The 72,089-nt window shown below is 38.2% G+C and overlaps 5 protein-coding genes across 7 annotated transcripts in view; 4 read left to right on the forward strand and 1 right to left on the reverse strand.

Annotated features, from left to right (window-relative positions):
• LOC121745976 (EEF1A lysine methyltransferase 4-like) overlaps positions 1-4,670 on the forward strand; it is an 8,851-nt gene extending 4,181 nt beyond the window's left edge. The window contains exons 8-9 of one of the 2 annotated variants that reach the window (XM_042139927.1): positions 899-1,131; positions 1,758-2,033. In XM_042139927.1, the coding sequence (XP_041995861.1) occupies positions 899-1,110 (212 nt within the window). In that variant the 3' untranslated portion in view covers positions 1,111-1,131; positions 1,758-2,033. Of the gene's footprint in view, positions 1-898; positions 1,132-1,757; positions 2,034-4,254 lie in introns of those variants that run through there. The other variant, XM_042139923.1, reaches the window with a different exon arrangement.
• A 4,169-nt stretch (positions 4,671-8,839) lies between these two features.
• LOC121745963 (serine carboxypeptidase-like 40) lies at positions 8,840-17,588 on the forward strand. 2 transcript variants are annotated; one of them, XM_042139918.1, is made up of 10 exons: positions 8,840-9,193; positions 10,357-10,464; positions 10,916-11,196; positions 11,376-11,567; position 14,837; positions 16,212-16,288; positions 16,617-16,735; positions 16,869-16,964; positions 17,049-17,154; positions 17,243-17,588. In XM_042139918.1, the coding sequence occupies exons 1-10, from the start codon at positions 8,845-8,847 to the stop codon at positions 17,396-17,398; spliced, it is 1,485 nt and encodes a 494-aa protein (XP_041995852.1). In that variant the 5' UTR covers positions 8,840-8,844; the 3' UTR covers positions 17,399-17,588. The 2 variants fall into 2 exon arrangements, with proteins under 2 accessions (XP_041995852.1, XP_041995846.1); XM_042139912.1 differs by lacking the exons at positions 11,376-11,567; position 14,837; positions 16,212-16,288.
• Positions 17,589-19,917: 2,329 nt separating this feature from the next.
• On the forward strand, positions 19,918-27,210 carry LOC121745986. The gene is made up of 3 exons (XM_042139934.1): positions 19,918-20,091; positions 20,177-20,229; positions 26,923-27,210. The coding sequence occupies exons 1-3, from the start codon at positions 20,001-20,003 to the stop codon at positions 27,046-27,048; spliced, it is 270 nt and encodes an 89-aa protein (XP_041995868.1). The 5' UTR covers positions 19,918-20,000; the 3' UTR covers positions 27,049-27,210.
• Positions 27,211-30,910: 3,700 nt separating this feature from the next.
• Positions 30,911-42,141, reverse strand: LOC121761664 (F-box/WD-40 repeat-containing protein At3g52030-like). Its single transcript, XM_042157334.1, has 9 exons — positions 42,105-42,141; positions 41,239-41,425; positions 40,776-40,979; positions 39,217-39,271; positions 37,791-37,889; positions 33,333-33,422; positions 32,647-32,713; positions 32,486-32,570; positions 30,911-31,518 (listed from the first exon to the last, which is right to left on the reverse strand). The coding sequence occupies exons 1-9, from the start codon at positions 42,139-42,141 to the stop codon at positions 31,098-31,100; spliced, it is 1,245 nt and encodes a 414-aa protein (XP_042013268.1). The 3' UTR covers positions 30,911-31,097.
• Positions 42,142-46,675: 4,534 nt separating this feature from the next.
• LOC121797664 lies at positions 46,676-49,783 on the forward strand. The gene is made up of 5 exons (XM_042196311.1): positions 46,676-47,091; positions 48,105-48,182; positions 48,924-49,023; positions 49,248-49,390; positions 49,457-49,783. Exons 1-5 carry the CDS (start codon positions 46,825-46,827, stop codon positions 49,670-49,672), a joined length of 804 nt encoding a protein of 267 aa, XP_042052245.1. The 5' UTR covers positions 46,676-46,824; the 3' UTR covers positions 49,673-49,783.
• The last annotated feature ends 22,306 nt before the right edge of the window (positions 49,784-72,089 follow it).

The raw sequence follows: 72,089 nt of genomic DNA on the forward strand, positions 1-72,089 counted from the left end.
GGCCCCACATTCCACTAACATTTTTCCACTCACATTTTATTATAAAACTAATATAAAAAAGTAGGACCCACATTCCAATATCTTTTTTCACCAACATTCCTTTACATTTCTTAAAACCCGTGCCGAACTCAACCGGGACTCCTAAAGTGGGACGGAGGGAGTACTATATTCTCTCTCCATTGAAACACTAAACACGACTACCTAAAAACCTGTGCCCAAAAGAAATGTGTCACATATGGTGGGACGGAAGGAGTACTAAGTTTATACAACCTCATTAATACCTACACGGAAACCCTAATTCCTCTCTGTGGTTTTTTCCCTCTTGACTTCTTTAGCCTTTCCCCCCTTGTTCCTTTTACCTATCATGCCACCACCAATGTGACTATTCCCACATACTAATGCAAACTCCTCTTCTACAAACTGATTTTACTGAATTAAGAGTTTCTACTGCAAATACAAGCATGTATGTGAAATTAATCTCAGAATTGTTAAACTGGAAAGGACAGAAAACAACATATTCCATCTATGTATTTTTTTACCTGTGACTTGAGCCTTATTTTTGTTGTTATTGAATTTTTCTTTTATTTTAGTGACACGATTCAACTTCTCACTAAGTTGTTTCACTAAGAATAGTTTCAGGACCTTCTAGTTCGAATGCAGAGAATCTTCTTACTGTTGTCATTATTAGCAAAGAGATTGAAAACTATAAACTGATCAAGATTAATATTTCAGTGAATTTGGTTGATATCATTACTCATTTAGCCTTGATGGTTTAGTTAAATCACACCGAACGACATGTATGTTAACTCTATGATATTCTTTTTGATGAATTACTTGAAACCGAGATGTTGTGGATCTTGTGGTATGGTAATGTTGACATACCTGTCGAATGTTGCAGCTAGACCTGGATTTCAGAAGCCTGGTGGAGCCCCTCCTTTGAGGTCACACCTCGACCCCATTCCTCTCACAGAGAAAGGCCTACTTCCTGCAGATTATGTGATGGAAGATCCAGAATCACATTTCATTTATGTGTGTAAAAAGCTAGCTGTACCAACTGATCTCCCCAGCAAATCTGCTGATTCCTTGGCTAATGATGCTATGCGAAGATAATACACAGAGCCTGATTTGAAGGTTTGTTCCTTTTGTTAGTAATATAGCTACATCCCTTTCTTCCAATTCTGGTTTGGTACATGTATTAAAATTTTGCCTCCAAATATACAAACATAACTTTTCACACAATTGTCGATTTCGACAAATTAATGTCATCATGGCTAGTTGAAGTGACAAATTGATGACATCGTGACTAGCTGAAGTGGCATGTACATCCACTCATAAGCCATATAGGCAGATTAGACATCCACCTCAATATTATTTTGGAGGCAATTAGCTACCAGGTGAAAAATCACAACTGTAAGTTCATGTATTTTAGAGGCAGAATTTTAGTTCATGCGCATAACCAGAATTTGATTAAAGTTCGTGGATATATGTGCAACTACCCCTATTTAGAATCTACTCACTCTGTCCCATTAAAAATGAAAGGTTTTCCTTTTTGGGTCGTCCCATTAAAAATGAAATGTTTCCTAAAATGGAAACAACATCATCTCTACTTTTTCTTATTTTTCTCTCACTTCATTAACTCACAAAACTCACAAAACAATCCAACATAAAATCTCGTGCCGAAAAGTAAATGTTTCATATTTAATGGACGGATGAAGTATTTTGTTAAGATGTGACCTATGTAGAAGCATTTATGGCAGTTAGCTCCTGATAATCAAGCTAGGCGTTAGAGGGATAGAGAGGAAGAGGCTTGTCCACACTCTGAACAACGGATAAGTGGTTGCTGGTCGGAAAGTTAAAATCTAGATTACGCTAGCCATGTTTGTGTTTGATTCCCAACTTACTCAATGAATAGGTTGAATTATACTCCATATCACTAATGCATGCCTCCTTGGAAAACAAATCTGGTGGGTTCTTCTGTTTATGTTTAAAAAGATACTAAAATAAGATTGAGATTGGTCCAATCTGGTGTAGTCGTAGCCTTCTCTCACATGTCACACGCGCACGGATATCATCTTGCTAGAGCATCTGCTGCTTGGAAATGCATGTGTTACTCTGCAGTTAGGGTATAGAATGTAAACTTTGTGTCCTTTACAGTTTGCAAGTTATATATGACTTCAATATTCCCATACCTTGCTAATTGAGAATGGAAAGGGAGCTGGGGATGAAAGAAAAGATAAATGTGATCCTCCAATAACTATCTCTAATCCTTCGTTTTATTCGCTGCAAATTTTAAGAATATCTTCTTGGCTTCTAAGATTTCATGGATATCATCAAGAAAAGGTGTTTATATGCAGACAAATGGATACCTATATATGGGATACCTATGCCCCACGCGCACACACAAAAATCAATTTTCTATTGTGTTTCTCTTCAACTGTAAGTGTGTTTTCTTTTGTAGTAGTGGAATTAATTATATCATTGTGATGTTGTAATTAGCGAGAAATTTCAGAATATGAGTCTCATATTGCTGACCTTTCGAAATTTAGCATTAAATTCGCCAACTTTTCAAAATATGGGATTGAGGCGTGTGATTTTTTTAGAATAAGGGTTTATTGGAATTTTCTTTTCTTTTCCTTATTTTTTATCTCACAAAATATATGAATGGGCAATCCTCTCCTTCTCCCGTTCTCTTTCCCTTTTCTTCATCTCCTCCCATTTCCATAACCGTTTCTCTTCAATGTTTTTTTTGCATAATAGAGTGACTCCACATTTGTCATTCCACACCTGGCGTTTTCTATGCATATTCTCTTTCTCATGGATGCTTCCACAGCCTAGATGCTAGGTTCCTCACTTTTTACTCTTCATGCTTATAAATAATTTGGTTTCACTTTTGTTTTTTTTACTCTTCGTGCTTATAAATAATTTGGTTTCACTTTTATTTTTTTGTTGATTCCCTCGTGTGTTTGCCATGGTGGGTTTTTCTTATTTTTGGTCATTATTTTTTTTTTCAAAATCTCCATCTTTTTTATGGTAATTATCTGTTTTTATATAAAACAATGTTGTTAGTAAGTTGTCTAAGTGGGACAATTAGTATGGTTAGATCTACTTATTAAGGTTGTTTATAACAAATATTTAAGATGATGGAGATTTATGAACTATTTGTGACATTGGGTAGTTTACGTAATAATGAGAATTGAGTTAACGGGGAGGAGATGAAGTTGACACGATAGAAATGAAGAAAGGGAAAAAGAGAGAGGGGGGAGGGAGAGACGGAGAGGATGGTCCATTTATATATAGAAATAATAATAAAAAGAAGAGAAAGACAGAAATTCAAAAATTCTTATTCTGAAAAATTCGCACACCACGATCCCATATTCTAAAAGGTCAGCGAATTTAATTTCAAATTTTGAAAGGTCAGCGAAGTCTCAATTCTGAAATTTTCTGTAATTAATTGGATTATAGAAATAAATTGTCAGGTGTAATATAACTCTGTTAGTATGCCTTGAATCTGTATAGGATTATATTTCCTAATTGGGATAGGATTATGTTTCCTAGGCCCAGTCTGTCTCATGTGTATCTATTTATATGGAAGTAGAGCACATAATTCTGAAATCTGTACCCATGTAATCTGAAATCTGTAGCCACAATCTGAAAACACTCTGAATAAAATATGTTCTCCGTTTCCTGTCCGTAGACGTAGCGAACAATGTTGGTGAACCACGTAAATATGTGTCCTCTTTACGTTTCTGTTTACCTCGATTGCATAATTGCTCTATTCTGTCACAACAAACTGGTATCTAGAGCCTGGTTTTCGAACTAGGGTTTTGAATTCCGCATTTGTTAGGGTTTCTGTGTTAATCGATCAAGTTGTCATCTCTGAACGTGAAGGTCGACAAATTTACTAGGCGAAATAGTTTCGGTCTATGGCAGATCAAGACGCGATCTTTGCTGAATCAACAAGGGTGTTGGGCGCCGCTAACTGCAAAAGGAAAGGCGAAAAAAGGCAGGCGAGAAGGATGACTAGTGGAAAAGGGATTCACAGGCTGTGTAGCTGGCTGCTCTCTCTGCAGCTCTGCAGAGCATGTACTCTGAGTCCCTGATTCCTCTCTAACCGTTCTTGAGGCTTATGGGGTGTACTCGTGGTTTTATTAGTGTTGTTGAGTCTTTGCTATGCTCTGCAACCCTTTAACTGTTTTTGGCTTCATGTGCGGTCCAGTACTTGACTCATTTATGACTTTTTGTCCCCTATTGCAGGTACACCAGGGCGACTGGAGTTTGTCACCGAACGTACCGCCTCAGCCTCTTAAAGGAGCTGTACAGCTGCTTTGCTGCAGCCTTTATTCAGTTTGTTGGGCGTTGCAGGCACGGCCCCTCACACTTGTTCGGTTTCAATTGATCTTGCTTGGTGTGGGCAGACGAAGCGTCTGAGGCTAGCTGTCGAGGCTGTTTCCTCGATGTCTCGCCGGCTTTCTGGAATCTGGGCCGAGACGGCCTAGTGATGAAGACCGACATAGTTGCTAGGGGTCTCGAGTTGTATTAGCGTAGTTCGACTTAAATTTTCTTCTTAGATATGTATTCCTCTCAAGCATTTGGAATTTTAGTAGCTTGAAATTCTATGTATTGTATTTCTTTTGCTCAAGAAATAAACAAGTACTCTTTCTTTCTTTTTATTTAAAATTCTAGTATTTATTTCATAATTCTCGAGAATCTAGGTCTCGGCTATTACATTTATGAATTTAATTATATAATTTTTAATTTTTAGGAGTTTAATTATGTAATTTTTAATTTTTAATTTTTAGGATTTTAATTATGTAATTTTTATTTTTTAAGATTTTAATTTTTAATTTTTAATGTATTTTGTAATATTATTCTGAGTATTTTTAATGCATTTTAGTTTTGTGGAAATGTTTTTATTTAAATTGAATAATAGAATGGTGGGACCCTTGTGCTCGTCCTTGCGGAAGAGCACGAATGTGGGTGTTGTGCTCTTGCCTAAGAGCAGGCAGAAAAAGTGGGGTCGGGCCCACATCCGTGCTCGTTGGCAAGAGCACGGATGTGGATGCTCTTAATAATATCAACACAATGACCTTAGTATTTCAACACAAATTATATAGATATTGTACATGTATTATATTGGTATATTATGATAGTTGTAAATAAGTTGATTAACTAAATATATGATAATTCAAATAAAAAGTCTCAAATTTCATCATCTGAATGTCTTCTAAACATATTCAATTAAAATCTAGTTCGAATCCTTATAAAATTACCTTTTAATTGATATATTTGGAATGAAGCTCAAAATTCTTGGAAAATTTATCATAAACTTTCAATATCATTTCTTTTGTATTGCTATAGAACAATATAACTAATAATAAAAATAATTTATAATTTAATTAAATTAAAATTCAAAAACATTATATGCATAGGGGAGCATTAAGGTGACACCATGTTTAGAGTGACACCATAACACTAATCCTAGCCCTTAGATCTATAAGATGGACGCCTAGGATTGAATTGATGAAATAGAGTTCGGATTGTAGTCTTATGTATAAGATATTGAAAGAGCGAGTATTTTAGTCAATTCAAAAAATTTAAATCAAGTACAATAAAGTAATATGTAAACTGCAAATACTACTTGGTAACACTGCAATATTTATAGAGTAACACTGCAATCTGATAAGGTAAAAAACTATTAGGAATGTTGCAGGCGCGTAACACTGCAATATTCACAGGGTAACACTGTAATCTGGTAACAGACTAAAAATAGAGAACGCCGATTCTTCAGACAATCTTCATATCTAACTGCATAAAATGATGGTATGATGTTACAATAAAATGGATTGTCATATTAATACATCCCTAATAGAGAATGCCGATTTTTCTTCAGACGATCTTCAGATCTAACGACCTAAAATGGTGATATGATATTACAATAAAATGGATTGTCATATTAATACATTCTTATATGCATAAACTATAATTTTTGTTTATTTATCTTTATTATTACTATTAATTTAACCGTAATCTTCTTATTTGGCCCACATACATGCAATATAATGATAAAATAAGTTGACTTCCTATCTACAGCAGGCAGATTCTTATCCCATCCCTTTCCTCTTTTGTCCCTTTCCCCTTTGTCTTTATTTATACTTTTTCACATCATGCAGGGCAAAGTGGAATGGTCACCAAGAAAATTCTTGATTCACAATCACTTTTCTGATAAATATCTTTAATTGCTTTTTTTCTCTTTTGAAATAACAATATAAAGTAAAAGGTAAAAGAAGAAAAGCAAATAATGTAACAACCCAATTATGAACAAAGACCTGTTAGTGATCATCTATTTCCAATTTTTTATTCTGTAATTGGAATCTTATCAATTTTGGTAGTGAATGCAATTGAAGTCATCACTCCTTAGTCCTTACTAACATTTCTTGGAATGAAGAATATCTGTTATAATCACTAAGCTTCTGGATGAGAGAATCAACGAGGGAGAATGTGAACGAACCCTCAACATATACTCTCTCCATTCCATAACAGTGGAGATATTTTTTTTTAATACGAAGATTAAAAAAATATGTGTAATGTATTAAATAAAAACGTACTCCCTCCGTCCCAAGAAAAGCGAGTCATATTCCTCTTTAGGATGTTCCACTACAAGTGAGCCATTTCCCTTTTTTGCAAAAAATCATATCTCTTACTTTATTCTCTACCTATTTTATTCTTTTTTTACTTCTCTACTTTTCTCTCTCTTATACTTTACTATCTCTATTTTAACTTTTTAAATATCAATTGCTTAAATCCCGTGCCCAAAAGAAGTGATTCGCTTATCTTGGGACGGATTGAGTAATAATATACTCCCTCCGTCCCACGTTACTTGAGGCTTTCTTTTCGGCACGAGATTTAAGGAAGTTGTGTTTAGTGAGTTAAATAAAGCACAAGAGAGAATAAAGTAAGAAATAAGAGAGAGGGTAAAGTAAAAGAAAGAACAAAGTAAGTGTAATTAGATATTTTGTTTTTAGCCAAAAAGAGAAATGACTCAAGTAATGTAGGATAACCTAAAATGGAATACGACTCAAGTAACTTGGGACGTAGGGAGTATAAGAGAGGAAAAAGTAGCGATAATAAAGTAAGAGGGGAGAAAAATAAGAGTGGAAAAATATGTTATTTTTTACTAAGAAGGAAAATTACTCTACTACTTTGTAACACCTAAAATGAAAAAATGGCTCTTTTTTATTGTTAAATGAACATAAATTTAAAGGTCGCACCACGGAGAACTCGAACCCAAGACCTTTGAGCTCATTCTCTACCACTTGTCCATCTTACACACACAAAAATAATCAAATGGACCCCACTCTTGTGAAGAAAAATGGGAAAATGAGTTAGTTGAAAGTGGACCCCACCCTTGCATATTGGTTTTATAATAGAATGTAAATGTAACAAGTTCGGTGAATGGTGGATCCCCTTAGACATCCTAAAATAATAAAATGAGACATTATTTCACAGACAGAGTATTTAATCATGATAATATTTTGAATAAGTAATATAGATGCATGGACATAACAATAATTAAAGTAAGAAAATATAATTCACTACCTTTCCAAGACCAGATCCAAATATAATTTAGTAATCTCCAATTCTTAATTTGAAGCCTCATTGTCCAAATTTTACATATTGTTAAGTAATTTGAAGTCTCATAATCTAAATTGGACATACTATAATACTCCCTCCGTCCGCCATTGGAGTCCCGGTTGACCATTTTAGACCGTCCGCCATTAGGACTCCCGGTTCACTTTTACTATAAATGGTAGGTACACCTCACTTTCCACTAACTCATTCCACTCACATTATATTATAAAACTAATATATAAAAATGAGCTCCACATTCCACTATTTTTTCTCACCCACTTTCTTTTATATTTCTTAAAACCCGTGTCGAACTCAAATTGGACTCCTAATGGCGGACGGATGGAGTACTTCTTTAAAATGTGAGGTATATTGCTAATTTTATTTAGGATGTGTGGAAAATTATTCAAATCTTCAAAATTATGTCTCAGATGGAGGTACACCTCACTTTCCACTAACTCATTCAATTCACATTATATTATAAAACTAATATATAAAAATGGGCTCCACATTCCACTATTTTTTCTCACCCACTTTCTTTTATATATCTTAAAACCCGTACCGAACTTAAATTGGACTCCTAATGGCGGACGGATGGAGTACTTCTTAAAAATGTGAGGTATATTGCTAATTTTATTTAGGATGTGTGGAAAATTATTCTAATCTTCAAAATTATGTCTCAGATGGACTCTAAATAGCACAAATCTCAAGCATTACTTCAATTTCAATAGGAATATTCTCCCTTCGTCAATGAAAGTTGTCATATATTTCCATTTCCATCCGTCCCATAAAATTTGTTACATTTCATTTTTTACTATTTTTTATAATAGACTTCACATTCCACTGACTCATTTTCACTCTCATTTTATTACTATAAAACTAATATTTAAAAGTGATACCCACATCCCACTAACTTTTTAACCCACTTTCCATCAAATTTCTTAAAACCAGTGTCCGGTCAAAATGTGACAAAATTTAAGGGAAGTGGGGAGTAGTCAACAACTCTAATCCAAGAAATAACAATAAACTCAAAATACATGTAAATTTTTAGAAATAAAACAATATGATAAAAATGATTTACCTTTAGAATATAATAACAAGCATTGCTCTTACTTTATCAATATTAAAAATTTCACCTAAGAGCACCAATAATAAAAAAAATAAAAACCTTCCCAGGTCCATTATATAATGCTAGAAAACTGTAACAAGCAAGTCTAAATGGCGTACAAAAAACTTGTATTCTTTGTATACCTATCATTTCTGATATCCCATATAAATGGGAAGACTCAAACTCAACGTCTTTCCTCTATTTACAAATATGGAAAGATGAAAAACAGAATTGGCAGAAGCCATTACAACAATTTTGAAGAAGCTCAAGTTTATTCACAGGAAGGGCTAAAAGAGAATGATCTAATAAAGGGATTGCCTGGCCAGCCACCGGTCCGGTTCAAGCAGTACGGTGGATACGTGACCGTGAACCAGACCGCCGGCCGAGCTTTCTATTACTACTTGGCTGAGGCTCAAATCTCTGCGAATTCATCGCCTCTCCTTCTCTGGCTCAATGGAGGTGCTTCTTGTCTACTAATAATAAACTTTTTCTTATTATAATAATTTATAGGCTAATTTCATTTTGTAGTAGTATTAATTTTGACTAACTATTTGAAAATTATTTAATCATAGCATATTACTCCCTCCATCCTACTTAAGATGACATAATTTCCCTTTTAATTTGTCTCAACTAAGGTGACATATTTCCATTTTTGGTAACTTTCTCTCTCCAATTAATACACCAACTACTTTTTTCTCTTTCCAATCAAATATTCAACTATCTTTCTCGTTCCATTTAATAATTTTACACACTCTTTCTTTCTCCAATTAATCACATTAACCAACAATTCCTAAAATCTCATGCCGACTAAGAAATGTGTCATCTTAGCCGGGACGGGAGAGTAGTAAAATTTATACTCCCTCCATCCAGCCACAAAAATAGTACCATTTGTGGACGTCACGTGTTTTAATGAGAAATTGGTAAAGTAAGATAGACATGGAAAAAAGTGGAGGAGAAGGGGAAAGGAGAAAAAATGGGTAAAGTATGAGAGAGAACTTTATATATTGCATCAAAAGTTATGAACTTTCAAAATAGTGGGTTTTCGCGTGAACTTTAAATGTTGCATGAAAAATCATGAACTTTACCGGACTGTGTAAATTTCTCATTTGAACAGAGTCGATAGATTTCCGACACAAACTTATCCTACGTGGCGAGCAGGAGGCGTGACTTGGTAAAACTCCACTAATTCTGATTATTTCTCTTCTATCTTTGTAATCACTGACACTGGACTTATCACAAACATAAAAGTACCACAAATAAAAAGATACAAATCGAATTCCACAAATTGAATTCAGCATATAAATCGACATAAACATGGAAATCGAATCCATCATAAAAATAGCATTAATTCTACAATTCGAATTGAACCCTAAATTTGTCATTTTCCAAGTCACTCCACCGGCGCGCTACATGTGATAAGTTAGTGTCGGAAATCTGTCGGGTCGGGTCGGATGGAAAATTTACATTGTCCGGTAAAATTCATACTTTTCATGCAACATTTAAAGTTCACGGGTAAAACCAAACTATTTTGAAAGTTCATGACAATTCGCCCTTTTTAGAAATGAGACTAAATTTTATGAACATCCCAAAATGGTAAAATGAGACAATTTTTGGTGGAACAGGGCCCGGTTGTTCTTCATTGGGGTACGGCGCAATGCAAGAATTGGGACCCTTCCGCGTTCACAGCGATGGCAAAACTCTCTACATAAATCCATTCTCATGGAATCAAGGTGTCTCTCTTTCAGTTTCCTCTCTCTCTTACAAACCCATCCCACATCGGATGAGTGAGATAAGTTGGGAGGTGTGATCTGTTGCTAACAATGTTAACTCATCAAATCAGTGTATTAAAAATGACAACTTAAACTTAGTTGATATTTTAATACACTGTATTGACATTGATATTTAAAATATCAACACAGTATATTAAAATGTCAACACAAATTTATGTTGACATTTTTAATACACTGCATTGATGAGTTAGCAAGTTAGCAATTTAAGAAAAGTTAGCATTATAACACACCCCCGAAGTTGGATTAGTATATAAGTGCTATCCACCCCTAATTAGTATGAGGTTTTTTTGGTGATCCAAAAACAAATCTGTACGGACTTGGCTCGACTCAAAGTGGATAATATCAAACTAATATACATTCCCAACAATTGGATTGAATTCAATTCATTCAGGTGCAAATGTGGTGTTTTTGGAGTCACCAGCAGGAGTTGGGTTTTCGTATTCGAACACGTCGTCGGATGTGAAGAACAACGGGGACAGAAGAACAGCCATAGACAACTATAATTTCTTGGTGAATTGGTTCAACAGATTTCCAGAATACAAAGACAGGGATTTCTACATTGCAGGGGAGAGCTATGCTGGCCACTATGCACCACAATTGGCACAAACAATTCTCTATCACAATCGTTACCCCTACAATACTACCACTATTATCAATCTCAAAGGAATTATAGTAAGTCATCTTTATTAACAAATCAACAAGGATTGAAGTTAAAATGAATATATATATATATATATATAGGGGTGTATCAGGGTCCTTATACCTTCTTAGTGTAAAACACAGAACAAATCGCAGCCCTTAGATCCTTGGATTTTAAGATATGAATACATCCCCTATATGTATACATGCAGATCGGAAATGGTTTTATGAGCTGGGAGACAGACGTGAAAGGGATGTACGAGTTCTTGGGCAGCCATGCTATAGTTTCAGATGAAATAACAGACCGAATAATGAAATATTGCTATTCCTCGAGTAGCAATAGCATACAACAACAAGATGAATGCCGTGAAGCTGTTGAAGAAGCCAATTCTCTAGCCAATGCTGTCAACAATTACAATGATGAGGCCGCGAATTTTTGATGGTGATGAATGCTTGTAAAAATAAAGGAAGATCAACACACAGAGACTTACGTGGTTCGATTTACTGAGGTAAATCTACGTCCACGGGGAGAAAAGAGGGCAAGATTGTATTGCTTGATCTGTTTTTCTACAGCTTACAAATACAAACTTGCTATTTTATATTTTATCTCTGTCTCTAGAGAGCGAGAGAGTCCGAGAGAGCCCCAATCTATCTGATCTAAGTTCTATTTATATGATGAACTAAGATCGTGGCTTGCGTCACCACTAATGATGGTTGTGGATGTCGTGGAGGTCATGCGATCCTGCATGGGCCCACTATCCTGCATGAGTTAATGACTGCTTGACACCACTAAATAGATCGTGGGTGTAGTGGAGATCGTGGAGGTTCTGACATGAGTTGACTACCTCCCAGTTCGGTCAAATACTGAGACCGAACTGCTGAACTATTGCCGAGCAGCTTTTGCCGATCTGAGAGTAGAGCTTGATGCCGACCTGAGAGCAGAGTTTGATTAGTTGGCTTTTACCGAGCTATAGGCTAGGGCCGAACTCTTTGATTGTGCCGAACTGAACTCTTGGCCGAACTGAACTCTTTCTTGGGCTTTGGGCTAGCCGAGCTGTCCCCGCTATTGGGCTTGTTTAGTTCGTACTCCATCACTACCCCCCCCGAAAAAGCGAAGTGAATCACTTCGGTATTCTGGATAAGGATACGGGGGAGGCTGAAGCCGAAGCAGATAAGGAGAAGGAAGCTGAACCTCACTGAGAAGGTGGAGACGAAGCTGGCGAAGTATGATTTCGTCTCCTTTCTCTTAGTTTGGTTTCTTCCTTTATGTAAAATGGTCTTTAAAGTAAACTTCTTTGACCGGACTAGGTCCTTGATCTGATGAAATAAACATCTTTGACCGAACTCGTCTTTGGTCTGATGAAATAAACATCTTTGACCGGACTCGTCTTTGGTCGGATGAAATAAACATCTTTGACCGGACTCGTCTTTGGTCTGATGAAATAAACATCTTTGACCGGACTCGTCTTTGGTCTGATGAAATAAACATCTTTGACCGGACTCGTCTTTGGTCTGATGAAATAAACATCTTTGACCGGACTCGTCTTTGGTCTGATGAAATAAACATCTTTGACCGGACTCGTCTTTGGTCGGATGAAATAAACATCTTTGACCGGACTCGTCTTTGGTCTGATGAAATAAACATCTTTGACCGGACTCGTCTTTGGTCTGATGAAATAAACATCTTTGACCGGACTCGTCTTTGGTCTGATGAAATAAACATCTTTGACCGGACTCGTCTTTGGTCTGATGAAATAAACATCTTTGACCGGACTCGTCTTTGGTCTGATGAAATAAACATCTTTGACCGGACTCGTCTTTGGTCTGATGAAATAAACATCTTTGACCGGACTCGTCTTTGGTCTGATGAAATAAACATCTTTGACCGGACTCGTCTTTGGTCTGATGAAATAAACATCTTTGACCGGACTCGTCTTTGGTCTGTGTTCTAATTTGGCGATTTTTGTCGCCGGGATCGAACTTTCCCTTGTCCTAATTCGGCGAGTTTTATCGCGTGGATCGGACTTTCCCAGTTAACCGAAGTGGTCTTATGCAGTAAACCTCTTTGACTAGACGTGGTCGTCCTCGGTCTTATGAGGTAAACTGCTTTGACCGAACTTGGTCGTCCTAATTCGGCGAGTTTTATCGCGTGGATCGGACTTTCCCTAGTCGTAATTCAGGCAAGTTTTATCGCGAGAATCAGACTTTTGTTGCAGTTCGTTTCAGACGAAGTGCTTGATTCTTAAGCCGAATTGTGGTCTTGTATCTTCTGTAGAAGCTTGGACTTCGCAATCGTTGGCTTATCGCAGCTCGTTTCAGACGAACTGCTTGTTTAAGCTGAATTGTGGTCTTGTATCTTCTGTAGAAGCTTTGACTCACAATCGTTGGCTTGTTGCAGCTCGTTTCAGACGAACTGCTTGTTTAAGCTGAATTGTGGTCTTGTATCTTCTGTAGAAGCTTTGACTCACAATCGTTGGCTTGTTGCAGCTCGTTTCGGACGAACTGCTTGTTTAAGCTGAATTGTGGTCTTGTATCCTCTTTAGAAGCTTTGACGCACAATCGTTGGCTTGTTGCAGCTCGTTTCGGACGAACTGCTTGTTTAAGCTGAATTGTGGTCTTGTATCCTCTGTAGAAGCTTTGACTCACAATCGTTGGCTTATTGCAGCTCGTTTCAGACGAACTGCTTGTTTAAGCTGAATTGTGGTCTTGTATCCTCTTTAGAAGCTTTGACGCACAATCGTTGGCTTGTTGCAGCTCGTTTCGGACGAACTGCTTGTTTAAGCTGAATTGTGGTCTTGTATCCTCTGTAGAAGCTTTGACTCACAATCGTTGGCTTATTGCAGCTCGTTTCAGACGAACTGCTTGTTTAAGCTGAATTGCGGTCTTGTATCTTCTGTAGAAGCTTTGACTCACAATCTTTGGCTTGTATGTTCTAAAAAGGGGATCAGCCTTCGAAGAACAAGATACCTCAGTTACATTTGTAAGAGACGACACTCACATAGACAGACACAACGCACATAAGACAAACAAAAACGCACATAGGCAAAGAGAGCAAATAAAAAACAAGGAAAGCACATAAGACTGACTGACTGGACTGTCTCTTACAAATGGAACTTCTTGAGGTTGGAAATGTGCCATGTTCGGGGTACCTGTTCTCCTGACATGTGAGCCAATTTATAAGACCCTTTGCCGAGGACTTCTGACACCCGATATGGAAATTTTTGATGGTGGGTTAGAGTTTGCCCAGCTTTTCTGCTCGGCCGACTTCGTTGTTTCTCAAGATGAGATCTCCCACTTGAAGTTGCAGCTTCTTCACCCTTTGGTTGTAATACCGGGCTACTTGCTCCTTGTACTTGGCTGCTTTTATGCAGGCCAGTTCTCTTCTTTCTTCGGCAAGATCTAGCTCGGCTCTCAGTCCGTCCTCCTTCAGTTCTGCTGAGAAGAAGCTTAGAGTTCGGAAACTGGGTATGCCGATCTCAACCGGAATTACGGCTTCAGGGACGATTTAGTCTTCCCGGCAGGGAAAGCATCAATAGTCAGGATTACTCCATCATATTGTTGCTCGTCATCGTCTTCGGGATCCTGTTGCCTTTTCGGATTCTGAGGAAAGCAGCTCGTACCCCTCTGCTTTTTGTTTTTTGTTTTTCGGCAGCTTGCTTTGGTATTTTTTTAGCGTTCCTGTTTTCACAAGAACATCAATACCTGCAGCCAAATTTCGGCACTCCTCGGTATCGTGACCGTGGGTTTGATGGAAGGAGCAATATGCATCAAGACTTCGGCGTGTGGCCGATTTCGTCATCCGTTTTGGTTTTTCGAACATTTCGGAATGTAGTTCGAAAATTTCCGCTCTTGACTTGTTCAATGGTACGAACTGAGCGGGTGGCGTCTCAGGATTGAGACGTGGTCCCAATCTACTTCGTACCGGTGCCCTCTGAATTCTTTCAAAAGGAGTTCGGCGAGGAAGAACATGTCGGGGGTGAGGATTCTCTCTCCTGGAGGACACATCACTACTGCGGTAGTGACTTTCATGTCTGAAGGAGGAGGGAGAATCCCCCGTTTTCTTCTCCGGCTGCTGGCTTTTTTTGCAGGAAGGCTAAGAACTCCTCCTGCTTCTCGGCCAAAAACAGCTTGACAACCTCATTTAAATCGGGCTGCTGGGAAGATTCTGTGCGATGACTCCTGGAGTGGCTTGCTCCTTCGTGAGAACTGGAAGTAGATGTCTCCCGAGGCCGTTTTTCAGACCTGCGAGCTAGACTTACTTCCTCACGGTTGTCACGGACAGAATTATGGGTGTTACGTGATCTAGAATGCATTTTTTTGGTGGAGGAGGATCAAAAACTCGCTTTATCACAAATTTGGTTCTGAGTTTCCCACAGACGGCGCCAGTGATGAGGCCGCGAATTTTTGATGGTGATGAATGCTTGTAAAAATAAAGGAAGATCAACACACAGAGACTTACGTGGTTCGATTTACTGAGGTAAATCTACGTCCACGGGGAGAAAAGAGGGCAAGATTGTATTGCTTGATCTGTTTTTCTACAGCTTACAAATACAAACTTGCTATTTTATATTTTATCTCTGTCTCTAGAGAGCGAGAGAGTCCGAGAGAGCCCCAATCTATCTGATCTAAGTTCTATTTATATGATGAACTAAGATCGTGGCTTGCGTCACCACTAATGATGGTTGTGGATGTCGTGGAGGTCATGCGATCCTGCATGGGCCCACTATCCTGCATGAGTTAATGACTGCTTGACACCACTAAATAGATCGTGGGTGTAGTGGAGATCGTGGAGGTTCTGACATGAGTTGACTACCTCCCAGTTCGGTCAAATACTGAGACCGAACTGCTGAACTATTGCCGAGCAGCTTTTGCCGATCTGAGAGTAGAGCTTGATGCCGACCTGAGAGCAGAGTTTGATTAGTTGGCTTTTACCGAGCTATAGGCTAGGGCCGAACTCTTTGATTGTGCCGAACTGAACTCTTGGCCGAACTGAACTCTTTCTTGGGCTTTGGGCTAGCCGAGCTGTCCCCGCTATTGGGCTTGTTTAGTTCGTACTCCATCATACAACATTTATGCTCCTACTTGCTTCAATCATAGCCTCACACAAAATCCCAACAGGCCTTCTGTAAGTCTTGTTGCTTTGCTTTCGATCATCATATTTATATATGGAGTATATGAATGTAATCAAATGCAAACTCTATATACAAACTCCAAACTATGAAAGATTTAATATCAACATATGACAAATAACGTCAACAGAAAATGTCAACACAATGCCAACATTGTCAATCGATTTACATTGGGTTTGACATTTTCTGCTAACGTTATTTGTGATCTGTTGACATCAAATCTTGAAATCTAACGGTTTAGATCATAGTTTGGAGTTTGTAGGAAAAATGTAGTTTGCATTTTATCACTGCCCATGGAATACATTTTACATATATATCAATCAGGTGTTGCATATGGATCCTTGTACCGATGATTATGTGGAAGCATACTTGAATAGGCCTCAAGTTCAAAAGGCCCTCCATGCTAATCTCACCAACATCCCTTATGCTTGGCAACTTTGCAGGTTCATTACTACTACTACTACTAGTAATAGATAGCACTATAACACTTTCTCTCATTCTCTCCTTCCAATTTTGTAAACAAAAATAACTAACTCAACTCAAACTGCACGCTTTTCGTTTCGAAATTTTTTTTAGCAATGATGTACCCTTTAATTGGCAAGATATGCCTTGGACCGTACTTCCTCTTCTCAAGGAACTTATGGCGAATGGGCTCCGAATTTGGTTGTACAGGTTGCTAATTTAACACATACTTACTCATTAATTTCTTCTATTATTATTTGGTGTATGTATATGTAAATTAATGATGTAATGCAGTGGGGATGTAGATGGAAATGTACCAGTTACTTCAACTAAGAACACCATCAAAGACATGAAACTTCCCATCAAAAGTTCTTGGCGGGCTTGGTACGTTGGAGGCGAGGTATACATCTAATCTACTAATTATTTTATTTTCTATAGTCTTGAATAGTGAAGAGTGTGATGTGGTAGAGTTTAATTGGTTGGTATAGGTTGGTGGATATACACAAGTGTACGAAGGAGAGCTAACATTTGCAACAATAAGAGGGGCAGGACATGAAGTACCTAGTTATCAACCTGCTCGAGCTCTTTCCCTTATCAGCTCTTTTCTTGCTGGGATTCAACTTCCTTATTCTTCTACAGATTAGTCTATCTATATCCATTAATACTCTTTTCATTTCTATTGAATGGATTAATAGGATAACAAAATCAACAACCATTTTATCCTACATTCTATTAAAATTGCCAAAGACACATAATATTCTATTGGGATGTAATCCAATGCAAACTCTAAATATTGTACAAACTTCAAACTATGATCTGGATCATTAAAAAATATCAACAGATGACAAAATAGCAGCAACAGAAAATAAATATCAACACAGTGTCAATGGTTGACACCGTACTGACATTGTGTTGACATCAAAATTTTAAAATTTTGCACTGTGTTAATGTTGTGTTGATACTGTGTTGAAAAGTTTGGAGTTTGTATAATATATAGAGTTTGCATTTTATCACTACTCATATTCTATTTATCTAAATGCACTGTAGTATAGTAAAATATTGGCATTGCCATAATTTTTTGTTCTTATACTTCTCATAAACTACTCTAGATCTTCTGATTGATTATTGGTCTTTCTATTGAACCAATGCCTCTCTTCTAATTATAATTAACGTTAAATCATGTGTCGGATATGTTTCTGAATTTATGTTTGTTGCAAGACAGTTTGACTGGGGCGCAGAAGTGACAAAAGATTTAATTTTGTGAAATGAAATTATTTACAATCTATCTACGTTTCGAGTAGATGACCATGGTATTTTTATATTTTTTAGACTAAGTTCTAGTGAGTGAGCTATAATGGATTAAAGTTTATCACAATAATATGGAGTTATGATTAATTAACACTCAGCTCGGTATCTCTCTAATAAAGACATTTCTTTTGTGCATGAGATTTAAGAAAATTGTTATAAGTAGTTAAATAGAGATAAAGTAGAGGAACAGAAAGAAAATAAAGTAAAAGAAATGAGATGTATTGATTTTTGCTAAAGAAAAATGACGCAACTATATCGTGAGATAGCACAAAAAGGAATACAACTCAGATAGTGAGATGGAGGAAGTATATATATTAATGAATATCATGGAAAAAAAACCTTATTAACTTTTATTTAAGATGTTAAATTATTACATGTAATAAATAAAGTGCACAAGACATAGGATGTAAAGGCCAAACGCACGCGCACTGTAGCCACCATCCGCCTTGTCGCCGGCACGGACGTGGGCCTTGGCAATTGGTCTTTGAACTATTTGTTTCGCCTGGTCATTGTGCTTTATCCAAGCTAGTGTAATCTTTTTGGACCACATCAAAATAGTCAAACCCTGCATTGGACATGCAGCCCAACACAACACGACAAATAAGCATATGTGGCCTCATGCATGCAAATTGAAAGTGTCGTTCAGGTACGCCTCTTGAAAGAACAACAACGTGAGGCGTGTCCAGGTACATTCGTCTGGTTCATGTTCTTAACACGTTCAACACGCGTCCATGATAGATGTTTGTAACCTCTGACCTTTATACTCCAAAAATAATGGCAAAGTTGAGTCTGCATTAATCCTCCAGTAATGGGCGTGCCTGTACATAGGATAGTCATTTCTCTGCATCAACACCCAAGCAATCTCTGCATTCACTCTCTCTCTCACTCTCTGCATATTTCATCCATGGAAATGCTGCCTTCACCATCGTTCAGTTTGCCGAAGCTCGTTTGTCAGTGGTGCTATTCGAGGTGGAAAGAGAAGTCCTCTGCTCGGCTATTGATTTATAGTTTTTACAGTTTCTCAAGTACGTCGTTTGTATTTATAGGTATTTTGTGTACTCCTTTCTTTTATTTTCTTGGGTTGTATTACGCCAAACAAATAGAGTTTTGTACCTAGTTCATAATAATCGCAAGATGAAATATACTTATCAGACTGAACTGTGACAATTAATTGAATCTAAAATTTCCAAAGTATAATTACCTTTGTTCTGAGTTATTGACCTATTCAACCATTTAACCTATTATTTCTACCATTTTAGTGTTATGTAAAGCTCCATAGTACATTTGTATGGCACAAGTACTACCGGTGTGTTTTTCTACAATTTTGGTGTTGTGTAAAGCTTCATAGTTCATGTACATTTGTATTGCACAAGTATTACCTGTTTCAAACAATTGTGATTGATATACATTTGTATGATGCAAGTGTTTCCTGTTTTAAAAAATCGAAGACAACATATGATTTAAATTAATCACATGCTTTCTTAAAAAAATCTGTACCCATTTTATTCACGTATTAACAAAAAAATATTCATGTCCCGCTAGTATATAGATTAATAAAGTGTTGTTAAATAGTCATACTATAACTTTCCAAATAATTGTTAAAAAGAAATTATAAATGAAAAATATGATAGTAATTTTTAATTTTTTTTTTCAAATTTTAAGTTTGTAAAATTTTAAATTTAATAAATATTAAAAAGGGTTAATTAAAATAAATTTAAAGTTAGCCGTTATAAATATGTAAAAGTATTTAAAAATTTAATTTTAGTGTATGAGCTATGAAGTAGTGCATAATTTCGTTGATGGAGTACTAAAAAGATACTATCAAAATTAAATTTACATTGGATCCGGAGCGACCCGCCTCTCTATTTATTTCATTATTCTCAACAGAAACCCTAGAAAGGATCTCTAAAATCCCCAAATCTGTGGAAGAAGAGAAAAATGACGCAGAAGGGAAATCTCTTCAAAGGGCAGAAGAAAAGTAAATCAGTTCCTCTCAATCGACATGGAAAAATGGCCCATATGCGAAAAGGTAACATAGATCGCAAGTTATATTCCATGAATTTTGTACATTTACTTTAATAGTCTAAGTAACCCTATTATCTGATATTATCAAGGGAAGAAAGTTGCGAAGCCGTCAAAGGTCACCAAAGCGATGGATGCTGATAGGGTATGTCTCATTTTTGTGCTTTTTTCGTTTTGTCTTGTTAAAAACAGTTTAAATCCAAGTGATTTGTATGGTTATTAATGTAATTTTGAATCGATTGAGGAGTTGAGGAAATTATAAATCATAAGTTTTGCTAGGTCGTCAATTTTAAAATTTATGCGGTTAATAGTCGGCTTTTGGGGATGAGTATGGTTGGAATTGGTTCTCCTGCGCTAGAGTTAGAGATTGATATTTATTGTTTCTTGCACATAATACACTCTCTGATGCATCACATCCAATTGGCGATAACACTGTAAAGAACTATGCAAAACCATGCGAAGAAAAATGTAAATGAACATAACTCAAAATAGATGGTGAAGAGCCTCGGCTGCTATTTCATTGATCGATCTGAAAAGCTCAAAAGTGCCGTTACATATATGCGGCATAGGAAACATCTAGAACTCTACCATAAACCATCTAGTACAAGTTAAAGTAAGATTACAAAGTTAATCATAACAAACTCTGCTAATCTACTTCCTTCTTTAATCCCATTAGCACCACGTCTCTCCAAGTACATTTATGATCTCGCATCTTAGCTGTGAGCATGGATACAGTCACGAGCTGAGCTCGTGAGGCGTTGGCTTGTGCGATGACAGCTTGCTGGGAGTTGTCATTTGTCTTTTCTCGTGTACAACTTTCAAGCAACAAAGGTTGGTTGATCACGCTATCTCCTCCAACACGCTTGATCAAGTGATCAGCCGATGGCTTGATCAAGCCAATCTTCTTCTCATGCATCGATGGCTTGATCGATGACTTGATCAAGCTAATCTCCTTCTCATGCATCGATGGCTTGATCAAGCCAATCTTCTTCTCATGCATCGATGGCTTGATCGATGACTTGATCAAGCTAATCTCCTTCTCATGCATCGATGGCTTGATCAAGCTAATCTCCTTCTCATGCATCGATGGCTTGATCAAGCTAATCTTCTTCTCATGCATCGATGGCTTGATCAAGCTAATCTTCTTCTCATGCATCTCTTCGATCTTGAGACTTCTAACATCCCCCTCAACCTGAGTGAGGCTAGAGAAACTATACCAGCTTGTTTCTCAGCTTCAAGAAAAGTTGCTGTCCAAGTGGCTTAGTGAATATATCAGCCACTTGGTCTTGAGTGGGAACAACTTCAAGAAAAGTTGCTGTCCAAGTGGCTTAGTGAATATATCAGCCACTTGGTCTTGAGTGGGAACATGCCTCTGTTCAATATCTTTGTTTAGAACTTTGTCCCTGACAAAGTGAATATCAAGCTCAATATGTTTAGTACGGGCATGCAAGACAGGATTTGAGGCTAGTGCAATGGCACTTAAGTTATCCACCCAGATCACAGGTTCTGACTTAGTTGAAATTTTCAACTCACCAAGAACAGAACTAAGCCAAGTGACCTCAGCTGCAGCATGAGCCAAGCTCCTATAATCAGCCTCAGTACTAGACCTAGCCACAACAGTTTGCTTCTTCACACACCAAGAAATGAGGCTGCTTCCAAAGTAAGTGCAGAAACCAGTGGTTGATCTCCTATTATCCAAGTCTGCTGCAGAATCAGAAAAGGCAGACAAGAACCATTTGACTTATGAATTTGAATTCCAAAATTTGAAGTGCCTGACAAGTATCTCAAGATACGTTTGAAAGCTTTCCAATGAGTATCAAGAGGTGAGGCCATGTATTGACTCACCTTGTTAACAGCATAGTTGATATCTGGCCTAGTGATGGCTGCATATTGAAGAGCTCCTACAATGCTTCTGTACAGTTTAGCATTAGAGACTGGATCACCAACATTCTTGCTCAGCTCACAACTAGAAACCATGGGTGTAGGACAACCTTTTGCACCAGTCATGTTGGCCTTCTTCAACAAATCTTTAATGTATGTTGATTGACATAAGTGAAGTCCATGCTGAGTTTTAACAATTTCTACTCCAAGAAAGAGATTGACATCACCAAGATTCTTAAGAGAGAAATGAGCATTTATATGATCAATTACTTTCTCAATGGCTGCAGGACAGTTTCCTGTAACTAGCATGTCATCAACATAGATTAGGAGATAGATAGACTCAGAACCTGATTTCCTGATGAACATTGAAGCATCAGCTTTGGACTGAATGAAGCCAAGTGTGATAAGTATTGAGTGAATGGTGAAGAACCAAGCTCTGGAAGCTTGTGTAAGGCCATAGATAGCTTTATTCAATTTGCAAACTAGATGAGAACCTCCCTACTCAAAACCAAAAGGCTGCTTCATGTAGATGTCTTCTTTTAACTCACCACTGAGAAAGACATTATTTACATTCAAATGTGTAATATTCCAACCAAAAGTCACAGCAATTGTAAGAATTAGCCGATAGTGGCCGGCTTGACCACTGGACTAAAAGTCTCAGGGAAGTCAAAGCCAGGTTGTTGTGAAAAGCCTTGAGCTACAAGTCTGGCCTTGTGCCTAGCAATCTCTCCAGAAAGGTGCAATTTTAGCTTGAATATCCATGTACATCCTACAAGGTTCTTCCCAGGAGGCAGAGCAGTCAAGATCTATGTTTTATTCTTGAGAAGAACAGTGAACTCAGCATGCATGGCAACCTTCCATGCAGGCAAGAGTAAGGCCTCTTGAGCTGATCTGGGAGTGTAATGTGGAGAAATGAGCAGAGTATATACTTTAGGCTTGAAGATCCCAGACTTGGACCTAGTAGTCATGTGATGTTTGGCAGGAACTGGATTAGCAACAGGATGATCACTCAAAACATGAGAGTGTTGATTGCCTGAGACTGAATGATGAGAGTCAGTATGAGGAGAAGAATTTGAGAAATGATGAAGTGGAGATGACTGAGGTGAACCATCACTGGGTAGATCAGCATGAGGTGATGGAGGTGAAGTAGGAGAGAAGACAATTGGAGTACGGATATCAGCTGACAGTGATGTGCTTACTGGTGGAGACAATGTGTGAGAATCTGAAACACCAGAAGAGAAGATTGAAGAATATGGGAATACTTTCTCATCAAAAACATCTCTAGAAATGATTACCCTTCCATCAGGGTGAAAAACCTTATAGCCTTTGTGAGAGCCACTGTATTCTAGAAAAATAGAATTCACTGATCAGTTGTTAAGCTTGTGCTTATTATAGGGCCTGAGAAGAGGAAAACATAGACAACCAAATACTCTTAAAGCAGAATAGTTAGGCTCCTTTGAATACAATTTCTGAAACGGAGAGACGTTGCCAATGATCTTGGAAGGCATTCTATTTATCAGAAACACAACAGATATAAAAGCATCATCCCAGAATTTAATAGGAAGTGAAGACTGAGCCAAAAGAGTGAGACCAGTTTCCACAACATGTCTGCTTCCTCTCAGCTAATCCATTTTGTTGAGGAGTATATGGGCAAGAAATCCTGTGAGATATTCCATTTTCCTTAAGAAATGAAGTTAAGCTTTGGAATTCTCCTCCCCAATCAGACTGAAAACTCTTGTTTTTTGTTTGATAAAGATTTTCTGTCAAAGCATTGAACAACTTCAACACATAAGAGACATCACTCTTGTTTTTCAAAAGATAAATCCAGGTGAATCTTGAATAATGATCCACAAATGAGATAATATTTATAACCATTTCTTGAAATTAGGGATGGACCCCAGAGGTTACTATGGATGAGTCCAAGGGGAGAAGAAACTATTGATTCAGAAGAATTGTAAGGAAATCTGTGTGCTTTAGAGATGCAACAAGAGTGACATAACTTGGTTTCATTCATTGAATCAAACGGGACATTACAACTTTTGAGAACACTTTTGACAATATCTAGAGTAGGGTGTCCTAGTATATTGTGCCACGAGCTAAAGCAGGTCAGCAACTTGATTTGAAGTAGCACTAGGTGCTGGTATGGTGGCTCTGACACTGTGTATGGCTAGACTGCCTTGATTGAAAGGAGTGGACAGGGAAGTGGTGGAGCTAGAGCTTCTCTTGATTAGTGAATGGTCTACTAGAAAATGGTACAACCCCTTATCAAAAGACCCTTGAGCACGATTTCCCGGGTTCCCAGATCCTTGACAAAACAAAAGTCAGGATGAAACTCAAAGAAGACAAAGTTATCCCTAGCAAATTTTGACACACTGAGGAGATTCTTGGTTATGCTAGGAACATGTAGGAGATTCTTTAAGGTAAGCTTCCTATTGAAACTAGAAGAGTGAGGTTTTAAAACACCAATATTAGAGATAGCAACAGAAGATCCATTTCCAAGCAAGAGACCATTACCTCATGTGTATTTTGCACTGGTGTTGAGGTTGCTTAAATCACCAGAGACATGGTGAGTGACTCCAAAATTTGGGTACCAGCTAGTTGAAGCATTTGAATCATAGCCAAATTCAGATGATGCTCTAGTGCTCAGAGATGGAGGAGGCCTAGCTGCAGCAGAATGCACCAGATGTGCTGATGGACTGAAGAAGACATGTTGATTTTGAGCATTCCCTCTGAACTGAGGTTGATGCGGCTGTGGAGGGGCATAATTTTGCTCAAATCTGTGCCAACATTTTGCTGCAGTATGCCTAGGCTTGTCACAAAGTTGACACACCACCTTGTTGTTTCCTCTACCATAGCCTCTTCCACCTCTTTCTTCTCTCTGATTTCTTGCTCTACCTCTGCCACTTCCAGAATCAAACCTCTAGTGTTGTATGGAGTGAAATCTTTCTTTTGATTTGATGGTTGCATCAGATTCAGAAGAGGTTGTGACCCCTCTATGCTGGAGGAATGAGATCTCATAGTCTCCATCATTGACTCAAAAGTGAGCAGAAAAGCAGTAGCATCACCTAAACTCCATGAGTCTGACCTTGAGCTGATTGCACAAACAGCTGGATCATATTCTTGTCCCATTCCTCCAAAAGTGTGCATCACTTGCTCATCTTCAGATACTCTGCAGCCTACTGATCCAAGAAGATCAAAGCAGTTTCTCATCTTTCCAATGTACTCACTCATGGTCAGCGAGTCCTTCTTGAGATTCTGCATTTGCTGCCGGTATTTCATTATTTTAGCTGTAGATCTGCTTGCAAAATTGGTCTCAAGGCACTCCAGATATCCCTTGCAGACCTCAGGCCAACCACCAAGCCCAGAGCTCCTTCTGAGAGTGAAGAAAGCAGCCATGTTGCAACTCTCATATCTTGCCTCTGCCATGAAATAAACTCATCATTAATGACAGATCCCCCTTCTCCCTCTGCAATAACAATTGTCTGGGGTGGATATTTCTTTTCTCCATGCAAAAATCCTTCAAGCCCATATCCATAGGCAGTGACATCAACTTGTTGCCATATTAAGATGTTTGCATCAGTCACCTTCACTGATATGGGAGCAATGCCTCCAAATGTAGAGCTGGAGCTTGCCATTTGTGGAAAGAAAACAAAAACGTGGAGAAATGGGGTATAGAGACAAGATCAAGAAGATCCTGCTCTGATACCATGTAAAGAACTATGCAAAACCATGCGAAGAAAAATGTAAATGAACATAACTCAAAATAGATGGTGAAGAGCCTCGGCAAATGAACATAACTCAAAATAGATGGTGAAGAGCCTCGGCTGCTATTTCATTGATCGATCTGAAAAGCTCAAAAGTGTCGTTACATATATGCGGCATAGGAAACATCTAGAACTCTACCATAAATCATCTAGTACAAGTTGAAGCAAGATTACAAAGTTAATCATAACAAACTCTGTTAATCTACTCCCTTCTTTAATCCCTTTAGCACCACATCTCTCCAAGTACATTTATGGTCCCGCATCTTAGCTGTGAGCATGGGTACAGTCACGAGCTGAGCTCGTGAGGCGTTGGCTTGTGCGATGACAGCTTGCTGGGAGCTGTCATTTGTCTTTTCTCGTGTATGACTTTCAAGCAACAAAGGTTGGTTGATCAAGCCATCTCCTCCAACACGCTTGATCAAGTCATCAGCCGATGGCTTGATCAAGCCAATCTTCTTCTCATGCATCGATGGCTTGATCGATGACTTGATCAAGCTAATCTCCTTCTCATGCATCGATGGCTTGATCAAGCCAATCTTCTCATGCATCGATGGCTTGATCGATGACTTGATCAAGCTAATCTCCTTCTCATGCATCGATGGCTTGATCAAGCCAATCTTCTTCTCATGCATCTCTTCGATCTTGAGACTTCTAACAAACACAAGTTGCTCAGTTTAACTCTAGGATCATCGAAGCTTGTGTTTTATCAACCCAGTCTAGCTCAGCCTCGTAGTTGAATGTATTGTTTAAAATCTGCAATGGCCTTGACGGTAATGTTGTTGACAGATTTTCGAAGAAGCATGCTAGTCGAAACACTAGATAGTTTTTAAAGGTGTGCTCAATAAAATCTGTTGATACCTAAGCTGCCTTCAATAATTAACTTGTGTCGAAAAGACTGCAAGTTGGTGTGTCTACTTAAGATGCAATTAGAAAAACACTTGCCGGTCTGAATTTGAAAGGGAGAAGTTGACAAGGAACCTATTATAGCAAATAAACAGGATAGGTCATGTATACTAAAGTTGTATAGATGGTCTCATCAGTCTTGGCTACTTTTCTTCTTTAACGAACTGAATCAAGTAGCTATAGTTTAGTGATAACTCCTAGTTTTAGCAAAACTGATCTATGTTATATTTTTTGAATATATACTAACAGTGTCATATTCATTGATAGCGAATCTGGGGTTTGTGTTTCAGGAGGTGAGCAAGTTTATAAACCACTGCAATGAGATGAAAGCTGTGACAATTGCTAATAAAGATGGTGGGTATTTGAGTATTGTTAAATCACCAACAGAGTCCTCAAGTGGTGGTGGGAAGAAGTAGTTGGTCCACTGCAGGCATGCAGAGAACATTGTGTACTAGAATACTGTTTTTTGTGTCTGTGAGATGGAGACAAAGATCTCTGAGTTCAAACTCATTGTGCTGCGGTCTTCAAAACTCTATTAATTTTCCTATACAAAAAGAAAATACTATTTTGCTGTGTAACAGTGGTGATTTCTCATCTCTTATGCCTCCAAATAATTAGTCAAAACATTTTTGAAGCATCTAAGCTTACCAAAACAGATCATATTAACCACACAAGCAAAGTATGCACCAAATGAGTAAGCAATATAACAAAATTTCTGGCCACTGGAATTAATTGGTTTTGATTTCTGCTGATCCTGGCTTAGTATCAGCAGAACAACACCCATCGGCTTTCTACCCTTTAATTGCTTTCTTTAATTTTTCTAACATGCACTGAAACATACACCTGTTCACGGACAAAAGAAACTTGTTAATTCAGCCATTGAAAATTAGAAACACAGCTCCATTCCAAGTTGCCATGTTTGTCTTAAACAACACATTGAAGAGAGCAACAACACCATGGCCCATTCAGAAATAACAGACCTCTTCCGATTTATAATCTCTAAGTCCCCTTCACGTTCATCTCCTTCTTGATCCGCCCCCAATGCTTGCGTAGCTTCACATAGCTACGCTCGAACGACCCTCTAGGTCGACCAGCGTTGTACTTTTAGGCAATCCGTTCCCAGAACACTTTGTCGTTCTGCTGGTTACCTATGATAGGATCCTCGGAGACGTCGACGAAGTTCTTGGCCAGCCACATTGTCTCCTGCGGACTATACTTCTTCGGCGCCTCATTATCCGCCACCGCAGCCTTGCCCTTGCCCTTGCCCCTCCCTTGTGCGGGCTCCATATCACTTATGTCATACTCATCAGTGCTAACGGGCGATGGTATTTCCATATTGGAAGCCACCCTAGGACTAGGCGTTGCATTTGGGTTGGGCGATGCCGGCACATACCAGTTCTTGGCATTGACGAACTCGTTCATCTGTCGTTCGTCGTTGTTAAACCACTCCTATTGAAATAAGAGGATTGAAAAGGAGAAAGTGTTGGAAGAATGTTGAAGAAATTCAGTATAAATAGCCAAAAAAATTTTAAAATTTTTGTAAAAATTTGCTGCGGCACGATCCGGCCCGCTTCATCTCCAACGCCTGGCCGGGACTCACGGATTGCGGCCCGGGCATAGTTAACGCAGTGGGCGCGGCCCAGGACGCAACATCGTCGTCTCCATCGCTTGAGGCCGCGGGCGGGCCACACTTGGGTCCCGACCCGCTGCGTTATTTATGCTCTAACAAACAAAGAGCACTTAAATTTTGTGAGCACTTAAATTCTCTGTCTTCTTCCATCTTCATTCCATACCTTTCCACTCAGTTCCACGTTACCAACTTTCAAATTCCATTATATTCATCGTTTTAACAGTGATTCATGTAAGAAAAGATTTCTAATTTTCATAAATAATTTATTATGAATGATGCCAAAATAATGACACAAACACAAGCTTTAATTAAAATTGATAGGTCTAATTTTAATTTATCTAGTTGATCAAGATGAAAGATTCATCTTCAACTATTATTGAGAAAAGACATGAAAATATTAAGAGATTAGTATATGATTCTAAAACTAAGAAGAGAAGAAAAACTAAAATTTAGAATAAATTTATATAGGAATTTTTTTTTACGAGAGTTTATATTCGAAAGCCTTTTTGCCCGGATAGCACAATGGGTTAGCCTGAAACCTGATGATCGGGTTAGGATTGAAAATTTATAATCCGAAAAATTTACAACCCAAATGGCCCGCACCCAAATAGTTCGACAATCCGAGTGGGTTGATCTGAACCCGAACAAGTTAGCCCATTTGACATCCCTAATTGTGACATGATAATGATATTATGAAAAAAAAGTCTTCATGTAAGCATATACAGGTAGGATGTTGTTAAAATTCACGTAAAATTACAATTAATTTGATACTCCCTCCGTCCCAAAAAAAATTAAGACATTTGGGACGATACAAGAATATTTAGCGGTGGGCCATAGTGGTATAAGTTATAAATAAATTGTTGTATATGGATAATGAGTTTGGGAGAACATTCCATAAATGGAAAAGAGAAATTTTTATGGGACATACGAAAAAGAAAATTGTTTGTGTAAAATAATTTAAATTGAAAAAATTGTGTGAAATTTAATATTTTGAGATAATTTTTAAGACAAAGAAAATGATTAGCTTTAATTTAATATAATTGAGGTAATGTTTTTCCTCTTGGACAAAAATATCCCACAATAATATATACTCCATCTGTCTTATTAAAAATGAAACGTTTTTCGTTTTGGGTATCCCATTAAAAATGAAACATTTCTAATATGGAAATTACACCATCTTTACTTTTTTCCTCTCTCTTAATTTACTCTCTCTTCAATAACTTAAAAAAACAACACTACATAAAATACCGTATCATAAATCAAATATTTCATATCTAATGGGACAGAAGGTGACATAAAATTATACGATTCAAGATTAATGTGAATTGTTCCTTATCATATTTAAATGGTCCAAATTAAGTTATTAGCATGACATATGCGGGTTATTAGGCTAGTATATAACTCATTAATCGATGCTGCAATTGCTAAGGTTTGAAAATCAATGTTCTAAGTGTGTTAAATCGGCCATCATGCCTCCATATATGACTGTTTATCCGGCCGGTTTCGGTTCTAATCGGACCGGTTAACCGGTTTCAATTTTTCATAAATCCTAGAACCGGAACTGGGACCGGAACCAGCCAAACCGGTCGGTTAAGAACCGGTCAGTTTCGATTCTGACCGGTTCTTAACTGGAAACGATGTTTAATTTTAATCCAAATTTATTTATAAGTTTAAATAATTCAATACTAATAAAATAATAATCCAACATCTAGATATACAACAAATAATACCTAAAAATTCAAATAAATACACAAAAAATACAAACCAACAATACAATAATATTCATATATGGGTAAGAGTTATGCCAATAGGTCGGACTAGTTTATGTTGGCTTCTTTTATAAAAAAAAGGACTACTAAAATTTCGCATTTTTTAAAAGAAGTTTCATTTTCCTTTTTTTTGCTAAATAAATATTCAATGGAATTTCCAATACTAATTAATTTTGTTGTGACTTTTTGGTTTAATACGAAAAGTTAATAAATCATTCACAAATAGGTTAAAATCGTATATTAAATGAATTGTTACACAAATGTGTTATAAAGTTAAATTTCTACCATATGAAATGATACTGTATTTGTGTAGTTCTTTTAAAAATTAAAAACAAATTTATGATGTTCTACTCATAGTAGTTAGTTCATGAAAAATGGATTGGGGAAATATTTATAGATTCAAAGCATCACACTTTAAATATTTTAAAATACTTCAGAAAACAGAGCTCGAAAATTTAGCACTGTTTAAATCATAAAATCAAACAATGTTTCAAATTATTTTATTTTATTTCATTTCAATTCAATATCAATTCAATTAAGTTAGATTTATTAGTATATTAAATTATAAAAATATAAAATTGATCGATTCCGATTAGAACCGAAACTCTAACCGGAACTAGTTTTATATAAAAAGTTGGAACCTATACTAGAACCAGAACCGGTATTACAGTTCCCGATTCCGGTTAACCGAGAACCAGGGAACCGTTTATGCACCCCTACTTCCATATACACCACCAATGGAGTTTGCCACAATGAATGCGCCCGTGAGGACGACTATCTACACATGAGAGAGAGGGTTTTCAATTAGATCGGGGGAAGGGGGTCGGCCACCTCCCCTTGAGGGTTTAGGGGATAAATGTTGTACTCAAGACCATAACGTTTCAGCCATGAGACCTACTCCACCAATTAGGCTACTAGTAGAGTGTAATGCTACTCATTAATTCATGATCCATGCAACAATAAGGCTACAAATAGACAAAGCTGCTAAAGCTAAAACCAAGTGATAAAGTTGATCTAACCAAAAACAGATTTCATATCTAAGAAATACATAAAGAAAAAAAAACTTCTATACAATGACAATACATGAAAGATTGACATACATAGGAACATAATAACTGACGAGTGTCATTTTTTTACCAAACTTCCAAACTCTTATGCATTTATCACTTTGTGCAGTGACAACTTTCTGCATTCCAGCAGCCAAGCATGTTATAGGAAGACGATTTGGCAATAGATCAATGCGATCATCTTCCGTAAGTCTTATTCCTTTCTTTTTCTGAATTAATTTGTTCTTGTCCATGGAACGGCTTGATTCAGAGCTATTCTCCATGATGATTCTGGACAGTACATTGCCACTGCCCTGGTCGACAATTCTCACCACGCCATCTATTCCGCCAATAACCAATGTGGATGCATCATTCCTCAGATGTTGCATAGAGTAAAGCACATTTGGACTCACTCGTGTTTCCCATTTTCTTCTCATTGTTCTGAAGGGGAAATACGTCAGTGACTCCATTCATTGATATCATCACAACATCCTTAGTAACTACATTCAATAATATCATTACAAAATCCTCTCTTACACACACAAAGTCATACACACCATAAGTGATTCACAATCCTTTTTGAGGCGTCCCACCTTAAATAAGTCATTTTCATTTTAGCAAAAAATAACACATTTCATCCCTCTTACTTTATCTCTCTTCGTCTACTTTACTCTCTCTCATAATTTACCCACTCTCTATTTAAATCTTTAAATATCATTTTTCTCAAATCTCGTGCCCCAAAAAATTGCCTTGCTTATGGTGGGATGGAGGGAGTACCTTTTTACAATACATAAGCTAAATAAACACCTCCATGCTTGTCATCAGTGGTTTATGTTGATACATGCAATGCATACCATGTATTTTCATTTACAATTCAAACAACCTATACGTAACACATGTTTTACGGGGCTGGAGTGTAACTGATCCCCGAGTGTGAATGAGTAGGGACCATTTCTAGATGACATAATGCCAAGAATATACTACTCCCTCCGTTCCAACTAAGATGGGACATATTCTTTTTATTTTGTTCTAAATAAGATGACACATTTCTATTTTTGGAAATAATAAAGTAACTTTTGCTATCCTAGGAATACATCCAACCACTTTTTCTCATCAATTAAAATATTCTACTCTGTTTATCTCTCCTCTGTTTATCTCTCCAACTACATTTTCTCTCACCAACTAAACACAATAACAAACAACTCCTAAAATCCCGTGCAGACTAAGAAATGTGTCTTAGCTGGGACGGAGGGAGTATAACACAAAAATGTGATGCATCTCAAGATACTAAAATATGACATAGAACACTTGTATAGTCCTTATCATGACTCATTACACATTATATACCTAAAGACTTAAGATATCAACACGGGCGCGTAAAGGGAAACGGAATCCTTGGCTGGCATACCTTAGATCCCAACAAGATGCATAGCCCGTACTTGATCCACAAAATAGTGAATATGAGTTTGGGCTCAAACACATAGTCTTTATGCCTGCCATAAAACAGAATCAAGATAAAAAATTAATACCCACAGTTGAGCAAGTGCAACATTATAACTTTGTCCCTACCGGAACCCCTTCCCATGGATAACTCTGTATGGAGCAACAGTGTAGTAACAGTTGCCAGGAAGTCCCTCTATTGGCATTTGGCACAGGCCTTAGTCTCAAAAGTATCAACTATCAAAGAAATATATAGAAGATGTAATTTTGTTTTCAGTTTGGCAGCTAGGCATAAAGGGCTGGGACAAAAGGGGCAGTTATGTAATACTCCCTCCATCCCAGCCAGTGTTGTTAGGGTCGCGGGGCGCCCCGGGGCGATGAGGGGGGACCCCGGGTCGCGGGGCGATGGGGCGACGGGGCGAGAGACCCACGAATCGGGGCGCCAGAATAGCTGAATGATGATTATATTTGTATCTCTTCTATAAGTTTGTTGCTTGAATGTTTATCACATCAAATAAATCTACATAAATCATTACTCCATATTAAAAAAAGAAGATTAAAAGAAACATATAAATTTTTAAACAACATAACATAACTAAATAACTGAATTTTATTATCAAAATCATCAAAGTTCCAAAAAAAGTTGCAAAACATAAAATAATTAACTAAATAATATCATCATCACTCAGAGGTAAGTCTCTTCTCCTTCATCAGATACAACCAAATTAATATCTTCACTGTCATCTTCATTATCCACAAGAGTATGAGCACGCATAGAGCTTGAGGCTTGTTCTCTTGTGCTTGTGCTACCTCTAGTATGGTCTTCGTAGGAATTCTAGCTTCGTAGGAATTCCTACTAGTATTCCTCTAATAGAATTCACACTCACGATCATATTTTTCTCAATCTGAGTATGAAATGGACCCCTATATATCATATCGATATAGTAATAATTTTGAAATTAATTGTAATACTAATGGCTATCACATAATTTCAGAATTTAGATACTATGCCCAAAGTAAAGTTGAGATCTTTATACAGAAATAGTAAATTTCAGAATTTTAGATACTATGCACAAAATAAAGTTGATATCTTCATACCGAAATAGTAGTAAATTTCAGAATTTTATAATTAAACCCAATTTATCGGACAAAGTTGACATAGACACCTTATAAATACGGACTAACTCAATATACCGTAAAAGTAATGGGGTCAATTAGAAAATAATTATTTTAATATTGGGACTAAATTGATGAAATTGTAGAAATTGCCGTCCACTAAAGAAACAATTAACGAAAATGCCCATCGCCTAAATCAATCCATTTCCTCCCTAAATCAACTCCACCGCGACAACGAACAATGCCGTTCAACCCACTCGGCGCCGCCATCTTCAGTTGGCCATTGAATTGCTTGGTTGCGTAATTGATTGCTTGCCTCAACCTCTACTTATCGCGATTGCGTTTTTGGTCAAACTTGATGCTCGAATTCGAATTCCCCCACATTTGATTAAGCCCTAGCTCCACGGCGACCCAGACGACCCAGGCGCTCCACGGCGACCCAGGCGCGCCCCACCGTCGCTCCACGGATCTCGCACGACCCCGCCGCATCGGGGCGATTACAGGCTCCCTTTGAGCGCCCCGCGCCCTGAGCGCGATTTTCCCAACACTGATCCCAGCTAAGATGCCACACTTTCCTTTTTAGTTTGTCCCAAATAAGATGACACATTTCTATTTTTTGTAACTTTCTCCCTCCAATTAATAACCCAACCATTTTTCTCACTCCAATTAAAATGTTCAACTCACTTTGTCTCTTCCATTTAATACATACACCCACCTTTTCTCCCCAATTAAACACATTCAGTGTTGTTAGGGTCGCGGGGCGCCCCGGGGCGATGAGGGGGGACCCCGGGTCGCGGGGCGATGGGGCGACGGGGCGAGAGACCCACGAATCGGGGCGCCAGAATAGCCGAATGATGATTATATTTGTGTCTCTTTTATAAGTTTGTTGCTTGAATGTTTATCACATCAAATAAATCTACATACATCATTACTCCATATTAAAAAAAGAAGATTAGACGAAAAATATAAATTTTTAAACAACACAACATAACTAAATAACTGAATTTTATTATAAAAAATCATCAAAGTTCCAAAAAAAGTTGCAAAACATAAAATAATTAACTAAATAATATCATCATCACTCAGAGGTAAGTTCTCTTCTCCTTCATCGGATACGACCAAATTAATATCTTCACTGTCATCTTCATTATCTACAAGTATAAGCACGCATAGAGCTTGAGGCTTGTTCTCTTGTGCTTGTGCTACCTCTAGTATGATACACTGCTTCCGACGCTCCAGAAGCTCTACCATCGTTTAATTTTGGGAAATTGTTTATAATTGTTATGTTAAAAATTTTAGTAAAAAAAAGATGAATAGTAGATTTGAGTTCTTTTTCCACTAATCCCTAATTCCCTACCATAAGAGTAAAAGTTCATCGATTTGAAATAATATTGTAGAAAGTGAAAAAAATGAGAAAAAATGATTTCTACAATTTAAATTTATTTCAAACACCGCATCACAATATATCCACACTACTAAATTTTATTACTGCAATAAACACCGTAAATGTAATAACTATTTTATTTATATTGCATAGTTAACGTTTATGTTGTTAGTAAAGCGTACTAACGGAATAAGTATTTATTTACTTTTAAAAATTGAAAATAGACGATTTACTAACATTATTTCTATTATCAGGAATTTTCAATTCCATAACATAGATAAAAGAATTAATTATTTTGATTAGTCCTTCTCATTTCCATAACATAGATAAAAGAATTAAAAATTAATTAATTCATTTAAAAGTAAAGCGTTAAATAATTAGTCCTTCACAAGTTATTTTAATTCTTTTATCTATGTTATGGAAATGAATAATGATTAGTATTATAGGAAACTACTATCACACTGCTCACAAGTGCATCAACTTAGTTAATTAAGTTAGGTCTCGAAACCCAACTAACAAACTTGATTTGGCATGTAGATAAAATATCACATGGCCAAGCGAATACTCGCACGAAACATGAAAAATGAATTATAGGAAACTCATGCATGCCTTTCTTACTTTTTTTTTCTTTCTAACATGTAATTAGAAAAAGAAATGACAAGAAATGATTTAAAAATAATACTCCCTATAGTTTGTGACTCTGATCAGCACAATAAATGACACGTCTTTGTTAGCAAAGTTGACTCATATTTTAAGAAATATTTTAGAACTCATATTTAAAGAATTAAATAAGTATACTAAATCAGTGGAGCAGAGTGATTGACGGAGACCGTGAAATAATTATCCAGTGCAACGCGGTGTAGGTGAGCCATTTCCCATTTATCCACACTCACATCGATTTCTCGTTTCCATCAAACCGACAACTGTTTCTGCTTCTCCTTCTCCTTCCTCTCTTCCTGTAAAAAAAAGTGAATGGATGCCTTTGTTTCTCAATTAGGCTCAACGGCGACCCAGCCGACCCAGGCGCTCCACGGCGACCCAGCCGACCCAGGCGCGCCCCACCGTCGCTCCACGGATCTCGCACGACCCCGCCGCATCGGGGCGATGTCGGTCTCGGCCCTTGCGACCCGCGACCCAAGCGCGCTCGGGGCGCGATTTTAACAACACTGAACACATTAACCAACAACTCGTAAAATCCCGCCGACCAAGAAATGTGTCATCTTAGCCGGGACGGAGGGAGTACTACAAAGATGGTTAATAGTCGCAGACTAAAGTCCAATTTTAGTCCCTTATATTTGCCCGAAAATTCTTTTTGGTCCCATACATTAAGTTTGTGACCTTTTGGTTCCTAACATATTGTTTTGGTACCTTTTGGTCCCAAACAAGGTCACAAACTTAAAGTATGAGACCCGAAAAGAATTTTATGGGATAATGTAGGGGACCAAAATTGAACTTTAGTCCTAGATTATAATTAAGTTATTGATTTGATCAAACATTATGACTTTTAATTTTAACAGAAAATGGTTATTTTGGACCAAAACAATATGTTTGGGACTAAAAGGTACAAAAACAATATGTTAGGGACCAAAAGATCACAAACTTAATGTAAGAGACCAAAAAGAATTTTAGGATAAATGTAAGAGATCAAAATTGTACTTTAGTCATAGTCGTAAGATAAGTCACCAACTTCGATATGACTTGTAAATTGTTAAATGATGACATTTACCTTAGAAGTCTATAAAATATAGACATTCCAAAAATTTGCCAATGACTGGAAAAATGGTGTTGCATGATTCCGATACAATCATTATCCTACAGATTATGATATGGATCGTTCACTATCTGGAGATTAGTACTCCCTTGATCCCTCACTAAGTGAGGCATTACTTTTCGGCACAGGTTTTAAGAAAATGGAGTTTTGTTAGTTAAGTGGAGAGAATAAAGTAAGATAGAGGAAAAAGTAAGAGAAAGTGTCAAAAAGGAAATGACTCACTTAGTTTGGGACATCCCTAAAAGGAATATGAATAAATTAGCAAGGGACAGAGGGAGTATTAGTTATTTAATATTCTATATTATTAGTATTTGTTTCACTACATAGTCTTTGTTATTAAATTAGGTAAAAATGCTGAAACTTCACACAGGGGCGCGAGACTTGTGCCTCATATCGCATCAGTCCCCCTCACCGGTAGGGACTGCATGCAATTTTTTTTGCAGATCCGCATCGAGGTGTGTCTCAAAACATTGTTTTAAAATTGACGCATGTACATTCAAAGATAAAAAATGATTTTATCTCAAAATCAAATAGATAAAGAAAAGTAAGGAAAGCCCACAAAAATGTGGCTATTTCTTCTAAGTACTTTACAAAAGTAGGTGCCCTAAATTTAGAATACGGATCTAAAAGAGCTCAAGTTCTAAAAGCTTAACCAAAATAAGTCTTACTCACTTCTAATATCTTTAGTAGAATCTTCCATCCTAAAAATCTAGGCAATTTGGTAGAAAATCATAATTAGATAATAATGGATATCAAATTAGATGTGTTTTTCCAGTCCCCCGGTTATAAACAATGGTGCTATGGGTTCATTTTCTAACAATGTAAAAGCCACAATATAAGTGTTCAATTGTAATAAGCTCACTTCTAAAGATTTCATCATCCTTCCCCAAAAAATACCATCTATCTTTCAAAGACCACATAAGAACTAAAAACATTCCAAGAAAAGAGAAGTCTGTGCTTTATATATGAAAACATTTAATGCACCAAGCAGTTCAACATTACCTTCCCTTCATCGAAGTTAAAATCAATTAGCGGTGCTCTATCCGGAAGCTGGTATTCATCCAAACCCTTACAGCTCTCTGCAGACCAGAGACGCATCACCTGTGACTTTTAAGACTAAGCATCCAAAGTATGTATGCAATCTAAAGATGTGAAGAATAGATAAGTAAATCATGCTCGTTTTCCTAGGAGACTATTTTTGACAAATACTATCGTCAGCAGGGTCATTCATAAACTATTGCGTTCATTGAAGCATCTAATTACCCAAGAGTACTAGATATTCTGAACATCCCCCCAGCAAAACTAAAACAGAAATATCAGAGACAAAATTATTAGAGCCAACTATTGTGATAGGATTTGGACTCATTCGCATGGTCATCGTGTAATTGGAATGCCTATAATTAACAATGGGGAACCGGCAATGTGCTCATCCAAAATCCTTTTGGCTGAAATGCCCAGCATTTTTAGACTTGAATAATCGAGTGGGTGATCTGATATTCATTATCCCTAAACATTATTTATTCTCACATAAAGAATAAGCAATATTGTTTGAAAAGGAAACATTGTATGGAGAAGTATTGAGAATATGATTGAAGGATATTGTTATATGCAGTTGACAGAAATTGTTACTCCTTCCGTCCACCATAAAGGAGCCATTTTGACTCAGCACAGGGTTTAAGAAATTGTTTAAAATTGGGAAGAAAAGTAAATGGAAAAGGATAGTAGAATGTAGGTCCCACTTTTAGTATTAATTTTATAATGGAATGTGAGTGGAACAAGTTAGTGGGATGTGGGGTCCGCTGTCTGCACACCAAAAGTGGAAAAAAGTACATGGATCTTTACATCGTGGATGGGGGAGTATTTCAGATTTGTAAACTACAAAAAACTGCTACAGTGTCTTTGTACTTTCCGAGTACTTATTTAAAAATAAATAGAAAACTAAATCTATAAATTTTGTAACAAGATCGTCCGGGCCCTTTTTAGAAATTAAGTTATAGGTCAGTACTACACGACACTATATCAAGCAAACAAACTGGTACATATCTCTTCATTTAATCTCACAGAGATTAACTATATTTTATCATTATAGATGATTCAGAATAGCATAAGAAAATATACGATGCTTCAATATATAATTTTATTCAAAAGTTAGTTCTGGTCTTATTTATCAAATTGTCAGTTTCTCATTGCCAGCATACTTTCTTTTGTAAAATATTCAAGCCAGTCTCTTATCGCCAACATACTCGATTTAGTTGTTTTTTAATCCTTCCTTGCATCTAGTTCTCTTTTAAAGAAAAAGGTTAAAAAGAAGAAAAAAATGGAACAGCTACCAGATGCCTACTGCACATATTCCCAACTATGCTGCTCTTACAAAGACACAAGCCGGTGTTCTTGATATCTTAGTTGTAGAAAGTAGAATGCTTCATACCTTATCTCCAACACCAGTGAGAATCAATCCCATTTTCATTCTGCATTTGGTAAACCTAAGAAAAAAGCATGCTAATATAGTTATGCCTTTGAAATTTTAACATAAAAAATTTGACCCAAAGAGAACAAAAAAATCATCAAATCTGAAATGAAAGAACTGGACGCCAAAAATGAATAGTTGACATGGTAACTTGATAAAATAATTTACTTTCAAATAAGCACAATCCTAGAGCTGGTTGGGGAAAAGTGCACAACGAATAGACAAAAGAATACACAAGCACAGCAAACATTTCAAGAGTTAGTTAACCATTGAATTCTGGAAAATAAAATCCAAAGAAAGTGTAATGACATTCAAAACTTAATATCCATGTAGGAATTTATCAGTCATTAAGGTGGACAGAAAATATGGTTCAGAAAACCCGACTGGTTGCATAATGCCATCATTTTCAAATGCAGATATTCGAAGAAAAGTAATACTAGGAAAGGGAAAATGTTATACTTTATACTCAAATATATTAATTAAAATGATTTCCTAGAATGAGAAAACTAGATCTGAAGATAGCTGTGAAATCAAGGGCAATTGTAGCATTCTGAACTTGAAGGGAGTGGCTAAAACTTTTTCAATAAATCATGAGCTAAGCTAGCAAAGCTGATCACAGTTGGAACATATATTGAACTGACTCAGAGGAACTTTGCTCCTTTATTTGTGTCCTGACAAAGGCATACTCCAAAAAATGTCTTAAACTAATCCTCCCTATATGTATAATGTATATGGAGCCCTAAGTAAACTGAAACAACTGCCAGGAAGTACTAACAGAGACGATCAAATAGATATACTACAGAAGAGTTCCATAAGTACTAATTACATCCATCTGCTCATCAATGGCACTCAGTTCATAACTTTAAGTTGACATGGTTATTTTAGAACCACTGGTTTCCACGTCAGAGCTGGTGGTTCGTAGGTTGGCACAGGTTTGTAAGAGTACGTGCCAACCTACCATACGTCAAGTCCAGATGAGTTGGAGCCAGAAGTTCCACATGTGCGATTCCAAGTTGACCACAGGTTTATTCCAATTTGGACCCTCGGGGAAGTTCTACAAAGTGCGACATAATTGCAACTCAAAAAAATAAATAAAAAGTGATATGATTCGTTGAAGTGTAGTGAGTACCAATCAACATATTACTAAAATGTACTTCCTCCGTCCCACAATAAGAATCACATTTTGCCATTACAGTCTGTCCCACAATAAGAGTCACATTTCACTTTTACCATAAATGGTAAGTAGGTCCACATTCCACTAAATCACTTCACTCACATTCTATTATAAAACCAACATAAAAAAGTGGACCTCATATTAGACTAACTTTTCTAATCCACTATTTTTAACATTTCTTAAAACTCGTGCCCACGCCAAATGTGACTCCTATTGTGGGACGGAGGGAGTATTTATCGTTACTTAAATTGCTTAACTCAATGCAAGTTAGTAAAATTTTGAAGCTTTAAAACAACTAAAAAGTGGCAGGCCGATATGAATAGAGTAGAAAAGGATAAAGATTTACCCTACCGAGTGAGCTTTCCACTGAAAAACACTAACATGTCCTCCTTGTAAAGACGATCTTTGTTGACCCATAGCTAGCTGCTCCATCTGTATATTTATCAATTTTTCTGAATAATTAGACAAATCAGAGACGCTAGCAGAATCAGCCTGATGTTGCTTGTGATACTGTAATTGCAGCAGCTTCAGTTTAGTAATCACTGCCCTCCTTCAACCATGAAACAAACCAAAAAAAAAATAAGGCGCGACATAGCGTTTCAAGTTGAATGATACTAAATGAATGTTTTAAGTAATTTGCTAGTTATCTCTCTAAACTGTTTCTCATTTTCCATCATTCGGTTTACGCGCCAAAATTAACAAATACAAAGACAAAGCCCTAAAAGAAATAACTAAGATCAACAGATGCACCGAATAGGAACAATATAATAAGGAAAAATCGCTTCTATCTGAGAGAGAGAGAGAGGTACCATGAGTGGCAGACGGCGGAGCAGCGAATTAGGTGGACGAGGTCGAGAAAAGTGAAAATCATGAATAGAGTGTCGGCTCCGAGAGCGTCAATTGTGGTCAGGGAGACACGGCGGCAACGCTTTGCCGATGCCGGCGGGCGGATGTTAAATGATGACGTAGGGGAACTGAGAAAAGGTAATATTATGACTTATGAGGTATACATTTTATTGACGGACTTCGGAAAAAAGAGATTAAATATGAAAGGGATCGGGCATAACACATAAGAATGCTTCCAGAATAATGGATTTTTTTTATCTCTCTTATTTTTTTTACTAATTCTCTCACAATATTTATCAATGGACCAAAATTGGCCTCATATACAAAAAAATAAACTCTTTTAAAACTCTTCTAAAACAATTTGCAAATTCCCGGAGGTGGATATGGCTAGTGAATTAAACACATAGATTTGGTTAGAATTTTAAAAGTATAGATTGCTTGATTGCCAATATTAGGCCGAGCATTAGTAGATTATGGGGTTCCAAACACATACGTAATGCTATATCTTTTTATAAACGGATTATATATTTATTATTCTGAAATATCATTGCATATTCAAAATAGTAAAAATAAAATACATTCAAAAAGATCACATGAGCTTGTAAACCTTAAATCTATGGTAAAAATACATATCATTTTCGATATTGTCATTTTTTTGCGAAATAGTAGAAATATCAACTGAAATAGGCGTTTATAGTCATCTATTCCTCATATTATCACATACAACATTAAATCTACAATAGAAAACTATATAATTGGAAAAGAACGACATAGAAATGATAAAATCGAGCAAAAACGAAAGAGAAATGAGTAAATAACATCTTCTAACCTCTCATCGATGATTCTCCCGTGCTTTTCTTTGACATTTTGAGGATTTGTTGGTGTATAATCGAGAAAAACGACGTAAGAATGTCGAGAAGATTTAGATGAAGCTAGGATTTCGAAATCCAAATTTGTGCTTGAGAGGAGAGTGGTTTGGCGTGTTCTTTGTTTCAATTTCTTCTTCGTAATGAGTGAGCGTCCAATTCAGTGGCGGACGCAGAAATAAATTTTAGTAGGGGCTTTATTAAAATTTTTCATTATCAATATTAATATATACTATATTAATATATAAATTAATTATATATATTAAAAAATCCCAATAACAATAATAAAATTGTATAAATATTTAATACATAAAGTGCCAACATAAATACTATAATTCAAATCCAATTCAACTTCTTGCATACTGATTTCCACTAATTCAACAATTATAGCACTTAGAGAAGATAGAAGATGAATAATTATCCTTTCGCATTTTTTTAAAAAAAATATTCCGTTTCTATATAAGAAAAAATTACTAAATTAATTAAAAATGTAAACTTTACTCCTAGAAATGTAGTTTATTTTCTATAAGAATATTAGAATGTAAGTTTACTTTCTATAAGAAATTAAAATTATGAAAACCACACAAAAAAACTTTTAAATAGTTCAATAAATACAGTAACTATGACAAAAGAAAAAGGGAAAAATGGACTCACCAATTAAAATGGTAAAGAAGAGCCATAAAATCGTTAGTCAAGTATAATTTTTGAAACGATTTCAAATTTAAGTGATATACTTATACTGTTATGAAAAGTGGAACCCGTTTCAATAGGGATAAGGGATTGTCTTTTCAGATTTTATTACTATTATTATTTTTATATTCATTAAACAACTTTTTTGTTATTTCCATCTTCTTCCCAACCCCAACAGCGCGGCGGCCATTGTTATATACATTTTTTCGCTGCAATTTTCAATTTCAGCCCCTCCTTCCGGTTAAATTCCAACTATTTAGACATCTAACACATTAACTTGGTGAGGGCTGAAGTTACTTTCAAAGAAAATTTAAATATTTTTGAAGTAGAAATAATTTTTTTTAAAAGGTTTGGGAGGGGCTTAAGCCCCTCTCCTCATATGTGTGTGTCCGCCACTGGTCCAATTTGCATCCTTCCACCTTCACCCGCCAAGTTTAATTATGAAATGACAAATAGGCCCTTATCATATCAGAAAATGATATTTTTGTTTCATAAAATGATAGTTTGCCGAAATAGAATATAAAGAAACGTTTTCCTTTTTTGATTGTCCTATTAAAAAACGTTTTCCTAAAATGGAAACAATATCATCTCTACTTTTTCTTTTCTCTTACTTTACTCTTTCTTCATTAACTCACAAAACAACTTTGCATAAAATCCCGTGCCAAAAAACAAATGTTTTATATTTAATGGGACAGAGGGAGTATGTATTATATCTTCAAATCAAGAGTCAAAATCATTCAGCTCTGAGTATCAAGAAATTATATAAAAAATGTCAATAAGGGTATTAATGCCAATTAACGATGAATTATATATAACTAACTTTTGAAAAATATCTCAAAACTTTAAATGCATATAACTATCATAATTTAAATTATTTTTGCACACAACATATATTAAATTACAGATACTTGCATATGTTCCGATGTCAAAATTTGAAAAAAATTCTTTAATTTTCGTATTTGTCCAGAAGTAGTTTAATGTGAACGTATATCATAATATGTCAACATAATATGTATAAAATGTGAATTCGTAATTGTGTTGACATATTCAAGGCATCGTATTGATATGTTTAATACACACTATTGACATTTTAATCGAAAATCCTAAATTTGGTAGTTTTTCTTATATTTTTTAAATTTAAATAATAAAAAAATGAAATTACACATGACAAATTTTAGACCACTAGATCTCTAAAGATCTTATGGTCTGTAATTAGTTGCAGTTAGCAATATAGAGACAGTTAGCAATTGATCACAACTCTATTTACTAAACTATAAGTTCATTTTATAAACTACGTTGAACTGATGTAAACATTCTGGTACGTTACATAGAATTAAATTTGGGCGAAATCAAATTTTATGAAAAATTTATCGCGAAGTTAAAAGTGATTGTATTTATTTTATCATAAATAAAAGTTTGTAATTAAAACTTGAATTCACCAAAAGTTTGTGTAATTTTTTGGGCAAATTGTGTGTAAAGTCATGAACTTTCAAAATAGTTTGGTTTTTCCTGTGAATTTTAAATGTTGCATGAAAAGTCATGAACTTTACCGGACTGTGTAAATTTCTCATCCGACCCAACCCAATAGATTTCCGACACAAACTTATCCTACGTGGCGCACCGGAGGCGTGGCTTGGCAAATGACAAATTTATGGTTCAATTCGAATTGTAGAACAAATGCTATTTTTATGCTGAATTCGATTTGTACGTTTTTGTTTGCGCTACTTGTATATTTGTGATAAGTCCGGAGTTAAATATTGTAAAGATAGAAGATAAACAATCAGAATTAGTAGAGTTGCCAAATCACGCCACCGGCACGCCACGTAGGATAGTTTGTATCGGAAATCTATCTGGTCGAGTGGACGGAAAATTTACACAGTTCGGTAAAGTTCTTGACTTTTCATGCAATATTTAAAGTTCACGAAAAAAATCAAACTATTTTGAAAGTTCATGACTTTATGGGCAATTTGCCCTATTTTTTTTTTATTATTAACCGATATTAGGCCATCTGCAACGCTGTCTCTTATCCGTCCCTTAAATTACTATTCATGGGTCACACTGTACTTTTTTACTCCATCTCTTAACTAAGGGACGGAACATGCTACCCTCCATCTCTTATCCGTCCCTTAACCGTCTCTTAAATTACTATTCGTTCAATTTCATTTTTTATTTTTATTTCCAACCAAATTCAATTAATAAAAACACACTTCATTAAATAAAATAAAATTACAACATAAAATAAAAATACAACTTAAAATTTAAAAAAAATAAAAAAACACATAATTAAAATCGTAAAAAATAAAAAATACATAATTTAAAATATAATTTTATAGAAAATAAAAAAAACTATTCCGCCGGCGAATCATCCCCTGAAGGCGGTAGAGGTGCACTGAAGCCACCTGGAGCCGGAATACCAAGTTGTCTTGCCATAAACTCAATTCCGGCAACATAGGCTTGGTATTGGGGAGGCGTCATGCAGGAAGTGTCCGCCATTGTGGCGGTCATGTACATGGACATTAGGGAGTTCAAGGGTGCCCCCGAGCCCGTGCCCTCAACCTCCTGCGAGGCAAACTCTTGTACGACGCTGCCCGAACCGCCCTCACTAGACGAGTATTGGCCACCCGTCGTGTGCTTCGTGCGCTTCGAGGTCGAGTCCGAGCTGGACCGGACACAGTCGGCCCACCTTTCCTCGTCTTTGACGACCTCCCAAACATCGACATGTTTGAATTGTTTGGCGGTGTTGTCGAAGTAGACTAGCAAAGCCAACCTCAGAATGTCGGTTCCCGTGGCTCCGCTTTGGTAATGAGCCGCTTCACTCTTGTAGATGGAGCAAAATTTTTTGACCTCTCTGTCGACTCGGTCAAAGTGAGCGCGGAACATCTTATATGTGTGGCGGCGGGACCCCTTCGGCTTAATCTCGTGGTAGGTCTCGGTGACCTTTTCCTAGAAACACTTCCGGGATTGTTGATTCCCGACGATGGGATCGTACGAGACGCTGATCCAGGAGTTGTACACCGGCAGCGTTTCTTTGGGGCTGTACGGATGCCGGCCTAGATCCTCCTCCTCGTCCGCCTCCGCCCTAGAGCTTCCACCGCCTCGGCCTTCTTCCGGAGTGGGTTCAACGGAATAATCCTCCCAAATCTGGGATAATCCCTGCGAATACCTCGAGGCGGAGGGACGGGCGTATGCATCCACATCAAAATGGGGTGGTTGGTACCCCCCAGCGTCGACGAACCCTGGCTGCCCGGCGTCGACGAACCAGAACCACCACCCAGGACATTGTACATGCCCCCCAGTCGCCGAACACGTTGATGTCGAACCCGCCGGAGCCGCCACTGCCAGAGTTTCCGTCGCCGGACATTTTGTGATGAGAGGTCAGATGAAAATTGGAGAGGAAATGGAGATGATTTGGGAAGAATAGATGTGTATGTGTGTGAAATGAGGATGAATTAGGAGTATTTATAGGGTAAAAAATAAAAAAAATAATAAAAAAAGAAAAACGGTAATATTACCGTTTTTTGTTTAATATTTTTTTTAATTCGAATTAAAAAATGATTTATTGTGTCAGCGTGACGATGCCCACTCGCGGGCCGGCGAGTGGGCGTCACGCATGGCGCCAGAGCGCGCCACGTCACGCTGGCGCGTGGCGAGACGTCTCGCCATCCGTTTCGGCGGGCTGAAGACGAGACGGGGTGCTGCAACGCGTCACGCCGCCGTCTCGTCGCGGTGTGATAGATTACGGGCCACCCGTGTGACGCGTTGCGGGTGGCCTTAAATTCGTTGAAAGTTGGAGCAATGATACATAATGATAAGGAATAATAGATAGAACCAAATGATAAGGAATAATAGATAGAACCATATGGTTGATTTGGGTGGCGCTACCCGCCATGAAGCTGATTGCGAGACTTTTCTTACACACACACACACACACACACACACAATTGCATCAATAAAAAATCTAAACTCGTTAATTTTCTTCAATTTTTTCCATCAATGGCGGCGGTGGTCTCATCTTCTGTTTCAGCCAGCGCTCTCTCGCTGTTTCAGCCCAAGAAATTAATCCCCAGAAAATGCTCCATCTCAATGTCCGCGTCTTCTTCCTCAGCAGAGGCTTCTCATGGTGAATCTAAATCAACTGAAAAATTTGGAGTTTCGGAGAAAGGGAAACCGCCGGAATTACCGTACAGTTATTCACTTGTAAATCCGAATGGAAGCTCGGTCGTGCAATTTGTACAATCTACTGAGTCCAATATTGAGAGGGTATATAAATTTTATTTTTGCTTCTTTTGTGCTTTTTCTGTAGTCTGTAGAGATTTTCTACTATCAATTAGAGTTTGAATTTTGGGGGATAATGAAGATAATCTGAAGGTATTATGTGGAGTATGTGTTAATTTAGATGGTTATTTAATTTTTATGCTACTGTTTAATTTTGCTGTAATTTTCACTGGAGCGGTTAAGGTTGGTATGAGGTTATGCCTTTTAGATTGCGATAGTTAAGTAGTCAGTCATATATCTTCTTCTTTGATGAAATTCAATCATATTTTTTGGTTAAAATTTGTGAGTAATTTAGCCTGGATGTAGAAATTTTCTATGTAATTAGCGAGGGTGTGATTACCTGAATTTCATCGATAAAGCAATGATCATTTTATCTCAATTGATGGACTTGATCACCGCAAGAACTCATGATCATCTAATAACATATACTCCTATATACTCCCTCCGTCCCCAGCTAAGATGACAAAGGTCATTTTTCGCACATGTTTTGGAAAGTGATAATAATACTCCCTCCGTCCACCATTAAGTATCCCATTTTTTCTTTTTTCGTTCGTCTGTCCGTCAATAAATGTGTCATTTCACTCTTGCTATATTTGATAAGTGGACCTTACATTCTACTAACTCATTCCACTCACATTTTATTATAAAACCAATATATTAAAGTCAAACAACATCTTAAAACCCGTGCCAGTCAGATATGAGACATTTAATCATGGACAGAGGGAGTACTTTGGAGAGGAAGTAAAGTACGAGAGTGAATAATGTAGAATAGACTCTCCAATATATTGTTCTCTTTGTTACTTTACTTTCTTTATACTTTAACTATTCATTATCATTTTCCCAAAACACGTGCGAAAAAGAAGTGTGTTATCTTAGCTGGGACAGAGGTAGTAGTAAAACAAAGTTTAAAGAATACAAGATCAATCCTTAGATATATTGCCCAGTCAAGTTACCAGGTTTCATTTATTAACTGTGTTGAATCTCTTTAACTCGTGCAGGTCATATTTGATTTCCGGTTTTTGGCACTACTAGCAGTTGGTGGTTCATTGGCTGGCTCTGTGCTGTGCTTTCTCAATGTAATTTTACACTCTCTTATTTGGAAATTTAAGCCTAGGTACAAGGCTAATGATCTTCTTAGGGTTATGGATGATTCTACTAGTTATTGAAAATCATTATATTAGTGCAAATCCAAAACATGATGTTTGGTTTTTCATTTCACTTTGGTTCAATTTGTTTGCTTGACAGATTATCAATATGGGGTTTGATTTAGAATCAAATGAGTGCAAAATATCTGAAAATTAAATGAAGTTCTGCCTAGTAGTCTCACATTGTTCTACTTCTCTATTGTGGTCTATTAGTGAGAGAGTCACAATATTTCTTTTTTGTAAAACTTTATATATATGTTCTTTTTAACCAAGCAACAAGTTTATGGCTTCTTGTCTGCTCTTACTAACTACAGGGTTTGTTCGATTCATGCCAGGATACTGTAAGAGTGACCACAATATGATTGACAAAATTCTGCATTCTGTACAAATAAAATGTAGTCAACACATCAATAAGCCAATTATATCCATGAATTGGAGAACATATTTAAAGGGATACGATTATGCTGTATATAAGTACGATGTTTCTGAAACAGAAAATTATTTAGACGTAAGTGGCACGTTGTGTCTAAGTGATAGATCTAGTTCAGATTTAAGAAAATACTTTGTTTGGTCAAAATATACTCCTCATTGGATTTGGATGAGTCTTTGCAATCATCAATAATGCCTTGTGTATGTTTAAAGAGTTGTTGTGAATGAATGCTATTTTTGTAGGGATGCGTCTACATATTTGACGCGTACAAAGTATACTGGACGAGCTGTGTTAAAGGGGTCCATTCTGGCCAAATGGTTCTACGACTTGTTGAAGCCATCGGTAAGCATCTAATGTTTTTTACAGCATGACTTCTTAGAGGAGAAAAGTTGCATTTCTATGAGTAGTTGCTCTTCGACTTAGATTGTCTTCTCTTGTTGCAAGGCAGTTTTGTTTCCATTTCCAAAAGGAATCCTTCTAACTTCTCTCATTTCCATTTAGTTTCGAAACTCAAATCTGCTAGCAACCTAAATGAGATTGTCTCCAATAACCTCATTTAATTGCAGATGTATATCTTGCTGGGACTGTCATGTTGATATTCGGGATGGGGTTGTACGGACTCTTCATTTCAAATGTGTCCCCAAATGTCACTCCAGCTTCTGATCGCGCACTCAGGGGATCGTCCTTGTTTGGCATGTTTGCTTTGAAGGTAATATTATGTTTCTTCTCTTCTGCCAACTTTCATCAAAAGACTGACAAAGTCGTCTGACTGCAGGAGAGGCCAAAGTGGATGAAGATAAGCTCGCTGAATGAGCTGAAGACGAAAGTAGGGCATGTGATAGTCATGATCCTTCTGGTGAAGATGTTTGAAAGGAGTAAGATGGTAACAATAACAACCGGTTTCGACTTACTAACCTACTCTGTTTGTATATTCTTGTCTTCGGCATCCTTGTACATCCTTCACAATCTACATAAATCAGAAAACGAGTAGCACACTCGCAGCCTTCACTTGTATCGCACCTATTTGGAGCAGGTTTAAGCTCTTCATGTAAGCTATAACTACTTTAATGATTTTTATCATGAAAATTAAGTTTTAGTATAATTCAACCCTATCAAATACTACAAAGATAAGATAGCAATGCCAACCTTAATGCCTGCTTTCTTCTTTTCATGAAGAATGAATCCACTCCCCTCTTTGACCTGGCCTTTAGTACTAATCTTTATTGGGAAAGAATTAAGAATTTTAATGTACTCCCTCTGTCCACCAAAGGTCGAAAGAATAGTGTTAATAATTTGAGAGAATCTTTACATATTTGGATGAGATTATATTTCATAGAAAACCCGAAATAGAAAAGATGAGACTATTTTTCGTGGACAAGGGAGTAATATATACTCTATAGTTGTGATATGTAAAAAAAAACAACCCTATAGTATCAACCAAATACTAATATGAGCCATTGGATCTTAGAATTAAAGGCCATGATTTAATCTAAGAGACAAGGCAAGGCATCGAATCTGTATTTTAGTTCATTATAAGTTGTATATTAGATAACAGATTTTCGTTTATTTATCACACGTCATTAATTCCCGATTTCATGTCAAAATTCCCGGGATCCAAAAATCAACTCCAAAAAACTTCCTCTCTATGCTTCGTCTTCGATTGAGGGAGAGAATGGTTCATTTCTATGGAAACCAAAAGCCAGAAACCTTACATTCTCTCTAGTCTTCTCTGTCGAAACTAAACCTACCATTTATAAGTACGTTGCAGCTGGTTTAGTTCTACTTCGTTTTTGTTGTAGTATGCTTCTAACAATGACGTTTGAACATGTTGCAGTCTACAAATGAGGAGAAAATTATCGTCGTCTAAAACTCGGTTTGTACATAACTTGCATGCATACATGATTTTGTGATTTTGGCTCACTTCAAATTTGTGATTTTGCAGAAACCTGTAGGATAAGAAAATTATTTCCTACCAAATGGGATCTTCATCTTCGGGCAAGGCCGCTTCTCAAACGAATCCAAACAACACTTATGTTCCTTATCCTGTTACAAAGCATCAGAATTCGTTTGTCACAAATAATCTTTTGTTAGATATGAAAGTTAATAGGACGGAGTACTAATTTTTTTGGTAGCTAACACAGGCCTGATAACAAAACTAAACTAACGAATATAAGAAACGCCTAATCTATCATGCAACAACCAACTACGGAGCCCCACATGGACAAAGTGAATAAATTTATTAAATGATGAGGTATGGATATTTTGTTTGGTGTTCGTGTTCAATTTCTCAAAGCCAAGTGAGATTGACTGTAAAATTATTTGTTGTTTAAATGCAATTCTATTAGAATTTGATGAAACGAAGAATATGTGAAGAGATGGAATTGTTGTGACGAAAACGACAACACAACTTAGCTTTGAGCATACGTTATTGATTATGCATTACTTTGATTTATCAAATGGTCGGGTTTTTCGCAACCCAATAATCTTGATATCTTGGATAGTGGTAATTAATATCTAGCGGTGCTAGGATTGCTATTATGTTGAATCGTGTGTCTGGTGAGTCTGGTTCGATAATGTCCTCAAGAGGAATTGGAATAAAGTTTTATTATTCGGTTGCGGTCCAGTTGGAATTTATTCAATGAATAATAAATAAGAATTCAAATTGAGTCCACTCTTGGAATTAACAAGATATTAATTAATTAAGTCCATAGCAGACATTAATTAATTGACAATTATATCTTAAGCGCGGAAAATAATTATTTAAACGAGGAAACCCGGATTACTTGTAATTTCATATTTGGATAGGTGATTCAATATCATTACTGTAGTGGCTGATAATAATATTTCAATTAGAGCTTGAATTAAATTGGGGTACAATTTAATTAGATAAGGCCAATTAGAGTCACTGATTGAGTCCAATATTTAAATTAATAAATATGAGAATAAATTAGAGTCACTGAGAACGCGTACGAAAAAATCGTCTCTCTCTCTACAGTAGGCGTGGTTTTCCCTTTCCCACAATCTGTGGGATTTCTGTCTCTTCTTTATTCTAGTCCTATGTATTTTGATAAGATCAACCCACCCTGATATTGAAATACAGTTTGGGAACCAGTCAGAAGATCCATGGTCTAGTATTGAAGATCATCATGTGGAGAAGGCGCAAGCAATCGACGAGGCATGTCCTCAAAACGAAATAGGTAGTCGTGCATAACTCATCATCGATCGGACCATGTTAACAAGGTCATGTTCCTTCTTTCAGCCACGCCGTTCTGCTGGGGCGTGCCCGGGGCAGTCAGTTGGGATTCAATTCCCGACTCCGATAAGTAGTCCAAAAACTCGGCACTGAGGTATTCGCCTCCACGATCAGATCACATACATTTGATACTCATACTATGATGCTTCTCCACTTGAGCCTTAAAGTTCTTGAACTAGTCAAAAGACTCTGACTTGTTGGTCATCAAATAGACATATCCAATTTTTGAGAAGTAATCAATGAACGTGATGAAGTATCGAAAACCACCTCTTGCTTCAGTAGACATTGGTCCACATACATCGGAATGAACGAGCTCAAGTACTTCTTTGGCCCTATTGCCCTTAGCCTGAAAAGGCCTCTTGGTCATCTTGCCTTCTAAGCATGACTCACACTTATGAAAAAGTTTCTCCTCTAGACCTTTAATAAGATCTTGTTTAACAAGAGAATGGATCCTCCTTTCATTAGCATGACCAAGTCTAAGGTGCCATAAGTACGTTTCGTTCATTGAACTTGAAGGTTCCTTTCGTTTCCTTGAAATTTTCGTTGTTGTATTGAGTTCTGATTTGTGATTATTAAACTGTGTAGATGTGATTGTGTACAGATTGTTTTCCATGATACCACGACAGATATAAGAATCATCTTTCTTAATAACGCAGTTGTTATTAAAAGAAATCGAATATCCATCAAAAACTAATTTAGAAACTGAAATTAAATTTCTTCTTAAAGAAGATATCAATAAAACATTCTTCAAAATAAAAAATCTATCACTACTAAAGCGCAAATAAACGTCTCCCACTGCAACGGCCACCACTTTTGTAGCGTCGCTCAGCTGGACTTCGATCTCACGATCCTGTAGCCGTCTTGTCACCTGCATTAAGTCAGGATCAAAACAAATATGATCAGTGGCTCCTGTGTCAATAACCCAAGTGCAAGTACACGTCGATGCCAAACATGTCTCGACTACTAAAGCTTGGTGCATACCTGTAGCCTTGCCCATTTTAGGACAGTCTGGCTTTCAATGCCCCTTTTCCCCACACTTGAAACACTTCCTCGTGGGCTTCTTGTTTGCCCTCTTCTTCTTCTTTCCCTTAGCCATCTTGGCCGCTTCTGAGTTCGGTGCCTGCCTTTTTCCTTTGTTAGGCCTAAAGCCAGAGGAACGAGGTGCCGAAGTCATCATGGCCGCCTTAGCCTGGACCATAAGGTCCTCTGCCGACTGAAGTTCAGTCAACAGCTTTGCCAAGGTATAGTTCCTTTTGTTCATCTCGAAATTGAGTTTGAACTGCTGGAAGCTAGGGGGAAGACTTTGAAGGATAATAGTCACTTGGGACTCGGGATCGATCGTCCCTCCCAAGACCTCAATCTGATTGAGGTTGCTCATCATCTCGAGGACATGGTCCCTCACTGACGTGTCTTCCTTCATTGTCTTCGACATGATACTCCGAGAAGCTTGAGACTTAGCCGTTCGATTCTGAGTACCAAAAAGATTCTAGAGATTCTGCATGATCTCGACGACTGTTTCCATGGCAGAATGCTGATCCTTGAGTACTGAAGACATAGAAGCCAACATGTAGCACTTAGCCATCTCATTCGCCTTATGCCACTGTCTGTGTGCATCTCTGACTCCTGCTGCAGCATTAGCCGCCGGCACTGGAGGTCGCGGGGTTGGGAGTACAAAGATGTACTCATCTACTGTAAGAACGATGTCCAAGTTTTGTTTCCATTCTATGTAATTTTGGTCCTCGAGTTTGTTTTCTTTAAGAATTGCAGAAAGAGGATTGAACGACATCTTGACGATTTGATTTGCACTGTAAAACAGAGTATTTACTATTTTTCATAAACTTATGTAAGATGTTTGATTAGATTAACCAAAAAAAAACTTTTCAAAATCTTACAACTGTAAAATTAAAATTTTGTACCCTCCAGAGGAAGTCAATACGCATTAAAATTTTACAATTTTACTGGGCACAACATCGTCGAATAGTCCAGAGACCACAGAGTGGCATGGCCGCCTAATGTTGCCTAAGCAAGACCTCCGAATTTAGCATTACATAGTCTTATTCATACAACACACTCCCAAAACAATGCTTATGCGCTGCTAACAAGATCAAGCTATCTCATAAATCCTGTGCGAACTTCTGAATCTCGCAGTTTCTTAGGATTATTGTCCCCACAGAGCAGGTGACGATAACATTGGAAACCACATTCTAGTTCATACTATTTATTTTTGAGAAGTCCGCCCTCATGAACTCGCTATTTCTTAGGATTATTGTCCCCACAGAGCAGGTGGCGATAATATTAGAAAAATGCTTCATGAATTGCAGACCAATTGATGGAGACCATATACAAACGTTGAGTTCGTAATTATAGCTTAGATATTTAAGGTTATGGTTTTTCTTTAATTATCCTTAGCCTTGAGGCAGTTTAAGACTTAATTAAATTCTGTTGGTATTTAATATGCTGGATAATTAAATCTTTTATTTTATTGGTATCTTCCATTAGAAAATTATTATTCTAGAATTTAATTCTTATTCATGTCTACTAAAAGATATATCCAAAATAATTAAGTTATTTAATTCTTAATAAGACATGAAAAATTAAATTCAAATTATTTCCATGTTCAAGATTAGGAAGGGAAGTTTTATTATTTAATGTATTCATACATATCTATCCTTATTAGGATTCTAGATATATAAATATTAGAAAACTATTAAATTATTCTCATCCATATCATCTAGGAATAAAATAATATTATTTATTTCCACAGATATAGATAATAAAAATATTCCTAAAATCTAAGGAAATCTTCCAAAAAGATTTTATTTCCATTAAATAATAATATTTTAATGATATATTTTACTTAAAAAGTATTAAATAATCATTAAAATAATCTTTCATTGTTATCTCATCGCACGAGGTTTGCACGAACGATGAACGACGAAAATCCGACGAGTTCGTCGCCGGATCACGACGCGTTGACCATGATCACGACTCGACCAGCCGCACGCGCACACGACGCTGCTGCTCTCGGTCACGCAGTCTCGACGGGTGGCGTGTCTGTTCGGCCAACCCGTCGCCTCCGTCTCGTTGTCTCGGCACGTCGGGTGACACGGTTTCTCGGCCAGCGGCTTGCACGTCGGTGTCGCTGCTCTTGGCCGATGATCGTCGCCCGTCTCGGCATACCGAGACCCGAAGCTCCCACTGTCTCGGCCAGCTGCGCGCACAAAGGCGCGTCGCTCTCAGCCACCGCCTGGAGCCTCGTCTCGGCAGTCCTTCCACCTAGGGTTCAGGGTGGTGTCTTGCAATGTCTCGGTGGTTCTCGGAAGAACCACCACGCCGCTCCAGCCCGTCGCATCGATCCTGGTCCAGGCGCGGCCAAGGGTTTGGTCTCGGTCGGCGGCGCGCACGAGCCCTTGCTCGTCTGCGTGTCGCCCCGTGACCATGAACCCTTGGCTCCCACTCAATCAACAACCCTATTCCCGATTGCACGTGGCGCGATCCGTCTCGGTGCGAGGGCCGACGGATCGCACGTCTCGTACGATTGAAAAATTCAAGTTCTTTGATTCGATTGTTCTTGAGTTCAACATGCATAATATTAAACAAAAACCAACAAGAACATGCTTGGTAATCAAATAACACATGCATACATGAATTTCGTGAAATTTAAATCCAAATAATCAGAGCCAAAGACTGGCTCTGATACCAATTGAAGGTGTTGGCAGTAGAAGCGTGCGTTTCTAACGGATCACATAATACTGATCTATTTAGCAGATTATTTAGATAAATTATATTCGCGTAATTATCACATGAATCATGCTCATAACTTGAATTTTAAACATACTTTAGTAAAAACAATTTCTAAAACATGCTTACTACGGAGTTAGCCAATTTACCTTTGTTGATTCACTTAAGAATCGCAGATGACTTGCGTCTTCTCCACGTGAAGATCTTGAGAACTCGACCTCGGATCTTCTAACTGGTGTCCCGGTGTAGCACCCCGAAAATTTTGCGACTTTTGTTCTCATTAATGTGGTTGTTGAATTTGGAATATCTTTCATGGAATTTAATTTCTATGTGTTTGAGTTAGCGATGAGAGTTTTAATTGTTGTGAGTTATGTGGAATAAGGTGCTATATTTTCCAATGTAGGAAATTAATTAAATGGGATCATGCATGTTGTTCTAGCCATTTTATTTGGAATTTTCGGTCCCTTCAAATTGATGGAATTAATATTTTATTTCTTGGATTCAATTAATTGTTTTGGGATATTTATCCAAATTAAATCCAAACCAAATTATCCCAAATTTATTCTACATGATTTTCGACCCTTAGCTTATTCCTTGGAGATTTTCGAAAATCCCCTATTAATTAGGAGGATGAATTATTTTTGTAGATTTAATTGGTGCCTTGTTTAATTTCCCTTCTTGAATTTAAAATCCAATTAAATCTAACCATATGTTGTCAAATCCCTCCATATCCTATTTGAATTAGGATTTAACGCTTTCTTTCTTTAAGGACAATAATTTTCGCCCATATACCTATGATTTTCCTTGGGGAATTAATTTATTTGTTACCTATTTTTTGGGAGTCTTTTTCCTACAAAAAAAATTACCAAATTTAAATCCTATTCCTATTTTATTGGAGGATTTAAATATTTCCTTGCTACTCCCTTAAAGTACACGCCACCCCTCCTTTTATTTCCTTCTTGGAGATTTCTTTTAAATTTTCTTGTTGCCTTATTTATGAAATACCCAATATCTTTTTACCAAATTTGTGAAGATATTTCTCTCCCAGTAATGCCTAATTTTAAAAAATCCTCCTTCCCATATACACGCCTATTTTCATTTTAAATGTGGGATTTATTTATTGATCTCTATTTTATTCTTCCACAATTATTTTAATTAAGTGTGGGAATAATTATTTAATAAATACAAGAGAAACCATAACCCTAGCACACTATCACACGCCTCCCTCCCTTCTCCCTCTCTCCCACACGATTTTTTTCCCTCCCCCTCTCCTTCTCCACCAATTCTTCACCAATCCCTTGTTCTTGCATCTTGTTGGAGTTGGATACTCAAGATTCATCGAAGAATCGCACCATTCGTTATTCCTACCGATCGTTTTTTTTGCAAGAGAAAGGTATATTTGAATCATCTTTCTCACCTTTACCATTGAATCCATGTTTCTTGACTCCCTCATGCATATAGTAAGTGCATGAATCGTAGATCTAAAAATTAATCGGTTGGGAAGGGTGTTTGCATGAGAAAGTATGTGTATGTGCGTGTATATAGGTGTGTATGTGAATTTGTGGATGATTCATTAGTGAATGTTATGTGTAAATATTAAATCAAGGTTGTGATGTCATTTTTGAAGCATGAATATATGTTGAAAGCATGAATATGTGTGTGTGGATGAAGGATAGACAAACCCTAGTTTGTGAATGTTGAGCATGATTTCTGTGGTGTTCGGACAGTAGGTTACGAGGCGTATTTGGCCGGCCAAACGATCTTATTTTGGCACAAAATTTTAACTGAGTGAAATTTTAAGTGTCTTCTGTGTTGTGTCAAAATTTCAGCCTCGTTTGACGAAAGATGAAATTTTAACGAATTTTCCAATTGAACTGCGCAGTTCTGCCAGAATCTGTATTCTCGTCCAGTGAGTTTCATTTTTTATTTGACCGACCTAAAGATGTGATTTTGGTATGACATTTTAACTGGATGAAACTTAATGTGTCTACTGTGTGGGTACCAAATTTTAACTTCAAATGATATCGTATGGATTTTTAATGATTTTTGCAAAACGACTGCGCTGTTCTGCCAGATTTCTGTCCTGTTGAAATAATCTTGGTTGTCAAGTTTTGAGTGAATACATGATACATGTGTGAATAAGAAACGTATCCTATGATGTGGCTATATGTTACACGTTGATGTATGCTTGAGTGTTCGTTTCGTTTTGTTGATGAACGTTTAGGATGGGCAATCTAAGAAAACGATGAAAGGAATGATAGGACATGCATGAAAATTGTAATGATGGATAAACCTGATTGTGTGGTGATTTTGGCAAGGGTGGTTGTACGTACGTGGGTACCAAGAGTAAAGGGTTGCGTTAAAGTTGTGATTTGTGTGGTATAAGCAAGCGAGGTGGGCGTTATTTTACTAAACTCATTTTACGTTTCAAATTATGATGTTGGAGCTATAAGGGTGGTTTAAAGTGTTATGTCATGCCATGACTTTTTTGATGTTGAGATTGTTGCCTGATGCCTAGTTCGTCTGAGCTTGCTCTGTTAGGCTATATGGCTGTGTGTGAAACGAATTCGGGTCTGAGTAGGGACGCAAACCCTATCAGGCTGTGTACACTGGTGGGATCGGGAGCCGTCCTTGCTAGTCGGCTGGTCTCATGGACGAATAGTGTGGCCACACTTTCGTCGCACTGTGGAAAGATGATGTGATTGTTGGATTGTTGAGAAAGTGGGGAGATTGTTTGCCTGACCAGGCTACGAAATGTTTTTGTGTTCTCGATGATATTTCTTAACTACATGTAAAACTCGAGTTCACTGGTATTGATGACATAACTGTTATAAAATATTTTCGGCATGAGCCCATTGAGTACAACAAGTACTCAGCCCTGCATATGTTTTCCCTATGTGCAGGTTGAGCGGGATGTTGCAGCGGTTGTTGAGTGAGCTTTAGGAATTCCCGGATGCGTCGTGTCTTCATACATGGGCGTCATCCCATGACTCTCTTTGATACTTGTTATTCCGCTACCGTGTTTGAAATTAATTTCTAGAAGTCTTCCGCACTATTTAATACTGTTTTATGACATTAAGTATCTTGAGACTAAAATTCGTTGCTTAACTTTTCAATAAACTAAAATATTTCTTTTTGAAGTTAATTGGGTTTTTCATTAAATTTCGCCTTTATTGTTGTCTTTCATTGCGTCCCCATTTTTCTTCCCCGCTGCTTAGTCCTTCCCCTCGTCACGTTTTCCCCGTCTTCACTATCCTTAGTAAGGGCGGTCGTGACAAATTGGTATCAGAGCTTCGTTCTTTCACTCTGGTCCAAGAGTCTTCTTTCAGCCTAAGTCTAGATTAGTACCCCTAGAATAGAAGTGTCATGAAGGCTCAACATCCAAAGCATCACGCTCAACCAAAAGAAAGTGAGGTATGTTTTAAATTGTTGAAAGAATGTGAAATCGATGATAAGGATGTTTTGGCAAGAGTATGCATGTGTATGAAAGTTATGGGTGAATATGACAATGTGATGGTGTTATTATGTTGTAACGTGAGCATGAATTACGTGATGTCATGAATATGTGTTATGCGTGAAAGTACTACGACGTAAGCATGTGAACATAGGAAGCCTTAAGATGACCTTAAACTTGCTGTTAGATGACGAGCTTTAGATCTAACACAAACAACGAGATATAATATATTTTGGGAAAATTGAGATCAGGAAGTGAATGAGAAATATGACGTGGTATTGTATGGCGATATACGTTTATGCATGTTGAATTATTTGGTATGTGAATCATTTGGTATGTGAATCATGTTTTAAGTGATGATTTATGGACGTTGCGGTGTGAGGTCTTTTATGAAAGTGTTGATAGAATAAAGTATGATGCTATGAACTTCGCATGCAAACATAGAGTGCCCAAGGTATCTGTTTGATCGAACGATATCGAACTTAGTTTTTTTTTTTTTTATCGAACACCTTCACGGTGGAGGGTTGAGTAGGTCCCTCATCCCCTATATACCATCAAAACGAAAAGTTTATACACTAACTATCCCAAAAGTGGACAGTCACACAAAGGCAACAAACTACTATCAACAAAAACAAAGGAAGGCAGAAAATAAGCTATCCAATCTAAAGCAAAAAACCCTCTGGTCCAAGGATATGTGCCTGTGCTTGAACCAGCAGATAACTTCCTGTTCATCATCCCCTCCACCAGCAATCTCACATCTCCACCTGCATAGCATTGAACCCCCTGCAACATCAAACAAAAAAATTTCGGCCAGCCTTAAAGCACCTACACGGCAAACCCCATCTCCACCCTCATCATCAAAACCGAAAATTTGGCATTCCCAACTGCTCCAATCTACAAAAGCCTTTACACGAGCTGGCGCCGAGCCCCTTGTGTAGTACTGGATCGCACCAGCCTGCAGGCTCAAACCTGCAAGAAAATCTGCTACCTTATTCCCTTCTCTAAAAATATGGGAGATTCTCCAAACGCAACCCTCCAGTTCTTTCCTTACTCTAGCCAAAACATTACATATTTCAGCCGGGCCAAGATGGCCTGTGTGAAGCCACCGGACCACTATTTCTGAATTTGACTCAATCCAGATACGGTTGCTATGTTACTTCGCAAGCCTCACGCCTATCATCAATGCCATGGCTTCAGCCTCCAGCCCTGACCCGGCATCCAGATCAGCAACAAAGGCGGCAAGGATCCCCCCTCACTATCTCTAAGCACCCCTCCTCCCCCTGCCCGTTGAGGAAGCTGCTTGAAAGCACCATCTACATTGATTTTTATCCACAGGGGGTCCGGTGGTTGCCACTGTACCCTACCCACCTTCTTCCTTCGCACATTCGGATCCCTGCTCACCATCTCATCCAGCTTAGGACTACAATATTTCCAATGTTCAGGGCCTAGTAACTTGGCCACAACCAAATGCCTCAACTTCACATTAACTCTCTTGATCACATTTGCCACATCAAAAGCCTTATCCCTGTGAACATTTTCATTGCGTTCTGTCCAGATAAACCAAAGGATTAAACTAGGGAGGATCACAGCCACGTGCTGATAAGAATTAACGCCGAGGGACCTCTGCCACCATCTGAATCTCAATTCCAAATTTTCCCCAATCTCACCAAACGGAGGCACCTGAGGGAACCATTCTGCAAAGTGGTTCCAGACCCTCCTAGCCGCTTCACCATTGACAAACAAATGTAATCTTGATTCCACCTGAGACTTCTCACAGCATCTATATTTCGAAGCAAGCGTAATCCCCCTCCACTGCATCTTCGTATCCACCGGGATTCTGTTCGCCAAGAGACGCCAAAGGAACAAGGAAATTGATGGGCCAATACATTTCCCCCAGACCAGACTATGGATCAACCGCCTCTCACCTCTATCCCGCACCAGATTCCATGCTGATGCCAGGGAAAAATCCCCATTTCCTGTAAGTTTCCATCTTCCCATATCTCTACTCCTTCCATCAAGCATGATTTGCAAGATCTTATCAATAACTCTATCCGGTAACCCCGCCTCCTCTGCCAGAATCCAGAGTCCCTCCTCATTCCAATGATCATCCAACCATAAATCCTTAACCTTCAATGTGGAACTAACCACACCTGGGTCACACATCTCTACAAGAGGCGTACTCAGCACCCAGGAATCATACCAAAAACTGATCTCACCATTCCCCAGAACCCACCGAACCTGCTCCCGACAAAGGCTTCCTACTTTAAACAACCGTCTCCACATCGGGCTAAATCGGTTTGAGCGGTAGGTTACCAGAGGGAAGGATTTGGAGCAATATTTCTGATGCATGTACCGCGCCACAACGACCTTTGCTCCCGAAACCTCCACCACATCTTGATGCTAAAAGCCTCAATAACATCTGCCAAGTTCCGAATCCCCACACCCCCTTCCTCTATCGGAAGACATACCCGCTGCCATTTAATCCAATGTGTTTTCCTTGACGTATTGCATGAGCCCCACAAAAATCTAGCCATGACTTGTTCAATCTGTTTTAAGGCCCCCTTGGTGGGATCAAGAACTTGGAAGATATGAATGGGAAGAGCCACAAGGACACTTTTAATCAGAGTTAGCCGGCCGCCAAAGGATAAGTGCCTGTAACTCCAACTATGGATTCGTGCCGAGATCTTATCCCGCAGGAACATAAACAAACTTGTTTTCTTCGGGCCTCTGAAAATAGGCACTCCAAGATAAAGAATAAGGGAGTTCTCCTTGCTGGAAACCACTAGCTTCCACGACTTCTCTTGCCCATGACTGATGTTTTTTGTCTAAATAAAAACAGCTCTTTCTGACCCGAGACCTTCATGTAATGTTCTAGACACTCAACCAGCTCCAAAACTGACGCTCTCTGAGCTTGTGAGAATACAATTATATCATCCGCGTAAGCCAAATGAGAGATTCCCATAGTATATCTCGCTGTTCGGTACATCATTTCTTTTCGCCCAAGGATGAGGCGATCAAGAAGCCTCGAGAGATAATCTGCTGCAAGAATGAACAAAGATGGGGAGATAGGATCCCCTTGCCTGAGGCCCCGAGACGACTTAAAGAAACCAGCAACACTCCCATTAATTAAGACCGAAAACCAACAAGGGGAGATGCAATTTTCAATAAAGCTTACCCACTTATCCGAGAAGCCCATCTTCTTTAACACCTTAAGAAGAAATGGCCACTGAACAAGATCGTAAGCTTTTTCCATGTCAAGTTTAAGGACCATGTTTGGAGATACCACTTCTTTCCAGATTTCATGAAACAACTCCTTCGCAAGGAGCACATTGTCACTTAACAACCGACCTCTAATAAAACCACTCTGGTTCGACACTATAAGTATTGGCAGAAGAGGAGCCATCCGAGAAGTAAGAAGCTTGGATATTGTCTTATTTATAACGTTACACAGGCTGATTGGTCTAAACTCTGCCCACCTTGTAGGATTTTTCTTTTTTGGTATGAGAACAATAAGAGTGGCTGCAATACCTCTCAGAATCTGGGAGCCTGAAAAGAAGTCCTGCACCGCATCAACCACATCTTCCTTGATAATCTCCCAGCAAACATGAAAGAACAGAGCAGAATATCCATCTGGGCCTGCAGCACTTTCAGCATTAATACTAAACACTACTTGCTTAATCTCATCCTCAGAAGGTGTTCTCTCCAGCATTTCCATGTTTACATGAGCAGGAAGGGATTCTAGGGTACCAAGGTCCGGCTCCTCAAGAGACTCAACCTCGCCAGTTAGTAAATTTTTAAAGAATCGAACTTAGTTGTTACAACTGCAATATCACTTTTCTGAGTGATAAGATAAATGGAAATATGTGGTGTGAATTCGAACTCCGTTGGATAATTACAAATTCACTATTGTTTTCCTGAACGATAAGAATAAAGAGAATACGAAAAGACATTCCGTACATTAAGGACTTCAAGAGGAGATGCTAAATGATTTAATCCTACCGCGGGGAGAGATCATACTTGCGATCTAGTATGTAAACTCATTCTTATGTCAAGAGTGGCGATGCGACGAAAACGACTGTTATAGCACTTTGATAGAGCGAGTATAATTACGATGTTTTAAGGGAATGGTTCATATGGCGTGCAAGGAATATTATGAAGATATGGACATGGATTTTGACTATTAGCTGTAACGACACAAAGAACAATACCATGTTTCAGCTCGCGAAAGATGAACGAGGGAGTGCGACCTTAATAGCTAGAATGAACGATTTTGTTTTAATCAACAGTACTTACTTGGATTCTAAGCCGTTCTTTTTCGGAACCTTTCAAATAACCGTGAGCCCTTATTTATTTAAACACCTTGATTGACTCATGCTTTGCAAGTAATGCCCATTACTTTTTTTTCCTATATCGAGTCATGACTCACTTTCAGTTCTTAAAAATTTGTGCTTGCCTTCGTAACCTTGGACATCTTGATTAGTCGTCTTCTTTGATTCATCTTTCGTAAGGAAAATAATTTGACCTTGTGAGCTTCCGTCATTGAACTTCATTCCTAAAGTTGTTTGCAGTTATGACCTTCAGTATGATCACATCTCCCATACCTGTTTGTTCAAAGGATGAGATTTTCTTCTTGAAACTTTTGTACACCTTTTTATTTCATAACTATGCATGCAGTGGAGGGTTCGTGGGTCCCTCATCCCTTGATATCATCAGCCAAAAAAAATTACAAAACGCACAGTCCAACCGGACTTGCATGATCAAAAAAGATAGAGTATCGAGGTGTCCCACCACATACGGAAGGATACCGTTCTACTCTTGTCCGTCGCCTTAAATACTCTAACAAATCACTAAACACAAGAAGGACTATCTACAAAATTGAAAGTTCGGTAGCCAAAATTGTTCCATCCGGATCATTGCCAGCACCATACGCGTGGCTGACTGTTGGTCGAAGAATTTGAGTTGTGCCATGCTGCACCCTTGTTGAGCTAGGTGAGTTGCCACTTTGTTCCTTTCCTTTGCAATATATGAGGTTTTCGTATTCATCCCCCTAAGCTTGTTTCTGATTTCTGTGAGTTGATGCCGCAGCGTAGCCTCGCCATACTTCCTCTCATTGAGCATTTGAGCGATACCCTACTCCCCCATTTCAATCCAAACTTGTTGGCCTCTTCCCAACACCATATTTAACCCAATGCAGACCGCTTGTAAAATTGCATCAATCCGGGATCTTGCCACGACCTTTGTTTTGAATCCGTAGACAAGATTACCTCCTTCGTCGCGTAGTGCGCCTCCTGCCCCTGCGCCCACATTGCTCCACACTCCATCCACGTTGAGTTTGAGCCAACCCGTATCAGTAGAATTCCACTTGATCTGCTTGATTTGTTTTCTTGGCTTCTCTTTCCAAGAGGTGGTATCCAATTGTTCGCAAAGATCACAGCCACTCCATTGTGCTTTCCCCAGCTTTCCGGCCATGGTGAGCTGCTGCAAATATTGCTGGATTCTAACTATCACCGTTTCAGCTGTGAAGGTAGACCCACGGTGGATCGTGTTGTTTCTCTCCGACCATATAAACCAAAGAACCAGGCAGGGGATGATGGAGCTTACTTGTGGTTTTTCTGATCGCTGTAGCCAAGTATTTCAGAACTTGATTCGCCTTTCTAGATCAGTAGTTGCATTATTCCACGAAGGCAGATTCGGGACAGCCGGCACACCTACTCCATACCTGCCTTGCCACTTCTCCTTGGAGGAAAAGATGTTCTCTTGTCTCCACCTCTGGTGCCTTACAGCATCTACATTTCGAAGCAATACTGATTTTTCTCCATTGTAGCTTCGTGTCGACCGGAATACGGTTTGCTAGAAGTCTCGAGTTGAAAATGGTGATTGACGGCAAGATGCAGTCATTCCAAATCAGCTTAAGGACTTGTAGGAGGGGCCTTCGGTCTCTGCAAATCTCCCATGCTGAACTTGTGGAGAAGTTCCCATGGGGAGAGTGGATCCACCGAAGTGTATCCTTACCACTTGAATCAATTGGCACATTGAGAATTTCCTCAACCGTATCACTAGGCACCCCTAAAGGTTCGATTCGAGGATACTACGTACAAGCACATGGTTCCATTCCCCATTTCTCCATAGCTCCTTAACTTTTTTATGTGGCAATCTCACCCCCGGGTCCCACATTTCACTGAACGATGTGTCTCCCCACCAAATGTCTTCCCAGAAACTAATTTCACCCTCCCCTAATGTCCATCTGATGTGATTGTAGATTTTGTTTGCGGCCTTCATCATGCGCTTCCACGTGAGGCTATGGTTCTTCGAGTGGAGAGCTTTTGAAGGGGCGACGTTGCGGCAATATTTTCATAACATAAATGCCGCCCAGAGTGACTCTTGTTTTCTAAACCGTATCCAGAGTTTCATTCCGAAAGCCTCAACCATCTCTCCAAACATCCGAATACCCTGACCACCCTCCTCTGTGGGGTGACAAATTTGATCCCAGCTAATCCAATGTGTCATTTTTTTCTCGTGAGATGATCCCCAGAAGAATCTAGCGAGGAGTCCCTCCATTCGTTTCAATGCTTCTTTTGTAGGCTCAAGCACTTGGAATACATGGAAGGGGATGGATCCAAGGGTGCTCTTGATCAACAAAAGTCTTCCTCCGAAGGATAGATGCTTGTGCGACCATGTGTGAATGCAAGCAGAGATCATGTCACTGAGGAACATGAACATGTCGGTTTTCTTTCTCCCCTTGAAAATAGGAACGCCGAGGTAAATAAATGGGAATGTTCCGCATTGGAAGCCACCTACTTCGACTATGCTCTGTTCCCATGCCTCATGCTTGTCATCGATGACTGAAACCTGTGAATCCATTGATGTGATTTCATTATTCAATAACATGATGTCGCTGAACCATGATCAGTACTACTTTACAACATTTGTCTATACTTCTAAATCCTCCCACGATTGACCACCTCATGTCATGACATGTTTGAACCATCATCCATTGATGCCGAAATTTTGCAAATTTGATTTGACAATTTAAATATCTTATTTGACAGCATACTATGGAATTTGAGACTTAATTCAGTTTCATCGTGTTTTCAAGACCTATCTCATATTCTTTCGAGCTCGCATCAGAAGTAAAGTCTCAAGCTTTATGAGTTTATCTGAAACCTTAATTCCCAGAATGAACATGATAAGTTCGATGGAGCTTAGACCATACTTTATTTTTTTTCTTCAAACCAATTTTTGCAAGTTGGTGATGAGATCTAAAAGAGTCGAGCTAGAAGTGTTGTTCTTGTTTTCGCTTCTTTAATTTGCAGCCTTTCTGATTAAGACACTTTCAGCAGTGTTGTTACAATTTTGAAAGCAGTTCATATCCAAGTAAGACTGTTTGATCAATTTTTGAGTTCTTGGTACTAGACTTTAGTGAAAGGATGAAGTTGAGCTGTTCGGATACTCATAAGGAATGAGTTTCTTTTGTCGACATATTTTTTGGGGATGGACTGGCTTGCCGAGAATCACGCGACGATCCAGTGCAAGGAAAGACAAATATCTTTTCAAGCCCCTGGCGATGAACCGACTATCTTGTATGGGATCTCCATGAACCGACGAACCTCCATAATCTCTGCGTTGCAAGCAACCGCGATGATCAGAAAAGGGCGTCCAGCGTATCTTGTGTACTTGAATGGTGAGGAAAAGGACTTGAAGGTGGAAGACGTAGAAGTGGTATGAGATTTTCCCGACGTGTTTCCTGAAACTTTGCCTGGACCGCCGTCCGATAGGAAAGTGGAGTTTACCATTGATTTGGAGCCTAGATCCACGCCAGTATCAAAAGCACCTTACCGAATGGCCCCTAAGGAATTAGCTGAATTGAAGATTCAGTTGCAAGAACTGCTAGATTTGGGATTCATTCGACCTAGTGTGTCACCGTGGGGAGCGCCAGTGTTATTCGTGAAGAAGAAGGATAGAACGATGAGGATGTGCATTGACTACCGTGAGCTCAACAAGTTGACCTTGAAGAACAAGTACCCACTGCCAAGGATCGATGACTTATTTGATCAACTCCGAGGAGCTAGCGTATTTTCGAAGATGGATGTGAGGTCGGGATACCATCAACTCCAGGTCCGACAAGAGGATGTGCCTAAGACTGCTTTTCGCACTCTTTACAGCCATTATGAGTTTGTCATGATGCCATTTGGGCTGACCAACGCCCCGGCAGTTTTCATGGACTTGATGAACCGAGTTTTCCATGAGTATCTCGATAAGTTTGTGTTAGTCTTCATCGACGATGTGTTGGTATACTCAAAGAACGAGGAGGAGCATGGATGGCACTTGCGAACGGTGTTGGAAACGTTGTGGAAGGAAAAGTTATATGCCAAGTTTAGTAAGTGTGAGTTCTGGTTGAATAGAGTGAACTTTCTTGGTCATATCGTGACTGCTAATGGAATTCAAGTGGACCCAGCAAAAGTCGAGGCTGTACAAAATTGGAAGTCGCCGAAAACGCCGAGTGAAATCCACAGTTTCTTGGGATTGGCGGGATACTACCGACGTTTCTTCGAAGGATTCTCTAAGATCACGAGACCGATGACGCAACTGTTGAAGAAAGGAATCAAGGTGGTTTAGACGCCGGAATGCGAGGCGAGTTTTCAACTGTTGAAGGAGAAATTGACTACAACACCTGTCTTAGTGGTACCAGAACCCGACAAGGACTTCGCCGTCTATACCGACGCGTCGAAAGTAGGAATTGGATGTGTGTTGATGCAAGATGGGAAAGTGATAGCGTATGCTTCCCGGCAATTGAGACCAAACGAGCTTAACTTTTCGACTCATGACTTGGAGCTAGCAGCAGTAGTGCACGCGCTAAAGATTTGGAGCCACCATCTCTGTGGAGTGAGATGCGAGATTTTTACGGATCACAAGAGTCTCAAGTACTTCTTCGAGCAGAAGGAGTTGAACATGCGACAACGACGTTGGCTAGAGATCGTGAAGGATTATGATTGTGGTATTCACTATCATCCGGGCAAGGCGAACGTAGTGGCCGATGCTTTGAGTAGGAAGAACCAACCCCAACTGGCTTCTTTCCTAACTCAAGAGGAAATGTTGATCCGTGAATTCGATAGAATGCAATTGGAGATAGTGAAAGCGCCCGTAGCGGCAGGAGGAATAATAGCGACGCTAGTGATTGAGCCAGACTTAAGAACCAAGATCATAGCAGCATAGCGATGTGATGAGAAGTTGGAAGAGACACGTGCGAAGGTGAGGACCGAGAAACTTGACCACTTTCGTGAGGAGGCGGACACTGCCTTGACGTTTGATGGACGGTTGTGTGTGCCGAAGGAGGAGGCACTGAAAGATGAGATTTTGAGTGAAGCGCACGACACACCCTGGAAGCACTAAGATGTATCGAGATTTGAAGCAACGTTTTTGGTGGAATGGAATGAAAGGAGACGTAGCATCATTTGTGGAGCGATGTCTAGCGTGTCAGTAAGTGAAGGCCTTCACCAACGGCCATATGGGAAATTGCAACCGCTCGAAATTCCCAAATAGAAGTGGGAGCATATAGCCATGGACTTCGTGATGGGCTTACCAAAGTCACAAAGAGGGAATACGGTGATTTGGGTGATCATCGATCGACTCACTAAAAACGTGCACTTCTTACCGATAAGGATTACCTACGGATCGGACAAGTTAGCCAAGCTCTACGTGAGTGAAGATTGTACGTTTGCATGGAATGGCAAAGACCATTGTATCCGATCGCGATACGAAGTTAACGTCAAAGTTTTGGATGAGTTTGCAACGGGATCTAGGCACGAAATTGAACTTTAGCACTGCTTATCACCCTCAATCGGACGGGCAGTCGGAGAGAATGATCCAAACACTTGAAGATATGATGCGAGCCGTTGTCCTAGACCGCGGAGAAAGTTGGGAAATTGTTCTGCCCTTGGTTGAATTCGCCTACAACAATAGCTATCAAGCAACGATCGATATGGTGTCGTATGAAGCCTTGTATGGCAGGAAGTGTCGATCCCCACTCTACTGGGATGAGGTTGGTGAAAGAAAGATGTTAGGACCAGACGCTATCGAGGAGATGACCGAAATCGTGTATCAAATCTGTGCGAGGATCAAAGAAGCTCAAGATAGGCAGAAGTCGTATGCCGACGTGCACTGAACGAAGATCAAATTCGACATTGGTGACAAAGTGTTCTTGAAGGTATCCCCGACGAGAGGAGTTGTAAGGTTTGGAGTGAAGGGAAAATTGAAACCGCGTTTTGTAGCGTACCGCTTGGCGTTACCTCTTAGTTTTGGGAATGTGCACAACGTGTTCCATGTGTTGCAGTCGCGCAAGTACGTGTTCGATCCCAAGCATGTGATTCATCAAGAAGAGGTTGTCTTGACCCCCGACATGAGCTACGAGGAGAGGCCCGAAGCAATCCTAGATTGAAAGGTGCAAGAGTTCCGAAACAAGTCAAAAGTATCCGTGAAAGTGTTGTGGAAACACCATGGTCCCGAGGAAGCCACGTGGGAGTTGGAAGATAGAATGAAAGAGAAATACCCCGAGTTGTTTATGTAAGACGATCAAATTTCGGGACGAAATTTCTGTTAAGAGGGGAAGGATGTAGCACCCCGAAAATTTTGCGACTTTTGTTCTCATTAATGTGGTTGTTGAATTTGGAATATCTTTCATGGAATTTAATTTCTATGTGTTTGAGTTAGCGATGCGAGTTTTAATTGTTGTGAGTTATGTGGAATAAGGTGCTATATTTTCCAACGTGGGAAATTAATTAAATGGGATCATGCATGTTGTTCTAGCCATTTTATTTGGAATTTTCGGTCCCTTCAAATTGATGGAATTAATATTTTCTTTCTTGGATTTAATTAATTTTTTTGGGATATTTATCCAAATTAAATCCAAACCAAATTATCCCTAATTTATTCTACATGATTTTCGACCCTTAGCTTATTCCTTGGAGATTTTCAAAAATCCCCTATTAATTAGGAGGATGAATTATTTTTGTAGATTTAATTGGTGCCTTGTTTAATTTCCCTTCTTGAATTTAAAATCCAATTAAATCTAACCATATGTTGTCAAATCTCTCCATATCCTATTTGAATTAGGATTTAACTCTTTCTTTCTTTAAGGCCAATAATTTTCGCCCATATACCTATGATTTTTCTTGGGGAATTAATTTATTTGTTACCCATTTTGTGGGAGTCTTTTTCCTACAAATTTTTTTTACCAAATTTAAATCCTAATCCTATTTTATTGGATGATTTAAATATTTCCTTGCTACTCCCTTAAAGTACACGCCCCCCCTCATTTCATTTCCTTCTTGGAGATTTCTTTTAAATTTTCTTGTTGCCCTATTTATGAAATACCCAATATCTTTTTACCAAATTTGTGAAGATATTTCTCTCCAAGTAATGCCTAATTTTCGAAAATCATCCTTCCCATATACACACCTATTTTCATTTTAAATGTGGGATTTATTTATTGATCTTTGTTTTATTCTTCCACAATTATTTTAATTAAGTGTGGGAATAATTATTTAATAAATACGAGAGAAACCCTAACCTTAGCAGACTATCACACGCCTCCCTCCCTTCTCCCTCTCTCTCCCACATGATTTTTCCCCCCCTGTCCTTCTCCACCAATTCTTCACCAATCCCTTGTTCTTGCATCTTTTTGGAGTTGGATACTCAAGATTCATCGAAGAATCGCACCATTCGTCATTCCTACCGATCGTTTTTTTTTTGCAAGAGAAAGGTATATTTGAATCATCTTTCTCACCTTTACCATTGAACCCATGTTTCTTGACTCCCTCATGCATATAATAAGTGTAGGAATCGTAGATCTAAAAATTAATCGATTGGGAAGGGTGTTTGCATGAGAGGTATGTGTATGTGCGTGTATATAGGTGTGTATGTGAATTTGTGGATGATTCATTAGTGAATGTTATGTGTAAATATGAAATTAAGGTAGTGATGTAATTTTTGAAGCCTGAATATGTGTTGAAAGCCTGAATATGTGTGTGTGGATGAAGGATAGACAAACCCTAGTTTGTGAATGTTGAGCATGATTTTTATGTGGTGTTCGGATAGTAGGTTCCGAAGCGTGTTAGACCGACCAAACGATCTTATTTTGGCACGAAATTTTAACTGAGTGAAATTTTAAGTGTCTTCTGTGTTGTGTCAAAATTTCAGCCTCGTGTAACCGAAGATGAAATTTAACGAATTTTCCAATTGAACTGCGCAGTTCTGCCAGAATCCGTATTCTCGTCCAGTGAGTTTCGTTTTTTATTTGACCGACCTAAAGATGTGATTTTGGTATAAAATTTTAACTGGATGAAACTTGATGTGTCTACTGTGTGGTTACCAAATTTTAGCTTCAAATGATATCGTATGGATTTTTAATGATTTTTGCAAAATGACTGCGCTGTTCTGCTAGATTTCTGTCCTGTTGAAATAATCTTGGTTGTCAAGTTTTGAGTGAATACATGATACATGTGTGACCAACCTAAAGATGTGATTTTGGTATAAAATCTCAGTCCTGCATATGTTTTCCGTATGTGCAGGTTGAGCGGCATGTTGCAGCGGTTGTTGAGTGAGCTTTAGGAATTCCCGGATGCGTCGTGTCTTCATACATGAGCGTCATCCCATGACTCTCTTTGATACTTTTTATTCCGCTGCCGTGTTTGAAATTAATTTCTAGAAGTCTTCCGCACTATTTAATACTGTTTTATGACATTAAGTATCTTGACTCTAAAATCCGTTGCTTAATTTTCAATAAACTAAAATATTTCTTTTTGAAGTTAATTGGGGTTTTCATTAAATGTCGGCCATTATTGTTGTCTTTCATTGCGTCCCCCTTTTTCTTCCCCGCTCCTTAGAGCCTCCCCTCGTCACGTTTTCCTCGTCTTCACTATCCTTAGTAAGGGCGGTCGTGACAAAGTGGTATCAGAGCTTCGT

This window comes from Salvia splendens, chromosome 1 (assembly GCF_004379255.2).
Source record: "Salvia splendens isolate huo1 chromosome 1, SspV2, whole genome shotgun sequence".
In the NCBI taxonomy this organism is placed as follows: domain Eukaryota; kingdom Viridiplantae; phylum Streptophyta; class Magnoliopsida; order Lamiales; family Lamiaceae; genus Salvia; species Salvia splendens.

What these genes read in the sequence shown, in the direction of transcription:
- LOC121761664 (XM_042157334.1), bottom strand. Translation starts at nt 42,141, where the DNA reads ATGTCAAAGAAAAGCACGGGAGAATCATCGATGAGAG. An exon ending in TGGAAAGCTCACTCGGTAGG is followed by an intron (nt 39,272 to 40,775) that starts GTAAATCTTTAT and finishes CTTTTTTCTTAG; the next exon opens with GTTTACCAAATGCAGAATGA. An exon ending in TCACTGGTGTTGGAGATAAG is followed by an intron (nt 37,890 to 39,216) that starts GTATGAAGCATT and finishes TAAAAGTCACAG; the next exon opens with GTGATGCGTCTCTGGTCTGC.
- LOC121797664 (XM_042196311.1), top strand. Translation starts at nt 46,825, where the DNA reads ATGGCGGCGGTGGTCTCATCTTCTGTTTCAGCCAGCGCTCTCTCGCTG. An exon ending in CTGAGTCCAATATTGAGAGG is followed by an intron (nt 47,092 to 48,104) that starts GTATATAAATTT and finishes TAACTCGTGCAG; the next exon opens with GTCATATTTGATTTCCGGTT. An exon ending in TTGGCATGTTTGCTTTGAAG is followed by an intron (nt 49,391 to 49,456) that starts GTAATATTATGT and finishes GTCTGACTGCAG; the next exon opens with GAGAGGCCAAAGTGGATGAA.
- LOC121745986 (XM_042139934.1), top strand. Translation starts at nt 20,001, where the DNA reads ATGACGCAGAAGGGAAATCTCTTCAAAGGGCAGAAGAAAAGTAAATCA. An exon ending in AATGGCCCATATGCGAAAAG is followed by an intron (nt 20,092 to 20,176) that starts GTAACATAGATC and finishes GATATTATCAAG; the next exon opens with GGAAGAAAGTTGCGAAGCCG. An exon ending in AAGCGATGGATGCTGATAGG is followed by an intron (nt 20,230 to 26,922) that starts GTATGTCTCATT and finishes TTTGTGTTTCAG; the next exon opens with GAGGTGAGCAAGTTTATAAA.
- LOC121745963 (XM_042139918.1), top strand. Translation starts at nt 8,845, where the DNA reads ATGGCGTACAAAAAACTTGTATTCTTTGTATACCTATCATTTCTGATA. An exon ending in TCAATCTCAAAGGAATTATA is followed by an intron (nt 11,197 to 11,375) that starts GTAAGTCATCTT and finishes GTATACATGCAG; the next exon opens with ATCGGAAATGGTTTTATGAG. An exon ending in TATGCTTGGCAACTTTGCAG is followed by an intron (nt 16,736 to 16,868) that starts GTTCATTACTAC and finishes AATTTTTTTTAG; the next exon opens with CAATGATGTACCCTTTAATT.